Genomic DNA, 70591 nt, shown 5'->3' on the forward strand with positions numbered 1-70591 from the left:
TTTAGGTCCTAATGTATAGATCACTTTTGCAAATTTTCAGCCAAATTGGTGATCATTAAGGCATCCAAAACTGCAATTTACACTAATGGACCGAATCTGTCGAACCGGAACCGTTCGTGTTTATAATGGTAAATTGCAGTTTTAGATGCCTTAAAGATCATCAAATTGGCTGAAAATTTGCAGAAGTGATCTATATATTAGGATCTAAAAACTGAACGGTTAAGATGTGAAAATATGATAAAAAAGTTGGTCTAATGCCCATCCCTATAAAAGACCAAAAAAAGGGATCCCTCACTAGAAGGGCCCTATATATATATATAATATATATATATATAGTAGCTATTTTGAGAGGGAAAGACCTACTTGTGTGATGTTTGGCTCTCATTCTCAATCTTATTGTGAGATTAGGTCTTATAATGTTAGATAAATCATTAACTTCCATAAGAAATGGTTTCAGTATGTTAGGAGATCACCATCTAAGCTTGACACTCTCAAAAAGTGCGTTGAAAAGTGAAGCTGGAATTGAACTAGGTGGAATTCAAAATACATTTTGTTGGAGACTATTGTAGAACTTAATAAAGTCCTTGATGCGATGGTAAAAGATAATATAAAAAAAATATTCCAGTTACTTTGATGAAAATGTGAAGAAGATGAGGAAAAGAGAGATATTGCCGTGGTGAAGTATGCCTAGCGTTTCTAGGAATGGGATCGGACCACCAGTTGAAGTATAAGAACAATAAGTGGAAAGAAAGCTAGAAGATTCTAATAAAGTGGTTAAACACATGAAGTGGACAGAAATTTGCTTGACCTAATTGAAAAGCCTCCAAAAGGAGCGAGTTCAACATTTTGTTGTCGTGGAGGCTGAGTAGAATGATATATCGTTATCTTCAAGTTGTTGCCAAGGATGTAATTGCAATCTAAATGTCAATAGTGGCTTCTGAATCTCGTTTCAACAAAAAAATAAAATAAAAAAATAATAAAAAAACACTGGAATTTATGTCATTGCCCAAAAGTCCTCATATGTATGCAGATTTAGATCAACTCAGAGAGCATTAAACAACTTGAGTACTTTCCTGTTGAGGATATGAAGTTCTATGCAGGAGTAGAAAAATGTACTTGCATTACTGATTGTGGTATATTATTGTTTTTGCATTATCGAAAAATTATGAAGTGTAAATTGATAATTTAATATGTTATTGTGTTCATTGTGCAAAACAAGCAGTCGAAGACACTAGTTCAAGTGAGAAACGCAAGCCTCAAAGGTTTCAAAGGCCAGCAAACACCTTTATGGGTAGTGATGCAGCAAGAGCTTCAAGCCAAAAAGGGGGTGTGAACATCTGAATCATTTCAATGATTGAACTTGATACTTGTAATGCTCTAAAAATATATCTTTCAATTGTTTCTACTTCCTTTAAAATTGTATATTTATGTCCGAAACCGAAAACCCGAGAGCCCGAATTGAGGGTGTACACTGTTGGACTGCCGGTCCGCTTTCTTTGCACTCCCATACTTTTTGTTAATAGGACATTTTTTTTTTGAACAAAGTAAATCCAAGAGTTTAAAGGGTACTTTAGACGATAAATACCACATTACTGTAATGCTCAACAACCAAACAACTTTATTCTCAAAAAAAAAAAAAAAAAAAAAAAAACAACCAAACAACTTCTCGACAAAAATCAAAACACAATTGAAATACATTTTGAATTGTCTAATGACCTTATCATAGACCTGGTATAGATGCATGCATCAACTGGGTGCGGCTTTGCGTATGCTTTCGAACAATGCTTTTGTGCCCTTTGCCACATAAAAAGTCTCGTCACCACCACGCCCACAAGCAAAATAGTTGCTTACAAGGTCTTTTAGATCCTTTGTATAGAAATAGGTCACCTCTGGCTGAATAGGATCAGGAATACATTGGTATGCTGTATTAGCCTCACCACTTGTCATAAACACAAGGTGGTAGAAATTGAAATCACGCTTCCGTGCTACCTCAACATGATATAGAGAACTTTTTGTGCCATCTGGTGGTGTTACTAATCCATCTGGCCAAATCAATTTTATGAACTCATCTCCTGCAATCTCATCTCGTTTAGTACGAATTGGATGAAGCAAGAAAAGCGTCCTCTCCTTAATATCCATAGAGTCATAATACTCATAGTAGGCATCCAAAAAATTAGCTTCCGCAATACTGTATCCATTTTTACGCAAGTGTAGGACATAAAATATTCCTCCACTGTATCTATCCAAGACAGCTGATTCAAGTAAAGCTCTAAATGTTAATTCAGAAGCAGCTTGCTTAGTCATGTTTTTATAATCCGTCTTCATCACAATCTCTTGAGCAGCCCAAGCGCCAGATCCTAATGTTGCAAGGTAACATCTTCATTGTTGTTTTGCTCTAGAGTAAGACTATAGAGTTGAAAACCCTTTTCTTCATCATATCCTGCAATTAGGGTCCCAAATGACGCTTCCTCATTATATTGATTCTTGTATTTAAGCATATAATTATCCTTGTGTTTTTCCATGAATTTAACCATATAGCACTTTGCCAAATCAACAGCTTGTTTGACTGATGTTGGATCCTTTTCTTTAAGGTATTGGTACATACCATCCCAACCATCAGCCAATCCCATGAATGTGCAGACTATCAATGCTTTGGAAGATAGTTCAAAATATTTTCTTTCCGAGTCTAACATGTCGTGGGTAACACGTCCTTTAATTCTCACAGCCGTGGTCTTAGAATCAACGGCTATAATTATGCCACCGTTGAAACAAAAGCCCAGATTGGTTGCCCTCTTCAACACACTCATTATTGTTTCAATATATTATTTAAACTATAAGGAGAGAAAGGAGAACGAGCGCTCCGCCGGGCGCAGCAAGCAGCGGGCAAGTGCTTGGCAGGCCAACAGTCCAGTGAACCGGGCGGGGCACTCAACCAAAGGGGAGCACACTGTTCTGCAAGAAGAGACTGACCCGAGATTTCTAGAAACCCATCCAAATCCTAATTTCGTTCTGCTTCTCCCGGTCGTCCAGCCTGATCGATTAGACTTTTTTCCCTGCCCCCGGCCTCTCACTTCGTTTCGTTCTTCTTCTGTATCGTTGCTTGGGCGTGCAGGGGTACGGCGCTGAGCGGGTAAGCGAGGGCAGAGGCTAGTAAGGCTAATGGGCAGAACTGTTTTTGGGATTTTTCTAGAGTTTTGGTTTTCGATTCGGGTTTGAACTTAAAGCTGATAAAGTGTTGTAGAGCAATGGAAAAGAGAGGAGAGGTGTATTTCATTAATTAATAGGGGGCTGAAATCTTATTCTAATACAGACTAGGATATTTAGAAGATTCTACTCCTATTCCAACTAGGATTTTTGTTAATAGGACATGCTCTGTTGCTAAGAAATATCAATATTATAGTGTTGTTACAAAGTATGACTGATTATTTTTCTTTTTTCTATCGTTAAACGAGTTATGTCACCTGCAAACCCCATGCATACAAGGTGAATTTAATATGCCTACTGTTTCTTTATTATGTTGTCAAATTTTGATTACACTTGATTGTTTCTATCCATAATTATTGAATTTTGAAAGGTTAAATATCAATAATCTGAGTTCTTTCTTATGCACAGATACTGAAGACTGTTTGAGATTGTTTTATTCGAGGATTGTGGCAATCGGTGGAGTCTTAGTAGACCAATGCTGAGCTTAATTCTAATTAGTGAACAGGTGATACTTCTCTTTTAGTAATTAGTATGTATGGCTTTCAACTACTACAAAAACTGCATCACACAACGGTGGAAATCTGTTGTGTGATGTGGACCATGTCTGTTGTTTATCTCGATGTTGTGTGATGAGCACACTCACACAACGGTGTTTGACCGTTGTGTGAATATCATAGACACAGTGCACTGCTTATAACCGTTGCACCAATTCTACGCATGTCAATGTCATAAATTGGATGCGGCGCATTTTTGATGGTGATCAGACAACAGAAGTAAGCACACGCTGTTGTTGGTTAACTTCTCACACAACAGAAAAATAACACTCAGACAACAGAAGTAAGTACACGCTGTTGTTGGTTAACTTATCATACAACAGAAAAATATGGCGACTGTTGTTGGTTGTTCCTTCACACAACAGGTATCATAAGTAACTGTTGTATGTGTGAGGCTCAGTGTTGAATTCTTTACAAGTCATACAACACATTGTTTCTATATCGTTGGGTGATTTAGCATTGGACAACTGATACATATTTGTTCTGTTGTGTGAGTACTAATGAGACAACAAAATTTTATAGGGACTGTTGTGTGATCACAAGTTATTTGTTGTGTGATTAACGACATATGCGTATTCATACCACGTAATTTAATTCACTATTGTTCATGCAATATGGATATTGTACCTGGAATATTTGCACAAATATAATGCTCAATATATATTACGTCATGAAGTACTCTAATTCGGGTAAGGTTATGGTATGTTATTGTTTCTCATACATCAACTTTTTTTTATTACTTTGAGGACTCGTTTTACCACTTTAAGGACTCATTTTACTACTTGAGAACTCATATGGTAACTGAGAAAATATAGCACTTTAAGGACTCATCACTACTACAATTATAGGCTATAAGGACACCATATAAGGACTTTTTTTTTGAAGTGTCCTAATGACCCTATGAGGGCGACTTAGAAAAAACAGGAGCAATAGTTTGCTGACTTTGCTCAGCCCGCCTAATTTTTTCGTCGAAGGTTAAACTTCCGACTTTTTTTTTTCCCTCACATCGCACTACAATTTTGCATTTTCGCTCGACCCGCCTCTATTTTTCAATTGACCTCTCTCTCTCTCTCTTGCCCCCTCTCTCTCTCTGCGCATCCGTTTAGGGGTTGAACCCTAAGTCGCCGTTGTCTCTCCCCAAACCCCCAACCAAGCCTCTGTTCCTAAACGCCTCTGACCCCCTTCACGATGCCATTGAGGAGCTCCAGCGCTACCATCGAACCGATGTTGGGCGTGGCTTGCAGCACCACCCGCCCAACGACCATGCGAACAACGAGTTATGCGTCGCGTACGCGATTGGGAACCTCTGCTAGAACCTCCGGTATGCTCGCTACCTGCGTCATCCAACCCCCATCGATATGATCAAGGTGAGTGTTGAAATTCATCAAGATTGTAATTTTTGTGAGATTTGGATTGGACCCATGATTCCAACTCGGGTCTTTGAGGTTAAAGTTGGTTTCTTTTGATGGGTTTCAGATCTATGATTTTTTTGGCTCTGTTGATGGAGGAGAGGGTAGTTTTGTATGCTAGGTTGTTTAACAATAACAGTGTGTACTAAAAGTTCATATTTCAGAACACCATTTAGTAAAATCAATAAACACTGAAAAATAGCTCACTCTAATAGGGTCCTCTCGAAAACCGATTCTTCCTCTAAAGTTCTAGAAAAGGGTTGGAAGGATAGGATACCCTCATTTTGAATGCCTATGCATTGAAGTCTCTGAGTATCTCAACTCTGCGACTCCAGCATTGTCTTGATTACATTGAGAATAATCTCAGTTGCATCTAATTGCATGAAGAAATTTTCTGATCCATGTTGAATTGCAGCCATTGTTTTACCCTGCATAATGCCTAGTCTGCTTTTAGAGCAGACGGGCAGATCTATCTCGTTTGTTACTGAATTAGAATTTGATAATTTTTTTACCATGCACATCATGTACAATTAACTCTGGCCTATTTTGAGGTGCATTAAGGGCAAGTTTCACATTTTCAGCCTAGCTATAGAAACAATGAACGAATCTTTGTGAATCCTTAAGAATGCAGTGATACTAGCTAATGGTATGAGAAAAATGCAGATGCATATGATCATGAATATTCATTCAAGCTAACTAATGGCTGCTACTAACTAACCTACCTTACCTGTGCACTGTTTACAATCTTCTGTGATAAAAATATTTTCATAATATAATAGTTAGCAAAAGCTAAAGGCATTTCATCATTCGCTTTGTATTTATTGTGGACAGATGGAATCAATGAAGGCATGGTGCTTTGGATCTGGTAGGTGCTTGAGATTGGCTACATGATGATGGGGAATAATGGTATCAAAACTGTTTGTAGTTGTCCTCATTGTTGATCCTCAATTGATTCCATTGTTGTATATTTATTTACAGATAAAGTGTAAAATTATTTTTTAAAGATATTTCTTCACTTTATTGGGGATATATCATAAAATTCTTCACTTTATCGGAGATATATCACAAATATAGTACACCAGCGAGCGACTTTCAACCACCTAGAGTATTTTTTTTGTTCTTATAAACCTATTATAACTTATGGCGCATACGCTGAAGACAAAAAAAAAAAAAAAAAAACAGAAAAAAAAATAGAAAAAATAGAATAGGAGAACGTCCAATTTGGACAGAATAGGAGAAATTGGACACGACTGATTGAAATTGGAAAGTTTAGGGAGTAAAAATGTGAAATTGAGAGTTTGGGGGTGAAATGATGACACTCCCAAACCTCAGGGGGGTAAACTGAAATTAATCCTAATTTAAAATTGGTGTTTGATTTGAACACCAGAAACTGCATACCTCAAGAATTACTAGATTTAGCTACTCCCATACCCTTTTAACTTTTGCCGACTCCTCTTTTACTCTCCAGATTGCTTCCACTTCATCAGTCCGGAACCCTTGCGTGAAAGTCGATTCCTCCAATGGGGTTGATGTTCCGTGAGCAAAAGCAAGAAGACCATTATAAGCAATCATTGCCCCATTATCAATATAATACCTATCATCAGTTGCAAACAATCTTCCACCCCGTTCAGCACACATGATTTTCATCATCTCTTGCAGCCGCTCATTGCAACCCACACCACCAACAATAAGTACATCTCTCTTGTCACATTGCACGTTCTGTTATCTCAACAAGCATTGCGAACACATTTTCCTGTGCCATCGTAAAATAGAAAAAAAAATGCAGAAAGTACATAATTATTATTGCTACTGTTCTTGGTCCGAATGCTTTGCTAAGTTGTATAACTAAACTGGAAGTTCTTGAACAATTCTCTGTCTCTTTCTGTTAAGTTGGTATAACTAAACTATGTTCTCAAAATAGCATTGATCACACATACCTGAAGTGAGTGGCACAGGTCTGCAGGGGTGCACTCGTCATTTTTTAGTTTCTCCACAGCAGTGGCTTCAATGTAGCTCAGAATTCCACTAAAAGACACATCCATCCCTTTGAGTCTTTGACAGCATAAGGAAGGTCTATAAACTGTTCTCCTTTCTTTGCAAGCTGGGAAGGGAAGGGAATCACATAAATCATGATGGAAGCACTTCCGACAAAGTTCAACTGAATCACTCAGTAACAAATGAGCAGTTAAAGTGTCAAGAAGCGTGTTAGGGTTTAGGAGACATGAGGACTTATATTTTTATCCAAATGCAATTCACAGAAACTAGAGGCCATATGAGTATCCAAGGCCAAGCCATAATTACATATACTTCTTCAAAAATCTTAAACGAATATGATAAAGACAGATAGGGAACTGAAAGTTGAAGGTATCAAGTTTTACTGAAAAATACGACCCACCATATGAGTAGACTTTGATAACACTGAAAAATTTCAATAACCAATTTGGAATTATACATGTCAGAAACACAATCTGCTATTCAACTATAATGGGTTCTAACATTCCAAATGAACGATATACGAAAGACAGGTTAGCCACCATAATGTATTACACAGAAATCATGTTACCAGGATCCTAGCTAGATTTTTTTATTTTATTTATTTTTTTTTTTGAGAAGATGAAAATTCCATTAATAACCAAACATATTACATAGCATTGGATCCATAGTTATGAGACCATCCATGAGCCAAAAAGGCCCAACCCCTAACCAAATTTTACGCTCATACCCACGAGCTACAATGAGTAACAACCAAACCTATACCAATACAACACAGCCACCAACATTACGATGAATTGTTTTCACCCGTTCGGACACCGCAACCCAAAACCGCCAGACCATGTAAGGGTGATTCACCATCACATTGATAACCAAAAACCACTACCCAAAGACCAGACCAAGACACAGCAGACCGACAATGACACCAAAACAATGGCATCGACACTATCCAGAAATACCCTAACCCTCGCTCACAAGAGGAGAGACTTATTTTCAACAGAACACCAATCGGACAGACACACCAAAACCTAAAGAAACTAAAAACAAAACAAAACCAGGGAGGCCCAAGAAAAGAAGCCCAGCCCAAACACCCCTTTCCCCAACAGACCAGACCATCCTTCCCGACGCCGGCGAGCTCCGATGTCACCACTCCGCTGCCACGCATCACCATGCCACGCCGTCGCAACCCCACGCCACCGCTCCTCCTTGCCACGCTGCAGACAGATCCGACTACCTGCAAACAGCTGCAACCAGATCCAAAATCACGACCAAACCTGGCCTCACTTCAATCTCCTCCGCCGCATCACAGATTGCAGGAATGGTGGCGTCAGATCCCACCACTGGCCCATCGAGTAACTGCTCCACAACCACCATCGTCTCCGATCTGAGAGGGACAAAACGAGATCTGTCTGTCCAGCCCAAGGTCGAAGATCCAGCCATCTTTCCCAGACTGCGCCTCATCTCAGACACCCCACCACTACTTATCATCAGCATCCCCTCCCGGGCTAGAACGCGACTGCAGAGGCGTCGACAATGTTCGGCCGGGAGAGAACAAACCTTCGAGACTTTTTGCCTGTTCTCCGCGCGTGGGCGCGTTCTCTAGGGTTTTTTTTTCTTAGCCCCTATTACAACCTTGTAAAATCAGGATACAATTTTAACAAGATTCCACAGAAAAAGAAATTAAAAAAAGGAAATATTTCAACATCAATATACAATGAAATAAAACATACAACTCTCGTATACTTGCTCAATGTTATATCCGGGGGCTGGATCATTGGAGAGTTCTAATGCCCTAGCAAACCGATCCAAGCAATTTCCAACAACAATATCAATGGTCTCTCCAAAGATTCGATACCTCCCTTCACTATATGCATGTTAAACTTTATGTTTTTGAATAAGATAGTTGGATACGTTGGGTATCCTGATTCCTAGAAGTCAGTTTGTTTACCAAGTCTTTAGGAGTGAAGTTGAGTAGGAGTCGTATTTTGGTTTACTTCCTTAATTTGTGTAAAAGCTATTTCAGGTGCAGTATATATATGTAATTGAAATAGAGGAAATAAATCATGCTTTTGAATCGAATTGCTCAGTAAGCTTTCAGTTACAATTCTCTCTTGCTTTTAACATTATGGTATTAGAGCCCCCACTGGGCCTGAGGTAGAAAGAAGCAGCAGCTTTCTTGCAGTAGCAAGTGAACATGGCATCCGACAACAACAACTATGTGCAACCAGCAATTCCACGCTTTGATGGTCACTATGACCATTGGAGCATGCTTATGGAGAATTTTCTGAGGTACAAGGAGTATTGGAGCATCATTGAAACCGGGATTGCTGAACCAGCCGCTGCTGGAGAAGTGTTGTCGGCTGCACAGAAAAGGGTGCAGGAAGAGTAGCAGTTGAAGGATCTCAAGGCGAAAAATTACTTGTTTCAAGCAATTGACCGCACAATTTTGGAGACTATTCTTCAAAAGGACACATGCAAGCAAATTTGGGATTCAATGAGAAAGAAGTATCAAGGATCAGCCAAAGTGAAGCGTGCACAGCTTCAAGCCCTCCGCAGAGATTTTGAGACTCTTCAAATGAAGACGGGAGAGTCAGTCAATGATTACTTCTCAAGAGTCATGGCTATTGCAAACAAGATGCGAATCCATGGTGACAAGCTGGGAGATGTCACCATTATTGAAAAAATTCTTCGATCGATGCATACAAAATTTGACTATGTTGTATGTTCGACTGAGGAATCACATGACATTGATGAAGTTTCGATTGATGAGTTGCAAAGTTCGTTGTTGGTTCATGAGCAGAGAATTAATCAAGGGGCTACAACAGAGGAGCAAGCTTTGAAGGTCTCTTCCAACACTCCAGTTGCTTTTGAGGGTGTAGGACGTGGTCAAGGAAGAGGCAGAGGTAGATTCAATTCCTATTCCAGAGGCAGAGGACGTGGTCAAGGATCAAGGTTTGACAAATCCAATATTGAATGCTTCAATTGCCACAGGTATGGCCATTATAGGTCAGAATGTCCTACTTTCTTTAGAGGTCAGGGAGAAAGATCAAATTATGCTGAGATAGAAGAAGAAGAAACAACCTTATTGAGGGCATGTCATAACAAGGAAGAAAAGTCTAATAATCTGTGGTATTTAGATTCAGGATGCAGTAATCATATGTGTGGCAATAAGTTGTTATTTTCTGACTTGGATGAATCCTTTAGAGATATTGTGAAGTTCGGAGACAATTCTACTGTCTCTGTTATGGGGAAAGGAAGTATCAATGTTCGTATGAAAAATGATGTTGTTGAAAGAGTTCCCAGTGTGTTCTATGTTCCAGATTTGAAAAGCAACTTGCTTAGCTTGGGTCAACTACAAGAGAAAGTCTATCATATCAGCATTAAAAATGGAGTTTGCCTCATTGAAGATTCAACAAGAGGTGTAATTGCTCGGGTTAAAATGACATCAAACCGATTGTTTCCCATAATTATTCAAGATGATGGTCCAAGTCTCCAAACTTGTTTCTCTGCAAAAGTAAAAGACTTGGCATGGCTGTGGCATTTTCGGTATGGGCATCTCAATTTCAATGGGCTACAGACTCTAAGACAGAAAAGCATGGTGACAGGTCTTCCACATATTGTCTCTCCATCACAAGTGTGTGAAGATTGTATTGTTGGCAAACAACATCGTGATCACTTCCCCAGAGGAAATGCATGGAGAGCTCTAAACCCTTTAGAGCTGGTTCATTCGGACATTTGCGAACCAATAAATCCAACCTCTAATGGTGGTAAGAGGTATTTTATAACGTTCATTGATGATTATAGCAGGAAGACATGGGTATATTTTTTGCAAAAAAAGTCTGAAGCTTTTGTGGCTTTTAAGAGTTTCAAAGCTCTTGTGGAGAATGAAGTTGGAAGAACAATTAAGGTCTTGCAAACAGATCGTGGTGGAGAGTTCAACTCTAAAGAGTTTGCAAGTTTCTGTGAGATGAATGGCATTAGAAGGCAACTCACCGCAGCTTACACACCACAACAGAATGGCGTTAGTGAGAGGAAGAACCATACAATCTTGAATATGGTTCGAAGCATGCTGTCAAACAAATGCATTTCCAAAAGCTTTTGGCCTGAAGCTGTGAATTGGAGCATCCACATATTGAACAGAAGCCCAACATTTGCTGTCAAGAACATGACTCCTGAATAAGCCTGGAAGGGACACAAACCAGCGGTGGATCATTTCCGAATATTCGGATGCATCACTTTTGCTCATGTTCCAGATGAGAAGAGGAAGAAACTTGATGACAAGGGAGAGAAGTGCATTTTTCTTGGCATCAGTGAGCTCTCAAAGGCTTACAAATTGTACAATCCCATCTCAAAGAGGATAATTGTTAGCTTAGAACATGGTAATGGACTGTTGGTAGCAATGGGAATCATATTTCAGCAGATCTTGATAAAATGGATGAAGAAAGAAGTCAGCAGCCACCAAGTTCTATTACCACTCCTGTAGCAGATTTGTAGTCATCAGTCACAACTATAGAAGTTGAAAATGATCAATCACCTGGCTCAAGACCTCAACGAACAAGAAGCAGGCCAAATTGGATGCAAGATTATCAGGTTAGTGAAATTAATCGAGATGATGATCCACTTGTCCATTTTGCTCTTTTTATGGGATGTGTTCCTGTTTCTTTCCAAGAAGCAGTTAAGCAATTAAAGTGGCAGAGAGCTATGGATGAAGAGATCAAGGCCATTGAGAAGAACAACACTTGGGAATTGACAGATCTTTCCAAGGGGCAGAAGTCTATTGGAGTTAAATGGGTTTATAAGACGAAGCTCAATGCAGATGGTGAGGTAGACAAATACAAGGCACAACTTGTGGTTAAAGGCTACAAATAAGAATATGGGATTGATTATAGAGAGGTATTTGCTCCAGTTGCGAGGCTTGACACAATCAGATTGGTTATCTCAGTTGCAGCTCAGAATTCGTGGCCTATTTATCAACTTGATGTCAAGTCAGCATTTTTACATGGTGAGTTGCAAGAAGATGTTTATGTTGAGCAGCCTTTGGGATATGTGCAGCAAGGGAATGAAGAGAAGGTGTACAAGTTGAAGAAGGCACTATATGGACTAAAACAAGCACCCCGAGCTTGGTATAGTCGTATAGAGTCTTATTTTACAAGAGAAGGCTTCGAAAAGTGTCCGTATGAGCATACTCTTTTTATAAAGTCTGGAGCTGCTGGGAAGTTCCTAATTGTCTGCCTGTATGTAGATGATCTCATCTACACAGGGAATGATGAAGATTTATTTAAGAGCTTCAAGCATTCAATGATGGCTGAGTTTGAAATGACTGACCTGGGACTCTTGCATTATTTTCTTAGCATTGAAGTGGTGCAATCTGCAACAGGTATTTTCATTATGCAAAAGAAATATGCTGTGGAGATTTTAGACAGATTTGAGATGAAGACTTGCAATTCAGTTGGACCACCAATTGAACCAGGATTGAAGCTGACTAAGGATCCTAAGGGCAAAAAGGTTGACAACACTTTGTTTAAACAGATTGTTGGAAGCTTGATGTATCTTACAGCAACAAGGCCAGATATTATGTATGCAGTAAGTCTTATTAACAGATATATGGAGCATCCAACTGAGCATCATCTTTCTGCTGCAAAAAGAGTGTTACGCTACTTGAAAGGTACAATTGATTTTGGTATCTTTTATAAGAAGGGAGAAATGTCAGAACTTGTTGGGTTTACTGATAGTGACTATGCTGGAGATTTGGATGACCGAAGGAGCACTTCTGGCTATGTGTTCATGTTGAGTGGTGGGGCTATTTCATGGTCTTCAAAGAAGCAACAGATAGTGACTTTTTCAAGTACTGAAGCTAAATTTGTTACTGCAGCAGCTTGTGCTTGCCAAGCTATTTGGCTGAGAAGGTTGATTATCAAGTTTGGTTTTGTTCAAGAGGAACCAACTGTTGAGAATATATACATCCCACATGGGAAAAATGGGACTTTGCCTATGAGTTTATAAGGGTTTGGGCCACTCTATCTATTGCTAATTGGTTTTGGATGTGAACCCCAAATTACTTTATCATGGTATCAGAGCGGGTTACCCACGTGTGCATGCCTAACGGCCACACGGACTCCACGTCACCCAAGTTGTCCACGTGTATGGCTTGAAAATTCGCCACACGTGCGGGGGTGTGTTGAGAATATATACATCCCACATGGGAAAAATGGGACTTTGCCTATGAGTTTATAAGGGTTTGGGCCACTCCATCCATTGCCAATTAGTTTTGGATATGAACCCCAAATTACTTTATCACCAACTTCAGTGTTCCGTGACAACGTTTCCACAATTAAGTTGTCAAAGAATCCTATTTTATATGGGAGGAGCAAACATATAGATGTTAGATTTCACTTTTTGCGTGATCTGTGCAAGGATGGTATTGTTGATATGACTTTTTGTACGTAGTAGTGAAGACCAACTTGCAGACATTTTTACAAAGCCACTCAAGCCTGCTGTCTATGTGAAGCTACGAGAGTTACTTGGAGTATGCTCAAGGAAGGATATTGATTCTGATGGAAAAGAGCTCAGCTGCTGGAGTTTTCTGTGCTATAAACTGATGTCTTAGGGACATTCAGTTTAAGGGAGGGTGTTAAACTTTATGTTTTTGAATAAGATAGTTGGATACGTTGGGTATCCTGATTCCTAGGAAGTCAGTTTGTTTACCAAGTCTTTAGGAGTCCAAGTCTTTAGGAGTGAAGTTGAGTAGGAGTCGTATTTTGGTTTACTTCCTTAATTTGTGTAAAAGCTGTTTCAGGTATATATGTAATTGAAACAGAGGAAATAAATCATGCTTTTGAGTCGAATTGCTCAGTAAGCTTTCAGTTACAACTCTCTCTTGCTTTTAACAATGCAATTACCTGTGTGTTCCCACCACTTACATACAACACAACAGGATCATCCGCACCAGTCACAATCCTTCCCATCTCAATATGAGCAACACAATGATTAACTGCAACAGTGGGCTTCTTCCACAGCTGTGAAAGAACCCTAACAACAATGGCAGCAACTTGTAGTGGTGCACCCATTGCAGGTCCCTTGGTGTAACAAAGGAAATCGATCTCTTGAGGGGTTACTTGTGCAGTTTCCAAAGCAGATTTAATTAATTGCAGAATGTATTGGAGATGGTGTTGTGCAGTTTCACGAGGAAGGAAACCTTGGCCAGGAGGGGTAATGTATGTGTGGCGTGGGTTTGACAAAATTGTGCCATCTAAGGTCACAACTTGCTGAACCCTCAAACCCTAGAGCAATCTGTTTCTTCATTTTTGTAGAAGAATTCATGCACAGTTGCACACCTAACAATTGATTCAGAATTAAATTACAACCAAGGCCCAACGTGTACAATTCATGACATTCTCCCAAGCAACTGCATATGAAATTTATCCCCAAATAGTGATCGACTGTAAACTTCTCAACTTGATATAATCACACACGCAGACACACACACACACACACACACTCTGTAAACTGTAGACTGTAAACTTGGTTTATATAATTACACTCACACTATAAACTGTAAACTTCCCAAACTGCATATAAAATTATTTTTCGTCCAAAAAAAGAAGAAGAAAGAGATTACACACACACAAATATAGGTTTCTTGCATGCCATCAGTGTAAACCAGTGTTCTAAAACTCGGCCGCCCAGGCCGCCTGGGCGGCGCCTAGGAGCTGGGCGGCAGCAGACCGAGGAGAGTTATGGCAAATCGGAAGCTTTAGGAGGATAGGATTTGGGCGGCCGCTTAGGCAGCCTGATCGTCCGCCTAGGCGCTCTGGGCGTCCGCCTGGGCGCTCTGGGCGGTTTCCTCCTCCTCCTCCTTTTTTTTTTTTTTCCTCCCGAAACCCAAACTGGACTGCAGCAAAACCCAAAATTCAATCAACCCCAAAACTGGAAAAATAGACCGCACCTTTATTCGCTCTCCCCACGAAGCCACCGTGCCTCTGCTCAACACGTCCACCGAAGCTCCCCCGGCCCCTCCAGCCACCGCAGCTCCACGCCTCTATTCTTGGTAAATGATTAATGCATTCTGTTAATGAAAAAATGGATGAAGAGAGAAGGTGGATATGGTGGCTAACTGGCTACTGAGAGAGAGAGAGAGAGAGAGAGAGAGAGGGTACAGATGGTGGCTACTGGTTTCGCAGAAGAGAGAAAGAGAGAAGGGAGGGGGTGGTTAATTATGGAGAGAATACAATTGTGGCAGAGAGGAGGAGGATAAGATGGGCACGTGCAGGCCATCAAGAAGTATAATTGATTAATTGAATAAAAGATTGTTGGATAATTGATTGATTTAACTATTTAATTAAATAAATATTTAGTTTATTTTTTTGTTGAGTAGGATAAATATTTAGTTTATTACACTTTATAAATTTATAAATTTTAGTTTATTACTCTTTTAGTCTTTATAAATTTGTATATTTTTAATTACATAAATAAAAGCTATAAAAATAAAATAAAAATTAAAAATATATAAAACCGCCTAGGCATCGCCTAGGCACCCGCCTAGACGCCTGGGCGCTCCTCCCTAGCCCACCGCCCGACTAGCGCCTAGCGATTTTTCGAACCTTGGTGTAAACATTGAATTAAAGACAAGTTTATGAGTTAAGGTTTCCTAGATTGAATTTATCTGCATTTCACCGTAAGTTTCAGCAAACAGATGCTGCTATTGTATGTGTCAGAAATAGACGTCCATTGAATAAAACAAAGCGGTATTCGGTAATACTATGCACTAGACAAGAAATGACCATCTTATCTTATGTGCTGCTCCTCATTCATTAGTGAACAGTCAGTCGTCTCTACTCTCAACTCTATTTACATGCATGGGTGCAGTAAATTACCCAAGTTTTGATTTCAGTTCACTCAACTATGCCAAGAGCCAACCATTCCTAATTTACTTGACCGAAAAGAAAGATGAACTAGAAAGAAAATGGCCAAATGCCTACATCTAACAAAACACTCTCTCCCAGGTGAAGAAAAAAAACTAGGAGAGCTATTTGAATATGTAAAGAAGAGCAATTCCCTCATTGTTCAATTGCAATTGACAACAAGTCAAAAACTTTTGCATCATTGATGATTACCTTCACCGACGAATCCCTTTATCGGCTTCACTACTATGTCGTAGTCGTCCGGAGCCACGAATAGGAGTCGGGAACTTTGTTTTACTACGTTTTCAGTTTTTGGTCTTCCGCGTTTTTCTTGTTGACTAACGCCGTACGTACTGAGATTCACGCGTTCACCACATGGTATGTGCCCCTGTACTCGTAAGACATTCCTAGATCAAAATACCATCTCCATAGCCCACTTCATTTCACATCCCCATATCTATCCTTATTTCTGTAATACGATAGTGGGATCGCCTCAATCCCCGTTAACAATATTCAATATTGCTAATTTATTATATAAAAATTTAAATAAATAATTATGAAATGTACAAATATGAAGTTAAAATTAAACTCGTTTCATAGAAATACTTTTATTAAAAAATCTTTCTTTTTTAATAAATTTATTAAGAGAATCTAAAGAATGACAAAACACAGTTTACATAAATATTTCTTGTAAATTATATCATATATGCAATAAATATTATATATACACAAACATATATATTTTCAGATAATTTTTATTGAGTGGATATGCGCGGATGGGATAAAAATACCATCTCGATCCGTATCCAATTTTAGAATATATTCGGAATCCCCATTCCCATTACTCAATTTCTCCCGAATTTATCCCGATTAGGATCGATCCTGATTGCAAAGCAGAAACACAAACATAACTACTCAAGGGGCCGAGCAGGAACAAACGGAGCTGTTCGGTGCAACTTGGTTGGTCTCTCGGTGCATTTTAGACGGTCTCATAAGGATAAATATGAGCCCAAAATTTTCTTTTTCGAAAGGAGATGAGCCCAATCGAAACCAACGTAGCTCCAATCTAAATCCAAATTACATAAGGATTTGAATACAATTATAACGAGGAGTCGAGTATATAAACGCCGAACTATCGCCAAAGAAAGACAAAAGCCAGCATGACCCAAAAATCGTTAGAAAGCTATGGTGAAGAAGAAGAAGGGCGGCATCTGCACAAGCATCGAAAGATCAGGGACAGTGAAGAAGAAATGGATTTTCGGGTGAAGATTCAGAGGACAGGCATAAGCATGACCAAAAAATCGATTGAGAAGACTAGTGAAGAAGAAGAAGAAGGTAGTAAGTCCAAGTCCAAGTCCCTTTACATCTGTAGCTTTGAACGTAACCAGTCGATTGATAAGAGTAAGAACTGGGGTGCTTATGCTGTCCGCGCCGCCGATCTGACCCATTTGTATGATTCCAATTCCAAATTGGAATTACGGCAAGTGGGTTACAGGGCCGGCGAAGACCTCCCCGCTGCCGGAGGCTGTGGTGTTTTGGGCTCCCGAATCCTTTTCGCCAGCGGCTTGAAACACAGCTTTGGACCTCGTGGTCCACCTTACGGACCAGAAGCCAGCACACGAGCTTATGCCTTTGATACCTCCAACGACACCCCCGACATAGTCGACATGGATGAGAGTTTACACGAGGGCAAACATATGCCTTTGACGCTGGAGGTCGCCGGCAAGCTCTATGTTCTCTCCGCTAAGTGGTATGGTTTAACTTTAAATTCATTTGAGGTTTTTGACCCCATTCACAGGAATTGGTCACTTCTCCCGGAATTTCCAAATTGTGGTCAATTCCTCTCTTGTGCAATTGCTGGCACCAAGCTTTTCGTCTCCAATGAAAGTCTGCTGCCTTGATTTGGCCCACCCAACCCAATGGACACCCGTCCCTACTATGTGCCAAGACGGCCCTTTTCCCTTTTTAGGTAAAGCTCTCGTGCTCGACACCAAGCACCATAACAAGAAGATAATGTTTACAGCAGAGAACTATGATGACTATGGTTACCGGAGTAGGGTACTAGTTTATCTTCTGTCCCTCAATGAAAGCCAAGAAACAATCACTCCAATCCATGAGTTGAAGCTGCCTTACCAGGAGCTGCCCCCTGGTAAACCAAGCCAGTACCATTTTCTCCATCTAGGAGATCACAATGTCTGCCTTGTCATTCCCAAGTTTAACCTCCCATATGAAGATCTACCTGAAGACTATTATGTCACCCTTGGGACTCATTTGCTGCAGGCTGCTCTCATACCTTTTAAATTTGAATTTGACATCTCCAAGGGTATCACAAATTGTTTCACTGTCCAATTCCAGACTCATCACATCTTGGAATATCGTAGCAACCCATCCACTCTTCCTTTCACTCGCACACTCGGTTGCTTTGTGCTTTAATAACTTGTGTAAGTGTGTTGTTATGTGTTATGTTCATTTTTCACCCTTCTTCAGTATGCCCTTTAGTTTGTCACCTAACTCATTATATATCCAGATTTCGTTTGTACTGGTTAGTTATTCCTGAATAGTTATTTATTATCACATGCGAGTATCCATCACATACTCTCTCTCTCTCTCTCTCTCTCTCTCTCTCGTGCATCTGCATTCTTCAGAATTAATACTGTCAAGTTTGGGTACTTGTGCACAGTTTCATAATAGGGGAAAGTTTGCAAGCTGATTTGCAGATATCTGTATAAGATTTTGGTGTTCTTTTTTCTATTATTGTATTATGGAATTTATGGTAACATGTGTGTTTATATATTTCTTCATTGGAAACATGACGAATTTAGCAGCTTCTATAGTCATAAGACTATTATAAGCAAACAAATCAAGTAGCCGCAAAAGTAGCTGCAAAGCTACAACGCTGTGGACAAAGAAAATAATTCCTCAAGCAATTCCACAGGGATGAATGTGTTCGACAAACTATGGACTTCTTCTATTGGTCTTGGAGTTTATTTATCATAAACAGTTGTTTGCATTCTTTGAAGAAAGGTTATTGTTATTTGGGGATAAGACCCCCACATAAGAAAACATAATCCACATGTAGTTGGATCCAGACCCCAACATATGAATCAATTATGTTTTTCAATTATGACATTCGGAAGACTCGTATCAAAGTTGCAATAATTTCCCTTCTAACCATTAGTTCATGCTCATAGCATAAAGCCAAAAGATGTAATTGTTATTCAAACAATTATCGTCTCAATATCACTGTTAGATATCCATGTAAAAGAGCATGATCACTCTTTAATCCTTCAGTAGAGAGATTCACTTAAGATAATATAACATGCATGATATGCATAATAAAATATGATATGGGTGAAACAATATATCTGTTGGCAATGCTTCAAATAAGAAGTACGCATGTCGTTTCAAATCTCCAAATCACTTGCAAATGCAAAAGCATGCAGACAAGTTTTTGAATTGAAATATGCATATATGTAAGCAAATAGATACAGACAAATGCATTTATAGAAATATTAATTCCAAAAGATTGCACAAGTTCATGACAAAAAAAGGTTAATATGTGATAGTTTGATTCAAATAGTCTCTTAATTTAAGTATGACAATAATCTTTGCCATGAAAAGAATTCAATCTATCAATTATATATGTCTGTAACTTCAATGTATAACTGAACAAATCTTCCTATTTAACGATATTCATATTGATGATAACTGTTAGAGATATCCTTCATAATCTTTAATTCTTTTGTTTTATACTAAATAAACATCAGACGACTCATCATCGTTCATCTAACCCAAACTAAACACGTATACTAGATTTCAGGAATCAATCCTAATTAGAATTGGTCAGAGCATCTTTCTCTGCCAAATGTTTCTTCATTGGGTTAGGATTAATTCATGTTGCTACTAATATTTATAACATCATTTCTACCTTGTGACTTGTGAGTGATGATCATCAAATATGATTGTTCCATTTAAGATATGTCATTAGATTGTTGGGGAACAATCACAAATATGATGTATAATCATAATAGAAATTTCAATAAGAATTGTAAGAAACAAATCAATCCTCAATAAATTTAAGTTGTTCGTAAACAACTATATATATGTACGACAAGGATTGCAAAATTACGAAGAGTATTGCAGTAATGTTTCCATCCTAATATACGAGTGTAGTAGTGTTTGAATCCTAAAGTACTAGTGAAATCAAAGTTATTGAAAAACTTATTCAACAAGTGATCGATAAAGTAGAATTGAAAACACTGACTTGATTTTCCGATTGAGGCTTGCAAATTGCAATTGATTAAAGACAGAGTTCGCCCCTGCCCTTGTGCTTGCAGTTCTGTGGGCATCAATCTTCAAGAATACAACAATCGATGATCTAAAATTAAAGCACCGTAATTTTGAACTCTGGCAAATCATACATTATATTTTGCACTCTCTTGACTCGAACAAGACTTGTAGAAGAAATGAGAAAGAAATCATTGATTTGATTCTCTTGATGTTTTTTGATCTCTTTGATCTATTAGAACCCCGAGCGAACCAATATGTCTGTTCACTTATCTCCTTAAGAGACACATTAATTCCTAAAATCCCCTATTGGAAATAAGACCGTGGAGGTTATGAGTTCAAATCTCACTGACATCAGGGGTGGGGTGAGGAGTTATACTATCATCCAGAACAATAAAAAATAAAATAAAAATCTATTGGAAATAAGACATGTACTCTTTCAATTTGAAAGGTGATTATTAATTATATTTTCACTTATATTTCATTAGATATTATGATATAATGTCCAACAAGAACTAGTTGTCTTAGCAGACACATTCAAAATATTTGCAAGCAATATCCTGGTTGGGGAAATTTAGAGAAGGGTCAGCACGTGTACACCACAGATGGGAACAGAAGCGAACCAACTTTAGCAGTAAGAAATTAAACATTAGATAACCATAAGGTAATTGTAGTTGAAATGATTGTGTTAGATGAACTACCATTTGGCGCAATTGAAAAGTTTTATTTTAAGAGATTTTGTTCAGTACTTGCCTCAAGCAAGCAAGTTAACTGGCCTCCGGCTTCTTTGGTCGTCGGAGCACTACCAGCTGCTGAATTATATTTCTGTTTCGGTAAAATTGCTATTCCCAAGACCATGCCATTGATTGTAACTGTAAACTTTTTTGGTTTGGTCATTTTATGCAATGCGTCATCACCATTGTATTCATTTGAGAATTTCTGTCTTTGTTAAGGTTGTTCATGAAGGTCATTTTATGCAATGCTTCCTTCTTATGAACATTTATCTTTCACTCAAGTTCAATGCTTGTTGTTATCTCCATGTGGATTTGAAATACGCAAGTCTCAATATTACTAATTAAGAAAACCCAAAATCCCTACACCGAAATGAAATGTAACTTCAATTTGGCGAACCCACTTATTGAAATCAGAAAAATGGCCTTATTTCAGGAAAGAAAAGTAAGCAAGGAATCTATGCTTGTTTCAGTTGTTTCTGGTGCTGTGGGATTTGAAGTGCTGTTAATCAAGTATGTAAGAGCACATTTTTTGGTGTTAATAGTTGCGCATGGCTTCCTCAGATAGATGATTTTTGTTTCTAATGGGTTGGAAAGCAGCTGAGAAACTTATTAGGCACTGGAAGGTTCTTAGAGGAGACAATGTGAGGCCCATGATTCTTCCTTCTCTGCCTCTTTATCTTTTTTCTATATTTGTAAATTAACCGTGTTCCAATCTCATTGCAGGTGATGATCATAAGAGGCAAAGACAAGGGTGAGACAAGTGTCATTAAGCGAGTCATTTGCTCTCAGAATCATGTAATTGTGGAGGGCAAAAATCTGGTATCAATCTTGCTTATTATTGGTATATTCTTGATTAAATCTTAATTCGTCTTACACTTGTTTTGGAGCAACTTATATTCTGTTTCATTCTCATGACATTTTTCTTGAGACAACTTGTCCATCACTTCTGTTACTCCATTGAACAAGTGGAATTTGTCATTGTGAATGCTTGATAGTCTAAAGGATTTTGGTTATCTGTGCCATATGTATTTAATGAAAGTGTTGTAGTTCTCTATTTGATGCTCATCTTAGTCCCGTCTTGTTGTAAACATCCAATGTGCTTAGACGTCAAATCTAGGAACATTCCCCATCAATGGCAGGAAGGATTTAAATTTCAGATGTATCCCCTTTTATACTAAGAGCTGGAAGTGTTAGAATTAAGTGGACTTAACATTATCTAAAAGCATTAAGTAAATAGAACAATTGATTTAACTAAAGAAATAACAAGAAATATGTAAATATAACTCTAGTTCCAGTAATCTATAGAGATGTATATCTCTTGATAGAAGTAGGACTCTCATTGTTAATAACCTGATTAACATGAAGTGTTGTGATAAGTTTTCTAAACTGATAAACATGAAGTAAAACTAGGACTCCTTATGGGATGAGTCCGGGATAAGGTTTTGGCCAATATATAAGGAGGAGAAAGTCCCTATGTTCAACACTGCATTTTGCATACATTCTCAGCCCCATTCTGAAGCATCTAGTGTTGAAGCATAGAAGACTTTCTTCCATTTGTGCAGCTGCTTATTTCTGATCTTAGAAGATGTCTTCCTTGATGAATGCTCTTGGACAAGCTGTAGCTGCAGGGATTGAAAGTGTCAATCCAGGTGATTACTCCTACCGGGACTAGGAAAGCTTCTGGTGTGCTGCATAATTGTTTTGTTCTTGTGCAGGTTGTGTGTTATGTGTCTTTGGGATATGATCTTGTGTGCATCATGTTTTGTAACAGGAAGTATATCATCCAGTCAACAATTTGCATAAGATTTTCTTTGAACCATATGAGAAACCCTGATCTTTTGATATTTTAGTTTTATATAAGTTTGATCCAGTACTAAGGCTTTTGGGTATTCCTATGAATGGGATGGTTTTGGTTAACAAGTATTCTGCTTTTTCAGGTAAAGAAACATATCAAGCAAGGCCAAGGTCATGAAGGCGGGATATTTACTGTTGAAGCCCCTCTTCATGCTTCAAATGTGCAAGTAACAGATCCAGTAACAGGGTAGGGAAGTAATCATAACATTGTACACTGGCAATTGGTGGTGGGTTTTGTTATAATTTACTTACACTTCTAGTGTGGTGATTAATTTTTTCATCATGTACAGGAGGCCTTGTAAGGTTGGGGTTAAATATCTTGAGGATGGAACAAAAGTTAGAGCAGTAAGAGGCACAGGAGCATCGGGATCTATAATCCCTCGTCCTGAGATCTTGAAGATAAGAGCTACCCCAAGACCTACCGTTGGTACTTATCTGAAGTTCTGAGATCTTTAATCTTTTATTGCTACTTGGAAAAAAACAAAGAATTTATTGGCAATATCTTATGCTGATATTTTTGTGATAATCTTTGGTTGCAGCTGGTTCAAAGGATACTCCTATGAATCTTGTGTTAGAGAAGACGTATGATGCCAAAACAGGGAAGGGCATGCCTGAACTTTGAGAGAACTAGTTTTAATGTCATTGCAGGTTAGATGGAAAATTTTGCAGAAAAAAGATAGGAGCCATATTAGTTGTCGTAGTCTGGCGAATGATTAATAATTTCTTGTACTCAACTTCTGCTTCAGTTCGTATTTTTATTGGAGTATTGTACAAACTGCATAGCCAGATTGCCAATTTGCTATAGGAACTTCTTAGATTCAAGGCCATGAGTTCACTTACAACCGTACTGAATCACTCTGTTCTTACATCAAATCATTGTATGAAGCTTATTGGTTTTCCAGTTCCTTTGTGAGTACTTGATCCAGGAGGTGTGCGAATTCAATTTCTTCAACTAGATTCTGGGAAGTTCATGTATAAGATGGCCCTTACCATCTTCATCGTGACCAGAAATTCTATCCACTATAATCACTTATATATTCTTGTCAGAAGTCTACAGAGAAATTGTTTGGTAGCCCATACCATCTGTACTGTTGCTGCTGCCATGTGAGCTCACATGGACTTTAACCAAGTCTTATAAGATAGACATAGCTATCCCAACTCTATGGGTTATTTTGTTTATTTACTCACTTTTTCTTGGATATGCCTTTTCATCTGCTGTGTTCTTAATGGCGTAATTGTGGTCTGGAAATAGTTATATATCTGGGTCCAGGGCAGGCAGTAAATAAAAAAAAGACCCGGTCTGAAGTTGTGACCGAGATGGGTACGTTCCGAAATAAGGCTAATAATGGCTTTACTAGGTCATATTATTTGGCTAGAACCAGCAGCAGTGAAAATAATGCCTGTTTTTTTTCCTTCTTCTTCTTTTCTTTAATTGTTTGTTTGAGACTGTAGAAGACAATATGGCTTGGAATAAGGTTAATATATAATGGTTTTACTAGGTCATCTTAGTTGGCTAGAACCAGCAGCAGTGAAAATAATGCTTGTGTTGAAGGATCGACATAATGTGTGCCTCTACAAACTAGGGTTTAGAGTTGTAATAGGAAAGTGTTCTAGGTATTCAATTGTATTCAGATTCTATTACCTATTGTGTACCTTGTAACTCCCTATATAAAGGGCTCCTATTATCAATAATAAACACAATTACAATTCTCTTATAACACGTTATCAACACGATACTCTAACCTAGCCGGAAAAAAGAAGAAAAAAAACCTAAAAACCCTAAAACAACAAATCTGCCGCAGCTTTCCAAAACCCTAGCTATAGCCTCCCTGCTCCTCCTACCGCAAGTCTGCAGCCCTTGCTGCCTTCCAGCTCCTCCTCCCGCAAGTCTGCAGCCCCGGCTGCCTTCCTGCTGCTCCTGCCGCAAGCCTGCAGCCCTTGCTGTCCAAAACTGCTGTTTGCTGTTGTCCAAACTGCTGCTTGTTGCTGTCCAAAACAGCTGCTTCTTGCTGTCCAAACTGCTGTAGAAACTGCTGCTTGTTGCTATCCAAAACTGTTGCAGAAACTGCTGCTTGCTGCTGTCCAAACTGCTGCAGAAACTGCTGCCGAACCTGCTGCTGCCGTAGCTTGCTGTCACCGTCTGTTGCTGCTGTAGTTTGTTGCCGTTGCTTGCTGCCACTTGTTACTGCTGCTGCCCCAACACGCAAGTGTTCTCAAGCCCAAAATCATCACGTAAGTTTTTGTAATTAAAGTTGCTGCTTTCTTGTATTTAAATTCCCTTTATTTTCTGTAGAATATTGGAATATATGTTGCCAAATGGTTTTGAGTGTTTAACAAAGCGGAATTGTGGGGATTCACACTTAACGAACTAAGAGTGTTCATAATTAAATGAACTAAGAGCGTTCGTATGAACTAAGAGTGTTCATAATGCTTGGACTAAGAGCGTCCACAAGCATCAAATTGTGACCATATTAAAACATCATTGTTTGGTCTAATCCAAAAGAGATTCTTGGAAATTGATTTCTTGGTAGCATAGCTCGGAAATCTTATTGTTTTAGTTTTTGTGGAAGTTTAACTCCGAAACTAATATATCTTCTCTTCTTATTTTCAGGATGTCGAATGAACCTAGACTCGACTTTCTCATGCTTGACTCAACACGCTCGGATTACCACAGTTGGGTAACCGATGTTGAGAACCATCTCACTTCAAAGGGAATATTACCCATAATCCAGTCACCTAACCCGGATCTTGTGTTCTTGCGAACACCTACAAAGCATGCTCAAGCAGTTATCTTGATGCGACGCCATATGGACAAGGCACTCAGATTGGAGTATATGTCGATCAAAAATGCAAGAGAGCTATGGGTAGCGCTAGAAGAGCGCTTTGACAATGTCCAAGATTCCATCCTCCCTGACTTGAAGGTTCAATGGAACAATCTGTGTTTTACTTTTATATACTGTGGTTTGATCTACTTTTTTGTGTCATCATTTTACATAGCTGTGATTTGATCCAGGGAGAAAAGAGTTTCGGTGGTATCAGAACAGTTTGGAGTTCTTGGCTAACCAGTAGTTTTAAATGCAGTTATGGCGCCGAAAATGAGATGCAGCAAAATGAAAGGACTCTTACAACAAGATCCTGATCTAAATTATAATGATCAAGAGAGACTGCAAGAGACCGCCAGTGATCAGATTTTTGCTGCCACTATAGCTGAAACTGAAGGTACTGTGTCTGATGTTGATAAACAACATTGGATGAAATGAAGGATATGAAGATTTCATCATTTTTGACATCTAGAATGACAAACCGTTTTCAAATTTGATTTGCAGGGTCTGGTTTAGAGAATGCATATACTTTTGAATTTATCAATGCTAATGTATTTCACCATCAGAACAAACGACTTGTCGACTCAGAAATCATGGACAAAATCTCACTGCTATTGTGAATCAGAGTTTGTATACCAATTCAAACCTAGATATTTCTGGTACAGGTATAATCCATATTCTTTATAAATGGTTTAAAGTTATCAACATTATAGAATAAAATGAAGCAGAGACTATTGACGTGTGTTGATAATTATATGCAGGCACACCCCAGCAGTTAGCAGAAAGTAGCAGTTCTGAGCTTCTGCAAAAGCATGAAATAAGAGGTTTGACTTCTGTAATTAGTGATCACTTGGAATGTTCAGAATGTAGTACATTTTCATCTAGAATGTAAGTGAATTTTACAAAATTTGACATGCAGGCGAATCTTCACTCTCATTTAGACAGGCAATATATCAGCAAAGTAGACAAGGCTATATATTAAAGTTGGGTTTCCGGTTACTGTTACTAAGCCATTTTGGTATCAGCTCCAGCCGAGCCGGTTGGTGGAAATCACGTTTTCGTCCTTATTTTGTGATAAGGACGACACCGACGTCGTCTACTCGACTCTTCCAAACTATCATCATCTGCACTCCCTTCGCTCTCCCAAACCTGATACACTAGAATTGTATCATCCCAAAATCTTTTTCAAAACTATGACCAAAAAAAAAAAATCTTTTCCAAAACCATCAATCGTATCTTACCGGACAAACAAAATTAACTCTCCCCAAATCTCTGTCCTCGAGATCAAAAATAAAGGAGCTTGAAATTCTTTGCTGATTTCAATTTCATTTGTTTCCTATAATTGGAAGAGCTGGAGTCATCTGATTGGTAGTATACAAAATTGACAGGGGAAGAAGGTAGATAGCTCAGAGAAAAGGAAGAGGGGGACGGGAAGCAGTCAAAATCGGTAATTTTTTTTTTCCTTTGAGGTTTTGGGTTTCCTGTGTCTGCATGCTTTTGGGGATCATTGAATCCTTTGAGTTTTTGGGTTTCCTGTGTCTGCATGCTTTTTGGGATGATTGATTGTATGATCACATTATTGGTCATTACAGAGTGGATCTTTGTTTAATTTCCTGCATACCTACGACTAATGTTCCATTTAGTTTGGCTCTTCTCAATTGAGTTCTTGCTCTTTTCTACTATTGATTTTGTATTTTAAGTCGATTAGGGATAATACTGGTAATGATTTTGTTCATATTCGAATTCTGATGTTCTTAGCTGGAACTTTTAAGATTATATTTGTTTCGTAGAGAGGTCATGATTTGGATTCCAAATCAGTTCAAACTTGAAAAATTGGTGGATGATACTGAATTTTTTCATTTGTTGACAGCATAGTAGTTTTAGTCTTTAGGTTAATCTAGAATTTTGATTGCATGGACTTTAAATAATAGCAAATTTGAAGTGATGATGGTTGATTCCGAATTTGGTTGTTAGTTGGTAGGATATTGTTTGCCTCAAAATACAATAAAAAAACAAGTAATCTAATCTAGAATGTTGATTTCATGTCTGAAGTAATTGTACTATAATGAACTTTAATGATATAGTACAATATCCTGTTGTTCTGAATTGGGTTTGTGTGTGATATGAATGAGTTTGATGAAATCCGTTTCCATTGTCTATAGATTAACTTGGGATTTAAATTTCACTAACTGGGTGCGATTGGATTCAACAATGTGGACTTTCCGGTCTATGAAATATGAACACTCAAACACTATACTGGTTAGTTGGTATTTTCTGGATGGAAATTTGCTGGCATGCTGATCTTTTTTTGGTTGTTTTCAGTTTTGCTGTGAACACTGCTGGACTGATCCTGTTCAAGCACAGTTGCTGCCCTATTTTGCATAAGTCGAGTGCGGTAGAGCAATTACCTATCCCTTTTTCCATGTATCTTAATATCCAGGTAACTTTCAAATTCCATCAAGCTTTTTCTGTATTACCCATTACTGTTTGAAATTTAGAAAATCATCTGCAAATGATTTGGTGGTTGGTATTGGAAGAATGGTATTTCTTAGCTTTACCCATCTCAAGAAATAGTGCCAATTTGGTTCTAATCTCATTATTACTGATCAAAATCTTCCATTAGGCATCAGAATTGTGTGCTTTTCTGTTTACTTTTCCAGGATCTGAATTTCTTCATGGCACATTGTAAGAAAGGGTTGCACAATGTAAGAATGGGTTATAAGAACATAATTCAGTAATTTAATTAGCCATGGAGGGGATTCAATTAATTGGGCTAAAACACGAAAATCAAACTATATATTAATTTGACGTGGTATCATCTGATAATGGATGCAAAACCTTAGTGATTTATTGGTTCAATTTGTAGCCTCCAATGTACTTAATCTGTAATTCACGCTTCAGTTGTGTTTTTTATGCTACTAATCATTTACTATAATGTTCCTTGGTACGTTGTTTGGTCTAAAGCCTATGTCACTTTGAGGAAAATTCTGGTAATTGATGCAAAACATTGGTGATGTATTGGTTCAATTTGTGGGCTGCAATATAGTCAATGCATAATCCACGGTTCAGTTCTGTTTTATATGCTGCTGACCATTTACTATAATGTTCTTTTCAATGTTCTTTGGTCTAAAACCTATATCGCTTTGAGAATGGTCCTGAGATTCAGATTTTCTTAGCTTTGAAATATTTCTATTCTTCAGTTTTGCTTCATGTCAGTATCATTTCTACTTGGTTCCTGCAATTACTTCCCCACATCCCTGAATTTGATTCATATCTTAATGCAGCTTTAGAGTCACCGTTCTCATTGAAGATGAGACTGATCAAGCACATGCAGTCTTAATGGGCAAAGAAGCAGAAGAAATCTTTGGAATCTCATGCGAAGACTTGATTATCAGGAAAAATTGCAAAAAACCAAAGGATCAGTCCACAAGAGATTCTTCAATTAGAAGGACAGTCAAATTGCTGAAATTGAAGCCAGGAATAAAAAGAGATTTCCTTATAAAGGGGATATACAAAGATGATCACAAGTTCACACCAACCCAAGATATCGAACTAACAACTTCCGCGCGAAATCCTCTTATGTTTGGAAAGAAGAGGAAGGAATTGTTCAAAGCAAAACCAAGCAAGAACCCGAAAAGGCAAGTTTTAAAATCCTCACGTTAAATTTCCTTTCCACTTATTTTCTGCATTTTATATCTACTCTGTCCATTCAATTTAAGCATCCCTTAATTAATGACCCAATCTTTTATTTATAACCTTCATGTGCTCTGTATATTTCAGTGACAACTTTGAACCATCAGATCAGACCAGCACAAACTGACACCGAAGACCTTACCTAACCACTTCTGCTTTGCAATGCAACTTTTTGTTTTGTGATAAGGACCAATATCTATGGGTTTTTGTAATGCTAACTGTCCTTGAAAAATAATGTCATGCTATGTACATATAAGCACTGGTTGTTTTGTACATATAAAGCACTGGTTGTTTTGTACATATAAGCACTGGTTGTTCAGCAGACATTTTGTACATTACTGATCAATGTACATAAAAGCTTTTAGCTATTCTTCTTTGTTTTCTCATTCAATTTTTTTTTTGCTACAATATACCAATTATTATTGCAACTGAAAGACCCGCAGCATCGCGCGGACCTTTTTACCTAGTTCCTTTGGTTCACCAATTCAAACAATAAGAACTTAATGATGATGACGGAGAATTTGAAGGGTTCTCTTTCCAGAATTCAACATTTAAACACATCCAAGAAAGAACCCATGGCAAATGGGAAAAGTATATGGCGCTTTCTTGTTCTAAAGATCAAAAATAAATATTCTACAAACACTACAACCAAAAGTAAGAGCTTTGGTTTTGGGCTTGGAAAATTTCAACCTACTCATGAAAGTCACTTTATAATATTATATGTGCAGATCATGATATTGCAGATTGGAAAAATGAGGAATAAGAAACGGCGTTACCCAACGTTAGAGTAGTTAATAGGCCGATGCTGAAGTGTAAGACTTCAGACCGTTAGATTTTGAACTGACGGCGGAAATTAAAAGTCAAGGATAAACAAGGGTGGGAAGAGCCAATTGAAGCTTCCTATTGGCTTCACAATATCTTGACGAGTTCAGGCCTCCCTATTAAGCCTGTTTTACTTATTGAAGCTCTTTACTATTCAAGGGAGTGACACTGCTCTACAACCAAGTACAGAGAAAATGTCAGCATCCAACACACAGAAGCACTTTGTTCTAGTCCATGGTGCAGGCCATGGAGCTTGGTGCTGGTACAAAATCAAGCCAAGGCTGGAGTCCGCCGGTCACAAGGTCACGGCCCTCAATAATGCCGCTTCAGGCATCGACACCAAGTCCCTAGAAGATGTTCATTCACTAGAAGAGTACTCTGAGCCTTTGCTTCAGTTTATGGGATCACTTGGTCCACAAGAAAAGGTGATCCTTGTAGGTCACAGCCTTGGGGGCATGAACTTGGCTGTTGCCATGGAGAAGTTCCCTGAGAAAATTTCTGCTGCTGTTTTCCTGGCTGCTTTTCTGCCAGATACCACACACCACCCATGGTATATTGTAGATCAGGTATGTTGTTCTTTCAAGACTCACTTAGCTTTATTCAAGATTACCGGAATATCGGATATATATATAACATGTTATGACATATGATTGAACATTCATAATCTGATTATGATGTGAAAGCATCAGATCGATACTGAAGTATGATCCGGTCCATCACAATTTTGCAGCTAATAGTTAGAAATATACGAGACTGGATATTGTACAGGAAATCCGGCATCATGCCTTGATTATAACTGCATTTCAATTCAGATTATTCCTTGAAGAAATCATGCCATTTTCAGCTTCTTAGCCGTCTTTGTCCAATTGTTAGTCAAGTCCATATTGTTAGCGATGTACTAGTCAAGCTCTTATCCTATTGCTCATCAAGTTCCTGTATAGCTACATAGTTGGGAGGTTAGTCTAGGATTGTCCATGTGGTTAGTCAAGTTTGTCCCCAATGTTTAGTATGAACTTGTCCTGGTTGCTAGTCAAGTTCTTGTCCTCATTGCTAGTCAAATTCTTGTCCTATAGCTAAATAGTTGGGAGGTTAGCAACTTGGTTTGGGCTTTTGGGAGTCAAATCATTTGAATGCAAATAATAATTGTGGAATCTAGATGCTATTTACTTTACTAAATTACAGTGCTCTTAATTTGATAACTATATGGTTGTTCTATTCTACGTGGACAGTTGATGCAACAATTACCATTAGACAGATGGTTGGACACCCAGTTTGGACAGTTTGGAGAAGAACCCTTTGCTTCATTTCATTTCGGTCCCAAGTTCTTGGCAACAAGTCTATATCAACTCAGCCCCATTGAGGTATATTTCTCTCTAAAAGACACACTAATAGCATAAGTTTCTTCTCAGACTATGATTCTTGATAATCGAATAGGTTGGTTCTTACTTATGGTATGTCTTATTCAAGTTTTCTGAACTGATGCAATTACATGTTGCATGTTCAAAGGATATTGAACTCGCCAAGAGTCTAGTAAGGAAGAGTTCCTTCTTTCGTGAACAAGTGTGTAAGATGAAGAACTTCTCAAATGAGGGTTATGGATCGGTTACAAGAGTTTATGCAGTTTGTGAGAAGGACATGGTAATAACCAAGGAATTTCAGCATTGGATGATTCAAAATAGTGGGGTTAAAGATGTGGTGGAGATCAAGGGAGCTGATCATATGCCAATGTTTTCAAAGCCACAAGAACTTTCCAATTCTCTTCTAGAGATAGCACAGAAGTACACTTAAAATGTCAGTGAGCTACAATTATGCTAATTGCTAGAACAATAAATTGCAGCCTAGAAAGTTCTAGTTTGCTCTTTCTTTTGTTAATATGAACAATGTGAGTGCTTGTATTTGTATAAACATCTATTGCGACTTAATTTCAATTTCGAAGTTTTCAATTTATGTCAAAATCACTTTTCCATCTAGTTGTGATGAACCCCCTTGACCAACATACAAATATCAATTCTTGGCTTAGGATGAAGGCCCTCGTCTGTTAGGTAAAATAATGCTGCAATCAAAATTGTTTGTTTCTAGGCACAGAAGCATGTAAGAGTTCAATTCTAAAATTAGGAATTAATAAGGTGTTGATTCCATAAAGAGATTTTTCAGGAACATTTCTTTCAACATCCTATGTGGTATAAATAGGTTCATCAAGTTCATCTCTTTGAGATCTTACCATGTTTCCTTGTAGCCAATGCAGTGCATCTTCGGCTTCACCAACCTCTTCCTTAGATTGAACACCAGAACTGAATACCTGAATATTCTTCTTATCCTCAATCCAGCTCAGCCCAGGATCCTTCTCTAACGTCAGTTCTTTAATCTTTCTCCTTATTTCTACAACCTTATCCCATTTTCCGGCAGCAGCATAGAGATTTGAAAGCAAGATATGTGTTGCACTGTCTTCTGCATCAACCTTTAGAACATGCTCTGCTGCATGAACTCCTATCTCCAAGTTCTTATTGATGACGCACGAGCTCAGCAAAGTTCTCCACAGTTCAAGATTATCTTCATTAAATGGTGACTTGATAATAAGCTCCTCTGCCTCATTCAGTAGTCGAGCTCGACTTAACAAACTAACCATGCAAGAGTAGTGCTTAGGCCCAGGTGGGATACCATTCTCCTTCATACAATTCCACAAGAACTTTCCTACTTCAACCAACCCACTGTGGTTGCAAGCTGAGAGTAGAGACAGAAATGTTACTTGGTCTGGTAAGAGACCATGTTTTTGGATCTCAAAATAGAGCTTCAATGCTTCTTCTGCCATGCCATGTTGACTATATCCCCCAAGAATCGAGTTCCAACATTTCAAATCAGGCTCCACAACTTGGGAAAATATACAATAAGCAGATTCAAGGCAACCGTTTTTTGCATACATATCCACCAGACTCCCGCATACAGACATTTCAACATCAAATCCTGTTTTTAAGGCCTGCGAGTGAATCATCTCACCTTGTTTTAACATGGCCAGGTCGGAACAAGCACTCAAAACTCCACTCAGAGCAAAGCTGTCAACCTTATGGCTTTCCTTGCACATTTCTTTGAAGAACTTAATTGCACTCTCCCCATCAGCCAATCTCGAATAACCCATGATCATCTCAGTCCAGAGAACAACATCCTTCTCAGAAATAGAATAAAATGCCTTTTGAGCACTATCCGTTTCGCTGTTCTTGAAGTACATAGACACTAGTGCAGTTCCTACAAATATACTCTTCTCGAGTCCTACTTTTATGACTTGACCATGAAGAAGCTTACCATAGTCAGAAGCAAGGTATGTACCTGCTGCAGATATGATAGCTGCATAAGTATATTCATCTGGTTTAAGATAACACAATCTTTTCAACTGGGCAAACAAATTCATCGCCTTTTCCCCATCATCATTTTCTGAATACCCAGCAATCATTGTGTTCCATGAAACCAAATCCGGGCTGTCCATTTTATTAAACACACTAAAAGCTGCTTGGGTGTCACCAGAGTTACAATACATATCAAGCAGTGAATTCTCCAAAGCCAAATCAGCATGTGTGCTTGAAACTATGACTCGGGCATGGATGATTCTCCCCAGATTCAAATATCTCAATCTGCTACACACATTCAAAACCATTGAATATGTGAACTGAGTAGGAATAACTCCAGTCCTCAACATACCATCAAACAAATGAAGCCCTTCCTTGTTCTTACCATTCTTCAAATACGCGAAAATCATTGAATTCCAAGCCACAACATCTCTATCAACCATTCCTCCGAAAACTCTGCTAGCAGATACCAAATCCCCACAGCTGGAATACATCCCAAGCAGAGCTGTCTGAAGATGCACTTCATTCAAGAACCCACATTTCACAACTTGTGCATGAACCAAAGAGCCAACCAACCAATCCTCAAGAGTACATGAGGCTTGTATCACACTCGTGAAAGTCGAAACATTTGGCCTGAGACATTCAACTCCCATTTGTTTTAGCAATGTCAATGCCAAACCGGCAGTGTCTGAACTCCGGGAATAGGCTGCAGCCAGCGCATTGAACGAAACAAGACTTCTCAGAGGCATTTCGTCGAACACATTGCGTGCATCTCTGAGCGAGCAGCACCGTGCATACATAGATAGCACATTGTTGTACAGGAACACAGAGCGCGAGCTGACGGTTGTGGTGGTTAGGAGAAGCGCGTGGAGTCGACGCGCTTCCCTGAGCGAGTTTATGGCGGTGCATTTTTGTATTAAAGCCGCTAGTAGAGAGGGTTCACACAACGGTGGCATATAAAACGGCGTCGTTCGGCGCCCTTTTACCCGCCAAAAAAAATGAGTCTTTTGGTTTTTCCCAAGTTGAAAATTGCAATATATATATATGTCAGAAAGCGTCCCTGACGTTGAGCCTAAACGCACCGTTTCGTCATCTCTGAAATCTCAGACTCTCAATTTTTCGAAGATGAAGCGTCGATTCAAAATGTGCAGCGATTCAAATCTGACGAAGCTTCACCGTCTGATCGACGATTCTCTCCGTCCGTACACATTGAGTTTTCACAATTTAGGGTTTTCAATTTGGGGGCTTTTCAATTTAGGGTTTTCAATCTCGGGCTTTTGCAGGAGCCAGATGTCGTTTCGGTAACGAAAGAGAGAGAAATTCTGGTCAGTCTCGCTCAGATTCTTCGGCAAGTGAAACTCTGGATTGGAGAAGTTGATTCCCATTCTGATAATGTGAGTCTGTTTCTCTCTGGAAACTGTAAAAAGTAAATTTCTTGGCGGTAAAACCATGTAAAGGTTCAAACTTTGAAGTTTATTGAGTTAATGTTCGTGATCAGGGAGTGTTGATTGGATTGGATTTTGAGAATGAGTGTATGTGTCTGAGTAAAATCTTAACTCACTTGGTAAGTTTGTTTTTTAACTTTGAGTAAATGAATCATATGGTTTAAGAAAATCAAAGTTTGTTGCTTTTCCAACAGATTGTTTTCCTAACAGTGGAGAGTCAATATGTGAAGCATCTGGCCTGCAATGTTCTAGCTGCTGTCTCCGAATTCGTGGCGGCTTCGGTATGTTACAGTTTCTATTGCATTTTTCAAGTAGTTTTGTATGGCATTTTAGTGAGGTTTTATGGTTGATTATATGTGTTTTTGTAGGGAAGCCACTGGGATGCCTTTATTCGTTTGTTGTGTGATTGTATGGATTTGGCAATCACTGCGGCAGTTTCATGTTCTACATCGACTTTGGCAACTGGAGCTAGTGATCTTTGTTCTAGTTCATTGAGTTTAATTCTCGTGCTGAAACCTAAGGTGAAAAATGGTGACTGGTCTGTAGCGGCTGGTGTTGTTCGGGTGCTACGTGATATACTGAAGTATTTGAAGTCTGAGGATGATGACGAACTTGTTGAAGTGTTCATTGAGGCTGTTAATTCTTTTCTTTCAACAGTGCCTTGGGATTTATTGCATGAGATTCGTGTTGGTCCAAATGCTGATGCTCTGAAATGCTCCAGGGCAGATGTTTCATTCCAAAGAACCTTGTTTCTAGGAAACTTGATTCAGTTTCTCTGTTCCTTGGTCGAGCAAGGCAGTGTTGTCGATGCTCCAGGTGGATCTCTAGACCAGCATCATCCAGTGTTTTCTAGAATCATCAACCTTGTACCTAAGCTTTTACGTTTATGCCTTGGGGAGCAGGCGGATTGTGTTATCTCTCACAACTGCATCTCTCAATACTTTAAACACAAGTTATTGGTAACAGTTAACCTGAGTCTTTTCTTTGATTGTTATAGAATCTTATGTACGTTGGTTTGGGTGCTATGCAGAAACTCTGAGAATGAACAAATGGTTTGATGTCATGAAGCTTTTTAAAGTGTCGTTTTTCCAAAAGTAGTATTTGCCGCTACAAAAGGGCCAAGTAGCAGACTTCACTGCTAATAATATATTGATTTGGGTTGAGACTGTTGAGAAATACCTAGACACAAAAAAAATAGTTCCCTACATCTTTTGAAAATGTGAGATTTTTAATACCGTGATTTTACTGGAGACATGTTTGTTCACAATTACCTGGGAGTATGAGATATTTGTGCAAATATATTAGACTCCTGCTTATGTGTTATGAGTGTTTGTGATTACTACCATAGAATTGATTGCAAGTACACTGTAAAACTTATCCTGCAGGTGCTAATGATCAGGCTCATTGTCCAAACTTGTCCAGAATCCTCAATTCTTGTTTCATGGTTGCAACTTATCCATTATTACTTTGAAGAGCTTTTGCGGCAACCCATTTCTACTCTGGAGTGTGATCAGGAAGATTGTTTGGAAGGCTCTCCATTTCTATCCAGTGTTTCTGATTCAGAAGTAAATAGTCTGTCTTCTCGCCATCTGCAAAGACAGGCTGTGTTCCTTTTTCTGAGGTGTTCTTTTAGTTTGATTAACTCAAATGGAGGCACTAACAGAAAATGTGCTTGTGCAAGTTGGAATTTATGCTTGGACTATGACTCAAATGCAGAGTTGCAGTGTTGTGGAAGAAAGGAAGGACTGTTGGAGCTTAATAACTGGCTTCAAGGACATCTTCCAACTGATATGTTTGTGGACCATGAAATGTATTTTGAAAAATGTGCAGACTTTGCCAAATCCTTCCTCCAACTATATATCAAAGAGGTGCCCCATTCTCATCTGAATTCACTTTATAGTTTTGAAATTGTATTATGTCTGTATCCAACTTTTTCCATGTTTGTTTGTCTGTGTGCATCATCTTTTCAACAAGTTTGCTATACTATTTGCAATTTTTCTTAGTCATATGTCCTTATTTCTTGGCTTAATCTTCAACTGTAGGATGATGTATTATTCAGAGTGCTCTTGCAATTGCTTTGTGTACCTTGTCCTGCAGAGAAACAGTACGGAATTAATATCCTAGTTTTTCCATCTTGTAAAATATATGGTAACTGTTTCCTTCTAACAAATTTTTGGATTTGATACAGGTTTGAAGAGGAAAGGGGATCATTTCAGGATTCAAAGGGCAATGTGCTTTTCTTTGTTTCAGATCTTTTCAATCCTGTACTCTTATTCCATCTATTTCTTGTAGAGGTAAAAATGCTGCCCGTTTTGTACATCTAATTACCCCCATTTCCACCTTGCAATGATCTTTTTGTTGAATTGTTGGTATTTACTTTTCGTTTGGGGAGGGAAGATAAATGGAATTATTTTTTTTTCTTCTATTCTGTAGTTAAGCTATGACCATCAGGTGCTTCTTGATTACCGTATTACAAAAGATACTGGAATCAGTTGTGCAGAATATCTTTTAAGGTACATTATGAAGTTACAAAAACTCTTCTTGCACTCCACTACTATTTGTTTGTTTCAATTCTGCAGTTCGCTGGTATTAGAACAATAATTTAGTTAACTCTAGAGAATTGCAATTGATTGCCAGTCATTGTATCTCTGACTTTGTGTTGAATGCATTCTTTTATAGGTGCTTGCGTAAAGTGTGTGATTCATGGAGCTTATTTGTGGAATTTCCACCGAGTGGACAAGCTATTAATCGATCATCTTGCAAGAAAAGAAAAGTTTCATTGAATGGGTCGAGTTTCTGTGGAGCAGATTTGTTTGCGCTAGTGAAAGACTCTGGAGGTTTGTTTCTTGAAGATGAATGTGACGATGAAAAGAAATATGATTTCAAGCACACTCGAGAGAATTTCCAAAAAGCCAAAGAGTGCTTAATTTCGTTGAAAAATTCGATTGCTCTTTTGAACCGGTGCGTGTCTTTGGAATGAGTTCCATTTTGCTTCTCAGTCAACAATTAGCCAATCTAATTTATGATATAATCTAATCTATGGAGCTATGGAGTTTATTGTTATTTTAAACAATAATGAACGTGAACTACCCAAACTGAACTTCTTGCTCTTGCTTGCAGCTTAATGAGGTTTCAGGAACTCTGTTTCGAGGAGGAAAAATAAACTTGTACAAGGTTGTGGGGACTTTGGATTACTTCCCAGCATAAAGTTTTGCAGAGCTCATTTATTCCTTTGAAGTTAAAGTCATAATAGGAGATGCTGCCAACCAGTGAGGCCTAGTCTAAAGGTTTTATGTGAAGAGTTACCACATAACTGGGAGTCAAAAGGACAATGCTGGAAAGATAACTCAGTATCATCACAACTTTATGGGGCCATAGTAATTGCATTTTTTTAACGAATTTGAAGCAGTGAATGGGAAAAAGAACAAGCATGTGTTGAGGTAATTTAGATTCTATGTATACAAGTTTAGACTTTAAGTTTATTTTCACTGACAAGAGTAGAGGAGAAGAAATCTCACTTGTAGCATAGTTAAACCCTGCCTTCTAATAGAATCTCAAGATCTCCAATGTTAAAGGTATTTTCTACTAACTTTCATCACTCCATGAGATGTAGAATTAAGGCCATGACATGAACAGATAGCTTTTAAAGAATTTAGCTAGGAAACAAAACTTTTACAGCATATAATATGGAATTCAAGGTGAAATGATGCAAAATGAAGGTTAGTGTATATGTCTGGTAAAGTTCAAATATAGGTTAAATACCAAAAGCTTCTCTGTGTGTGGCTGAGCTGTGGCTATGGCCGTAGAATGAGGATAAATATCTAGTATGATTTTGAGAAGTGGGACAGCTTTCCAGTAAGAGCAGATATATGTGGCTATGTTTAAGGAAAATAATGTTGTGGGACCATGGCAGATCTGCTCCATCTGGGTGACTATAATGTGCTTGTGATTCACATGTCTTGTGAAGTCATGCTTTGGTGCTAGTGAGTGTGTGCAAAAACGAAATAGTATTTTTCCCATTAATTACTAAAGGGATGTTATATCATTTGCAGACTATAAAATCAAGGCTGGACCTGATACAGAGTAAGATGATAAGAAGATATATAGGTACTTTCATATGGTAGAGAGGGATGGTAAGGTAGGAAGGATAGGTGAAGCATTAGGAGGTGATTTAGAGACAGATGAGTTACTGACATAATGATTTCAGTAAAGTTGCCATCTAGATCTTTTGATCTTCCAGAAAAAATCACTGGATGCCATGGTGCTGGTATGAAGATTAAGGTGGCAATGCTACTGAGATCATTAAGTCGAACTTTACAGCTCTGGACATGCTTGGCTGCTACATCTCAGACTACAGAAAGGTTAGTTCCCTAAGTGAGAGATCCGTGTTGCAGTTTACACTCTGAACAAGGATATTTGGGTCATAGATGCTCAATATAAGTTCCTTTTAGCCGTCTATTCTTTCGAAAATAAACCGGTTATATATGATGCTATGTTCTCTATAGATTCCAATATTTTCTGTTCCTATTTGGTTTACTTGAAATTGTATAAGTAGGCAAATTATTTTTCATTCAGTTGCTTAAAGTTTAGATACGGACAACCTTGTCCATCCATTGGATCCTAAACTCGTGATCTTTGGACATAATATGACGTATCTCAAAAAGCAAGTTACAATTTAAGCCCATAAAACCCCTAAATGTGAAGAAGAAGAAGAAAAGCATCAGTGGTATAATTTTCAGGGATGCGTGATGTTGATAATTATTTGGCGTTAAATCTGAAATAACAGATTTCCGTCTTTCATGATCCTTCTAGCTTATTTTTCTTTTATAACCTTTTTCATGAAATTCTCTGTTTTTCTTTTTGCTAAACTTTTGCATAAACAATATAGATATGAACTATTCTATTTGGTGTGTAAATAAAGACTGTCGGCCCCGAGACTCATCACCTTCGCATGTTTAACTTTCTTTGGCTCTATCTTTCCTAGCAAGATCAGCAAGGTCCTTTGTTCATTTAATTGCTTGCTATTGGATAAAGGAGGAATTAACAAGTGGATGAGTGAGAATACTCGTAGATTTATACTTGGTTCCAAACGACTTAAGCATTGTACGGTAGCAATTCATGTACTAGACTGTAGAATCTGCGAGAGAGAATAATGCAGTTCGTTTGATTGAACCATGAAGACCTCTGTGCCTTTAAATTATTGGAGATGTTCAAAGGAAGGAGAAAGTAAAATCTATGATAGGACAAGTGGAGTGCGATCTTGTTGTCATGAAAATAATAATAGTGAAAGAAAAGAGGTTCATGGGTTCAGATCGTTACCCTGTTTCACGAAATCTTAGAATTACATAATAGATTTGTGCACGGGTGATGCTTCTAGATCTTGATCAGTGCAAGCTTTATGTAAACGAGAGAAACACTACCAAAGATTAGTCCTACGGTCCTACCTGAGACATTAGGATCACTTTCACTAGAAACGGTAGGAGAAGGTGACTTTTATACCTAGGAATGATTAGTCTACCCACCAAAGCTGAGTTTTTTTTTTTTTTTTCAAAAAGACTACAACTGACTTTTCAAATCGTAATCATCTTATCTTTGTATTAATAAATGGAAAACGGGTGAGGAATAAATGAAGGATTTGGGTTCCTCCAAGTATATAAGCAAGACCAGAGCACATGCAGGCTTAGGAAAGACTCTGGTGAAAATGGAGAATATAAGAGTGAAGCATTTTGTGCCTTTTGTTTTGCTTCTTTGCTTGGCAAGAATCTGTACTAATATTGTTGAAGCTGACCAAATCTCATCTGGGAAGAAGCATTTTGTGCTGGTTCATGGAGCTGGTCACGGAGCTTGGTGTTGGTATAAGCTGGCAACTCTATTGAACTCTACAGGTCACAATGTTACAACTATAGACCTTGCAGCATCCGGTATCAACCCGATCCAGGTACAGCAAGTTCATTCGTTCTCAGACTACGTTGAGCCATTGATCGAATTTCTGGGGTCTCTGTTACCAAAAGAGAGGGTTATCCTGGTTGGCCACAGCATGGGTGGAGCCGTGATATCAATTGCCATGGAGAGGTTCCCTGAGAAAATTGCTGTAGCTGTTTATGCCACTGCTTTGATGCCTGGTCCTGCTCTGAGTTACTTGACTATTTTTGAGAAGGTAATGACTTCCACAGCACACCTATACTTTTGTTCATATGATATATTAAGGGTGAGTATTCACAGGATATTAATGTTGTTGTAAACTCTACAGATTCAGGAAAGATCGGTGTTGACTGACACTCAGTATAGATATGATCAGGGGGCCAACAATCCTCCAACCTCGCTACTCTTTGGACCAAAACAATTGTCTTCGAGACTGTACCAGCTATCGCCACCGGAGGTAAACTTAGAAAAGTGAATCATTGTGCTTGGCACTACTAATTCATCTTTACAAATGACGTGTGTAATGATCTTGCATGTAAGAAACAAACTATTTTTCAAAACAAATTAACAGTATGATCCAGGTTCAATTTTCAATTGGTGAGCTAATACTGACCCTGTTTTCTTCTTTGTTATTGATGCATCAATGGACAGGATCTAGAACTAGCATTGTCATTGGTGAGATTTTCCCCTCTATTTATTGAAGAAATAAAACTCACTGAGGAGAAGTACGGATTGGTTCCAAGTGTTTTCATCGTGTGTGACCAGGACCTTTCAATAGAGGAGGATCTGCAAACGTGGATGATCAGGAAAAATCCCCCAAATGAAGTGAAGGTGATAAATGGTTCCGATCACATGGTCATGTTCTCTAGACCATTGGAGCTGTTCTCCAACCTCCTGAACGTTGCTGAGAAATATTCTTAAAGATCTTGATTACCTAGCTAGTTATAAATTACTAGTTAGAAGCCTGAAATTCATTAGTGTATGAATAATTGAAGTAGATTAGCTACCCTCTTTGGTGACTATCTATATATATATGTGTGTGTGCGCGCGCGCGAAAATAACTTCTCAGAAAGTAAATCACATTTCTGGTGTAAACTATTCTTACAAAATTACCAATAGAAGTCATTTTGAAAAATAAAAATAAAAGTCTCATTTGGACTATAACATCTGTCGTAATTTTTTCTCTGTTTTTCTTTTTGCCGACTCTGAACTTTTCTTATTAGCAGTACAAAACATGTATATATGTCAAGTGTGGAAAATAAGAACAGTGTTGGCCTTTAGAGTCGTCGCCAGTGCATGTTTAACTGTCTTCGATTCTTGGCTTTTGTAGCTAGATCAGCTAATCCTTTGGTCACTTAATCGCCTACTAGAGTTTACAATGTCTGGAATAACTACCAAGGCGAATTGATAAAGGATGAGTTCTCACACCCAGATTTATACGTGGTTCTAATTTCTAAACTGCTTGTACGTGCCCGTGCCTTGTCCCATAAGTATGAGCTTCTTAAGCATAATTGTACAGGTGCAACTTACGTTCAAAACAGTAGAATCTGCTACAGAAAATAATGTGGTTCATTTGATTTAACTATGACAAGCTACTCCCATTGCGGTTGGAATTATTTGAATTTTTCGAGTCCTAGTGTAGCTGTAAGACAGACGTGTATAGTGGGATGCCCATAGGATCTTCTTATCCATCAGATCAGAAAAGGACAACTAAAAAAGGAACAACGAGAGGTACACGTACGGTTACTGATGAGGACCACCCAATTAAGAATTAAAAACTCTATCAAAGATTAGTCGCAACTAAGAAAATTGGTGAGGAAGAAATGAAGGATTTGATTTCCTCCAAGCATGAAAGCAAGACCAGAGAAAATGCAGGCTTAGGAAAGATTGTGATGAAAATGGAAAATATGAGAGTGAAGCATTTTGCTTTGCCTTTTCTTGTGCTTCTTTGCTTGGCAAGAATCTGTAGCAATAGTCTTACAGCTGATCACTATCCAGACCAAATCCTCTTTGGGAAGAAGCATTTTGTGCTGGTTCATGGAGCCGGTCACGGAGCTTGGTGTTGGTATAAGTTGGCAACTCTATTGACCTCCACAGGTCACAATGTTACAACACTAGACCTTGCAGCATCTGGGATCAACCAGATCCAGGTAGAGCAAGTTCATTTGTTCTCCGAGTACGTTGAGCCATTGATCAGTTTTCTGGGGTCTCTTACGCCAAAGGAGAGGGTTATCCTGGTTGGCCACAGCTTGGGTGGAGCCGTGATATCAATTGCCATGGAGAGGTTCCCTGAGAAAATTGCTGCTGCTGTATATGCTACTGCTGTGATGCCAGGTCGTTCTCTTAGTTACTTGACTATACATGATAAGGTAATGACTTCAACACCACACACGCCTACACTTTATTTTTCGTACATTAAGGGTGAATATTTACAAAGACCATATCTTTGTAAACTACACATGCAGCTCAAGGAAAGATGGGATACTAAGCAAATGTCATCGTACCAGCTATCGCCACCAGAGGTAACCTTAAAATGTTAAATATTGTTTTGATTACAAGGAGTTATTCATCTTCACTAGTCGATTTAAAATTTAAAATTTCAGTTGGATACGTGTAATTTCTGGATTTTAAAACAAGGAAGAATGCTTCCTTGCATGCAAGTAACCAAGTATTTTTCGTCACATTTTCTTAAAACATGGCTGAAAAAGAAATTACTACCCAGTATATATCCACCATGATCCAGGTGGAATTTTGAATTAGTCAGCTAATACATTTCCTGTTTAATTTTGATCTTCTTTGGTTGTTGATGAATCAATGAACAGGATCTAATACTAGCATTGTCATTGCTGAGACCTTCCCCAACATTTAATGAAGATATAAAACTCACCGACGAGAAATACGGATTGGTTCCAAGAGTGTTCATCGTGTGCGACCAAGACCTTACAATAGAGGAGGAAATACAAATGTGGATGATCAGGGAGAACCCACCAAATGAAGTGAAAGTGATAAATGGTTCCGATCACATGGTCATGTTCTCTAGACCACTGGAGCTGTTCTCCAACCTCCTCAAGATTGCTGAGAAATATTCATAAAAAAATCATGAGTACCTGATAATTATTTACTAGCTAGAAGCCTAACAAGCTCATCACCATGGTTGTGGAGTTACGTCAAGCTATGAAAGTGTTGGACTGTTGGTCCCCAGTCCTTGTGCGCTACTGCTACTACGAGTAGTACAGACAACTTAGACACTCGTGATGGAGATCGATCATGAATAGTTTATGCATTTGAAGTGTAATTGCTGCTCAAGCAACGAAAAATAATCTATCAGTTAGGTCTTCGTATTTTTTTTTTTTTTTTGAAATAAAGGGCCGGTGCGGTTGCCCTCAAGCCTTGATTAATGAAATTGCCAAATACAAGGGTGAGACGTTGAGCCTAAACCCCTGATTACAATAAGCATCTAGAGAACGTCCCAAAATAATATAGAGTCTCTATAAAGTATATGTATTCTAGCATGCACTAGCTAGCAAACAGTGCTCTACCAGCTATTCCATTTGGTTTGAAATAGCGGCGACATAACAGAAAGATAACTTGATTACAACGAAGCATAATTACCAATTTCACAGCTTTCCTACGATGTTGCCGCCGAAAAATAAATCTGACGACACTTAGTTTCATTCTGCCACTAGGAGGTTGTGCCCATTTAATCAGAATGGATCGTTGCCTCGCTAGGTCAGACAAGACACTTAGAATGCATACACAGGCATTTCATTAGCCCGACTAGGCCTCCAAAATACTTGTAGGAGCTTATTACTCCCCAAAGGCGAGACAACATTAAACTATAAAAGTAAATAAAACTAATAAAACAGATAAGGAGAGCAGCCCAGGCAAGGCCCAAACCCAAGCCTGTACCAAGGAAGCAGGAAGACCATCGACGACCGACCAAGCTTGGCCCAAACCCGGCATAACCACCTCCGACCAGCCACTCTGCCAGACCGCCGCCCCCATCGATCCACCATCCCCGTTAGTCTGAGGAGCGCCACCTATTCAAGTCCAGCTGCTCCCCATATCAGAATCAGTCGACCCCAACCCGATAGGGTCATTCCAATCGGATCGGAAAACAACTGATCCCAGCCTTGCCATCAGCAGCACTTCACCACCAGCCCGACTCAGACCTCGCAACACCCATCCAATCCACCAACTCGGCCAGCGAGGAGGGATCCAAGACCCCCCAACCATCGCAATCTTCCTGTCCCTCAACTCTGCACTCTCCCCAATCAGATCGAGACTGCAATCTCCCCAATCCGATTGAGGTTGCAACACTCGAGGACCCTACGCCTAACGACAAAACCAATCTGGGTCAAAACGGCCTGTCCGACGACGGCGCCGTAAGGGCGCGCCGCCGGACGAGAATTGGAACAATGTTTTTAGGTCAAGCGCGTGTAGGCGCATTCTTCTTCTTCTATTATATTTCTATTTCTATTTCTTTTTGTCTCTTTAGCTCTTCGTATTTTAGTGTGAAAAAAATTACGTAATATAAACGTCCAATAGAAAAACTCTTCATTAATTAATCAATGAAAAGTTGAAAACTGATAAGAAAGAATTAGAGGACTCGAATTATACTAAATTGCTTTTAACTGAGCCGGACTCATACTGTTCTCTTCAAAAGTGTAAGGCCCATGTTTTGGATTTGACTATATTGTTATTTTGGGCTAAACTAATATATACGTGTGTTTTCTAATTTTTAGGATCAATTTTTTGGGCGGCCACTGCCAACTAATATATACGTGTTATTCTGGGAGGCCACTGCTGACTTATTAGGATCAATTTTTTTTTGTTTTTTTTAAAGAGAGATTATCATCAATTTTACTAGTAAGAGTTGAAGATTGAAGACGATGACTTTGCTACCTAGGCGGCTAACCTCCATTTTTTTTTTTTTAAAATAAGTTACTATTGCCTTCATTATCGATCACTTCAGCAGTTAATTCAATAATCAACATTAATCTATCTTTCTTTGATTAACCAATGAAAACTGGTGAGGAAGAATTTCCTCCGAGTATAAAAGTAACACAAGACCAATGCATCATTTTGTTTTGGTTCATGGTTCTGGCCACGGAGCATCAGCATGGTATTGGTATAACTGTATAAGTTGGCAACTCTAAGGCTTCCTCTGCCAAACAGAAAAGCAAAGGGGAGAGAGGGCCCCCGACGAACTCCTCTACAACAAGAAAAGTAACCAAATGATCACCCATTAACTGGAAACGATAATTTGGCTGATTGTAAAAACTGATGACCCACGAAACAAAAACTTGATGGAATCCGAAAGCTTGAAGAACACGAACTAGAAAATCCCATGAAAAAGTTGAAACACTCTTAACACTTATTATCCAACTAGTTGAAACACTCTAAGATAGCAAGAATACAATCTGCAATATTGCGCCCCTTAACAAATGCATGTTGTTGAGGAGAAATAATTAGAAGCAATAAAACCAATTGAGGGCAGAAAATTGGTAAACCTTTCATTCCAGGCTATAGGGGCTTGCATTAAGCCGTAGAGAAATTTCTGCAACTTACAAACAAAAGAAGAACAATTAGGGTTTTCAAAACCACTTAACGGAGACATGTATACTTATTCATTTAATATTCATGCACGAAAGCATTTTTGACATCCATCTGATGAAATTTTTAGGCAGAATTAGGACCCAAATTCATGATTAGTCTAAATGTGGTATGCCAGACAACAATAGAAAATGTTTCCTCAAAATCAACACCATATTTCTGAATGAAGCCCCTAGCAACCAATCTAGCCTTATGCCTTGCAATTGAGCCATAGAAATTTCTCTTAATTTAAAAATTCTTTTGTAGGAGACTAAATTTTTATCAGGTGCTTACATGTGTGATTCATGGAGCTTAATTATTTGTGGAATTTTCACTGAGTGGACAAGCTAGAAATCTATCATCTTGCATCAAGAGAAAAGTTTCATTGAACGGGTCGTTTCTGTGGAGGAGACTTGTTTGCGCCAGTGAAATACTGTGGAGGTTTGTTTCTTGACGATAAATGTGATGATGAAAACAAATATGATTGCAAGCACATTCAAGAGAATTTCCAAGAAGCCAAAAAGTGCTTAATTTCGTTGAAAAATTTGATTGAAAGTCTCTGCCAAAAGATTCTATTTCCTTACAATCCTAATGCTCTTTTGAACTGGTGCGTGTCTTCTGAATGAGTTCATTTTTAGGATGGACAGATGACCTGGCGCTCTTTGCTAGGGTTTGTGGAGCAACGCCGTTTCGGGTCCGTCGCTACCTATACCTTCTCCATTCATGGAGATTTCTTCAGGCTTTGGCTTCTTCTTGTTTACCCTTACTGTTTCCAATGGCAAAAGGGTTAGGCTCGTGTTTTCTATTCAGTGGTTTGTTGCTTGTCAATGATGGCTGTCGTATTAGCGGGGTTGGAGTAGCGTTGCTGGTGAGAGGATGGCTTGTTAGGAAGGCAGTTGTTGGTGTTGGAGAGTGGGATGCAGGAGGATCGGATCTCTTGCCTTTCTTCCATGGTCGTCTCAGAGGGCCGACTCATCTCTGCGAGGATGGTGGTATTTCGAGTGAGTTGTCATCGATCAGACCATGTTTTTTCATTCTCTGGATGGACCTTCGACGACGGAGAGGTACAGATAGTGTTGCAAGCAACAGGCCACCAAATGGCTTGGTGGACTGATGGTACGTCGGCGGTGGAAGGTAATTTGAATGCCTTTGGACTCCAGGCAATATTTGGAGCTGGGTTTGGTGGACGGGTTTGGGCTGGATCCGGATATAGGATCCGGGTGGGACCCAGAAGTGTGATACAAATTTTCTATTGGGCTCCCTTCCAATTATTGATTTGGTTTTGGGATTGTGATGTTTATTTGTATTGGGTTGAGGACCTGGAATTATGGTATTTGTTCGAAAGGGATCGTATGCCAACACGGTCATGTTCTGACACTCTTAGCCAACTTCGATCTTTTGATGGAAGATTACCCTTTGTTCTTCTTCAAATTGACTTTTGTCATTTTGTGAGTTAGACATGCATGGGCAGTCATACCATTGACTACAAAATTCACTACACAGCAGTAATCTGTAGTGGTAAAACAGCGCCTGCGCTATTGCTCTATTCCTATTTTCTTGTATTTTTGATGCATTTGTTGCATCTTTTTTCTTATTTAGAAAGCTTATACCCTGAGATGTTTCTCGATTATCAATAAAGTCTGACCTCCTTCAACTCAAAAATAATAAATAAATAAATAAAAAATAAAATCCAATCTATGGAGTTATAGAGTTCATTATTTTTTTGGGTTAGTTACATATAAGTGCATATTTAAATATTTTTTTAGCCATAAGGCCACAAACTATTTTTTTCCCCTCATAAGGCCACTAGATTAAAAAGAGTGTTAAATTTTGAATATAAAAACCAACATATTTACATAAATACCACTAGAGTAAAAAGTAAACAATCATTCTCTTTCTCCTCTCCAGCAAGGTATCCGGTCGACTCCGCGGGTCTCCTGCCGACCTCATGCCAACTAACGGCGAACTCCGGCGACCACAAAATCTACTGTCACTAACACCAAAAGCTATTGTAGCTAGCAACAAAAGTTACTTTGGTGTGACTTTCAGCAACCTCTGGCGAGGTCACAAAAACTATTGTCACTAACCACAAAAACTATTGTCACTAACAACAAAAGCTACTGTCACTAGCAACAAAAGCTACTCTTGTGAGATTTCCGGCAACCTCCAGCGAGGTCACAAAAAGCTGCTTTCACCAGCAACAAAAGCTACGCTCCTCAAAACTAAAAGCTATTATCCTCACCAACAAAAGTTATTGTCACCAAAAGCTACTGTCACTAACACCAAAACTATTGTCACTAGCAACAAAAGTTACTCTAATGAGACCTCCGGCGAGGTCACTAAACCTACTGTCACTAGTAACAAAAACTACTCACAAAAGCTACTGTCACTAATAACAAAAGGTATTGTCACCAACAAAAGCTACACTCTCCAAAACCAAAAGCTATTATCCCTACCAACAAAAGTTACTGTCACCAATATCAAAAGTTACTCCTATGAGATCTCAGGCGAAGTAACAAAAGCTACGGTCACTAACACCAAAAGCTACTATCACCAACAACAAAAGCTACTCTGGTGAGGTAACAAAAGCCACTGTCACTAACACCAAAAGTTACTCACACCAACAACAAAATTTACTCTGGTAAGGTCCCCGGCAAAGTTACAAAAGCTACTAACACCAACAATAAAAGCTATGATCACTAACAACAAAAGCTATTATTAACAACACCAAAAGTTACTGTCACCAACACCAAAAGCTTCTATAACCAATAAGAAAAGCTACTATCACCTACACCAGGTTGCTGCTGTCACCAACAACAAAAGCTACTATAATCAATACCAAAAACTACCTTCACAAGCACCAAAATCTACTATTAAATAGAGCAAAAATTACTCCTAAAGACTGAGAAAACTATTACCATAGACTAACAAAGTTACTCCCAACGTCTGAGAAAACTATTACCATAGACCAAAGTTACTCCCAATGTCTGAAAAATTATTACTACCAATACAAAAGCTACTCCAAAACTATTACCTACCAATAAAAAAGCTACTCCAAAACATCAAAACAATTTACAATGTCAAATGTTTGAATCACAACAGTCCGATTTCAACCAAACACAACTCCAATTAGGCACAAATTGTGCCAAATTGTCTTAGTCCAAGAACAACTAGTCAATAGATATTCACATGCCACACTCCACAATACCTACTAACTAAGAAAATAACAACATCATAGGTTCAAGGTGTATTCTTTGATTACGCCATGTCTTGGCCTTAAAATTTGAATGCAAATATCAAACTAACAAATGAACACAAACATAAATACCATAGCATCAAAATTGAACAATGAGGCATAAAATTAAGATCCAATTTCATTCTCAACATTTAAGAAGTTTGACAAAACTCTATATTAAGTTTAGAGTAGCATCATATTACAAACTCTTGATTGCTCAACATGATTTGAAATGGTACTGTACTTGTAGATTAATCAACTAGCATCATATTACAAACTCTCAATTGCTCAACATGATTTGAAATAGCATCTGATAGCTCTGTTCCACCTCATCGTCAAACTTAAGAAACTAATTAATCAAAATCACAAAATTAACTAGTAATTCTAGACATATTAAGAGAACAAATGCACAGATCAAACGTCTACTAAAATTGGTGCTTTGTTACCATTGTCTTTCACTGTCAGTCTCCTTTTCCGACACTCTCGCTTCTTCCGAGCACAATTGCACGCCAGAATTGAGTGAAAAGACTTCTTGCAACTTTCTGATCTTCCGAGTAGGGAATTACAGAGATTTGAGTTCGCCTCTAGTAAGGTAGCTCCAATGGAAGCTTCTTCGTCGCCATTGTCTTCTGCACGACCTGAAATTCAAGAGAATTCAAATAAAAAATTTGCACAAAATCTCATAGATTTGAGCTTGATGAAGATTGAAGAGCATCAGATCGAACAAAAACTGTGGAGCAGGGTCCTTTCGGCCGAATTGTTCATATTCCCCAATCCAATTCCGGTCGCCAGAGATGGATCCTCCCTGTCATCAACCGACATAAGGCGGTGGAATTAGAGTGAACCAGCACCATCATGCCGGCATCGTGAAGATCTACATGTGATCGAGGAGAGAGAGAGAGAGCACCGTGTCGGTGGTATCCAGAATTGAAGGCGGAGACCGAGACGTGAAGATCTGTGATCGAGGAGAGAGAGAGAGAGCACCATGCGGGTGGTCCATCGAAATCAGAGGCGGAGACCAAGACATGAAGATCTGTGATCGACTAGGGAGCAGAGAGAGAGAGAGAGACTGTGACTGTGGAGAGAGAGTGATCACAGATCAATGTAAAGGTTTTCTATTGGAACCTCCAAATTTACTCACTTGACCTTTATACTTGTTAAACCTCTTATCAAATTTTCAAATACTAAATTTACTCACTAAACCTCACTAAACTTTCTCAAATAACCTCAATCATATAATTTACAAACAAATTATTATCTTTAAAATAAAAAAATTTAGTCATTTCAATGATTTAATCACTCTATAAATCTTAACTAAATATACATTTCTTAATCATCAAACTTGAGTTTCAAAAATTAATGTCTAATCAATAAGAAAATGCCATGAACTATTCTGTTTTTTTTTTTTTTCTATTTTAGCTGTGCAAAAAAATATATGAAGAAATCATTTGTTTTTATCCTCAAAAAGAAAAAATCATTTTTTTTAATGTTTATTTTTTTCCTGTATTGTTTGTACCACATGATTAATTATTTAAATATTTTTAGTTTTTTTTTAACTGCTAATTTTTTTTTTTTTTTTTGCAAATATAATGGATTGGCTTAGATTTAGGTCATAAATCATAAGATGATTTATTTTGTTTTCCCTCACCAATATGCGTTCAACATATATATCATACATATTTATGTCACATGATCCTAATCATATTTTTAATTCTTATTAAATATATATGAATGCTTTAATGAGTATGTAGTGAAATTGGAAAATGAAAATAGATAAGTAAAATAATAAGAAATACAATCTAATATTATTGAATTGAAAAGTCTACATAAAATAAATATAATATTTTCTCTCTCTCCAAAAAACTCGGACTCGTCGCCTCAGTTTTACAATTTTGTTCTTGTCCAGCGGCGCTCGAGATCGGCGTACGTTGGTTCACCATACCGGTATTGGGTGGCTGCCGGGCGGGTATTTGAAAGCTATGTGTTAGGTCCATAATTACCTACTAATTATTCCCCTAATCTTGCACTTTTGCTTAACCTTTTCATTTATTTATATATATATATATATATATATATCTATTATGTTTTCCTTATCATGCTAGGAAATGATGGAGAAGCTTGGAAATGCTCTAAAAAGTCAACTTTAGCACATTTTCCTACTTCGGCTAGGAGAAACCGAGCTAGGCAAGGAAGGAGGAGTGACAGACTGACCAAATGAACTCCGAATGAGTTGAAACTTTCCAGCTACATTTAAGACATCCTAAGGATCATTTGTTATGAAGAGTGTAAGAGTTAGTTCGGAGTGGAAGGCCTTTAAAAGATCGGTCCAATTTTCTGCACTAGAAGACGAAAACTGCAAAACTGGACCTATACGGATTCCGGCTGCATTTCCGACCAAACCACTGTGAAATAAGCTCTGAAATTTTACCAGGATGATCTAAACTCATGGAGGAACATTTGGTATGAAGAAGTCAAATGCCAATTCCAAACTCTCAGTGGAGATTCAATTGAAGGAAGAAAGGAGAAGAAAGTGCGCAAACGGACAAAAAATGGGTTAACGATGGTCAACGCCGGATTCCGGACATTTCCGGCCGAGTTGGCCAATCAAGAACATGTGAGGAGGACATGGAAGAGCTGATTAGGGTTAGAGACTTTAGGTGGGAAGACTTTAGGTCTAGGTTATTTTGAAATTCAAAATTTGAATGATGACAAATGGTCCCATTCTTACACCTTACACATTTGTCTCCCATTTATTACCTTGTTCCCTTGCACATGACCCTTCTACCCTTACTTTTTCTCCACCACCAAAATATCTATGGGCTTTCTAGGTCATTTCTATGTGGAGTGAAAAACTAGATCCACATTTTGTGCTTACACATTTGTCAATTACATCTAGCCCTTCATTCCTTTTGATATCCACCCTTGATTTGGATTGTCTTGGCCTTTAAATAGCCCATCCTCTCTCCCAAAACCGGGCATCCCCTTGGCTCCCTCATTTTGAAGTATCAAAATCTCTCTTTTCTTTAGTTTTAGGTTAGTTTTTCATACCTTGTACATAGTTCTTTGAGTTTGTGTGAGAAATAGGTGTATAGGCACTTGGGTTTCACCAAAACCGAAGTTACTACACACTCTAAATCAATCACAACACTTGCTTTCACATATCCAAGCCCTTGTTCTTCTTTATTCTCGAGTTTTGTGGATGGGTATGGTGTTTTGGGTTGTAGAAACCGAAAATCCCATACCTTGAAGCAATTCTCTATCATTTGACATCTTTGAGAGCTAGGTGGGAGGTTGGGTAGTTCTTCTCTTTTTCTCTCCTCCTCTCTTTAATTTGATGCTCATGGCTTGTATTTATAATAACATGTGTTGTGAGTAGTTGGATTTGAGCCCTAGCCAAACTTATGTGCAAATAATGTAAATTTCCATGTGGTTTGATGTTTGTGCATGTTTTGAATCTTTTGGCTACTATAGTTTCATGTATCCTAAGTGTGTTTATAGATTTATCACTTAGAAGCATGCTTTAGGAAATTAATGAATCGGAAACATGAACTTGATAAACTGTTGATTCCGTGAGCTTGTGTAGCTAAATAGGTGGTGGCTTAGCTTATTCCTACGGGAAGAACTAAGTTGCTTGAATTTCTTACCTTGAAATTAAAGCATGATGTTGTGAGTTTAGGTTCCGGAAGAATTTAGGCTCATGGCACCATAGGCCATTTAGGATCCGGAAGATTTGAATGGTATAAAGGTCGTGTAATTTAGCTTTGCTTCAAAAGAGATTGTTAAATTGCATGATTAGTTGGTTTCTTGGTAGCTTCACCAAAGCACTAAGGGGAAATTTATCAAAGCATGTTGTTACATTAATTTGGGGTTGTTTAAGTAAAAGAGATTTGAGAGAGAATTGTAATCATATTATTGAGAATAGGAGCCCTATATATAGGGATTACAAAGTACATGTTCTAATGTTACAAGGAATACTAATCCGAGTAGGATTAGGAATTCTAGAACCTTCTCTCCTATTACTACTCCTAGTTTGATTAGGCACACACAAAGCTGATTTTCCTTCAACACTCCCCTTGTGCCGCTCAAACTTGGTGATGACGCTTCATCCGTTGCCTCGTTAAAACCTTGCTCGAGTGAAAAACCCTGTGGGACAAAAACACACTCGAGGAGGAGAAAAAGAGTACAACACGCCCTCTACTCTTCGAGATCGAACATGTTGACATCATAACTCCCCCTGATGTCGAAATCTCCCCCTGATTGCTACAATCATGGGAGTTCGGATAACTTTCTCAATCCGATGCTCTTCACATGTTTCTCGAAGGTGGATTTAGGTAACGACTTAGTGAATAAGTCCGCTACATTATCCTCTGATCGGATTTGATTCACTTCAATCTTTAGAAGTGATTGTTGTTGTTGATTATAGAAGAACTTAGGGGATATGTGCTTGGTGTTGTCGCTCTTGATGAAACCTAACTTTATTTGTTCAATACAAGCTGCATTATCCTCATAAATGCATGTAGGTTCATCCGTGGTAGACTTCAAACCACAACTTCCTTGAATATGTCTAATTACAGACCTTAGCCATATGCATTCACGCACAGCTTCATGTAGAGCAATAATCTCTGCATGATTTGAGGAAGTAGCAACAAGGGTCAACTTTGTAGACCTCCAGGATATCGCTGTGCTTCCCATGGTGAAGACATAACCCATTTGGGAGCGACCTTTGTGAGGGTCAGAGATGTACCCTGCATTAGTAAAACCTATCAAAACATCATTGTCGTTTTGATGGAGGGGGATAAGGTGAGGCTGGCCATCCTTGGTGGTGGTGGCGGCATTGGCGGCAATATGGCCGGCCAAATTGTCATGGTGGACGGTGGCTCCATGCCTAATGGGGTCCGATCCCATTCTTCCGTCATTCCTCTTCTCTCTGTCGGGATAAAATAGGCCCATATCAATCGTACCTCTTAGATATTGAAAGATTGTCTTTACACCAATCCAATGGCGGCGTATTGGTGCAGAGCTATGTCGAGCTAACAAGTTCACTGCGAATGAGATATCTGGTCTTGTGCATTGAGCTAAGTATAATAATGCGCCTATTGCACTTAAATAGGGCACTTCGACCTCTAATGGTTCTTCGTCCTCATCCTTTGGATGAAACGGATCTTTTCCGGGCTCAAGACTACGACCAATCATGGGAGTACTCACAGGCTTTGCTTTATCTTTATTAAAGCGCCTTAAGATTTTTTGAATGTAGACTGATGGACCAAAATCCCATCATTACGGTGCTCAAGTTCTAAACCGAGGCAAAACCGTGTTTTCCCAAGATCTTTCATCTCAAATTCGGATTTCAAATATTTAGCAGTTTCCTTTAGCTCATCTAGAGTTCCAATTAGGTTCATGTCATCGACATAAACTGCTACGATTGCAAATCTGGAACTTGTTCTTTTAATGAACACGCATGGGCATATTTCATTATTAATATATCCCTTCCCAATCAAGTAGTCACTTAGACGGTTATACCACATCCGTCCGGATTGTTTTAATCCATATAGTGAGCGTTTTAATCTTATTGAAAACGCGCTCTGTGGTTTAGAGCCACTTGATTTCAGTAATTGAAGTCCATCTGGAACCTTCATATATATCTCTGAATCTAGATCCCCGTACAGATATGCTGTCACCACATCCATAAGTTGCATGTCAAGTTTTTCGGAAACTACCAAACTGACAAGGTAGTGGAACGTTATAACGTCCATTACTGGAGAATATGTCTCTTCGTAGTCAATTCTAGGGCGTTGTGAGAAACCTTGCACCACGAGGCGGGCTTTATATCTAACCACCTCATCTTTCTCATTACGCTTGATAGGAGCAAAAAAGTGTGACAATATTATTAATTATGTGCCTCATTTTAGCCTTATTTCTCCCTTAGTTTAGTGTTTTGAGTCATTAAGTCATTTTGAAAGTCTTGTTGAGTGTTTGGAGTGAAATAGGCGGAAAAAGTAAAATTCATGAAAAATCCTAGCTGGATCAGGATTCCTAACTGTCAACTATTTTTGCGGTCTTTACATTTTAATTTTCCTTTATTTTCTCTAGAAAATTCTGATATTCTCCTGCTTGTTGTAGGAAACGTTGCCTGGTTGAACTCTTGGAAACAGCAATGATGGAGTCATAAAATAAAGCATTAAGATATTTGACCAAGCAATGAAGAAGGGAAATAAAGGAGAAAAGATGTTTTCAGTTGAGGAATAAAAGAAAAAAGATGTTTCAGCTGGAAAATAAATAAGAGAAAGACGTTTTCAGTTGGGGAATAAAGGAGAAAAGACGTTTTCAGTTGAGGAATAAAAGAAAAAGATGTTTCAGCTGGAAAAATAAATAAGAGAAAGATGTTTCAGTTTGGAAATTAAAGGAATTGCCCCATTATGAGAGGAGTTAAGGCCATAAAGAAGACGTTTCAGTTGGGAAAGCCAACCAATGCTCCCCTATAAATAGGCAACGTCCAGAACTGAATTTGCATCACTTCCCAGCCAAGATCATTCCAAGACTACCCAATTCACTCCTCAAACCTCCATATCTTACAAGACCGTGACACCATCCATCCATCAATCTACAAAGCTCTAAGGCGCTGAGTCAAGGACGCTCCACCACCATCGCAGAGACGAGTTCATCACCGTGTTGCTAAGCCGCTGAGGAAAGCTTCAAAGTGTAACTATGACTCTACTTATAATCTTTGTTTCGGTTTTGTGTGTTTCAATTTGTGAGTTGTGTAATTGGAGACATGAAATTTTCAGAATATTTTTATTAATATTTTTGAGATTTTCAGTTTATTATTGAGTTAATTTTGAGAATTCTTTTATGATGCATGTTACAATCTTGTGCCCTTTTACGTGTTTAGGTAATTTTCAGAGTTAGGTTCATAAGTTTACATGCTAGAATAACGGTGAGAGTTCTTGTGTGTTTTCTTAATTTACCAAGAGTAATTGTTATTTGTTAAGACGCTGAGTTAAACAAGTAGCAATTAGTTCTAAAAAGTGGTAAAAACTATGTTCAATGGTTAAACGATTCTGGAAATTACGTGTTAAATTCTATGTCTAATGGTTAATTTGCACGTGTGAGTTGATTCGAGGGTTAGATAATACTACTAGTTAAGAGAATTACGCTGAGTGTTTTCGAAAATTAGTAGTATTAGGCTTGGTAAGGACTTTTCCGATTCAAGCCTACATTAGAATGAATCAGATAAGTGGATTGATCCGCTGAGGCTTTTCATTTGAGCTCTTATCTAGGCATTTAAGGTGGGCACATTTTTGTAGCATGTTGAAATGGATTTTCTGTTTTTACACTTAGTAATTTCTTAGTGGTATTGGTCAAGGTTAGGGAAGTCGATCATTGTAGATAATTTTATTTGTTTTGTTTTTATTTTAAGTAGATTAGAAACCAAATTCAAAACCCCCCATTTTATTCTTTTATTTGTTAACTGACCTTTTTGTGTAGGTGTACCCTACAATCCCCGGACTGAACGATCCCTGCTTATCCTATACTAACAACTACATTTTGCAGGGTTAAATTGTGAGGCTATTTCAGCCGCATCAATTTTTGGCGCCGTTGCCGGGGATTGTTAAAATCGCTTGCACTTAAAGTGTCATCGATTTTGTTGTATATAGAATGCATGCTAATTTTTGTACTACACTTGTGGAATGGTGACAAATTGCGATTTCAGTTAGGCCAAGCTTTAATTGTGATTTAGTTTAAGTTTTATGAGTGTTACAAAATTAAGCATGTCTTTTATCATTGTTGTACAGTTTGTAGAAGTTTTTTTTTTTTTTTAACCATATTGTAAATTGAATGTGTTTCACTTAGATTTTTCTTTTTTTCAATATGTTGTAAATTGTATATTGTAAATTGTAGAATGAGTTTTTTTTTTAGTATGTTGTAAATTGTATGTGTTTCACTTAGATTAATATACTTAGGTTATGAATTTAGCTAAATACTTAATTGTTGTAAGTGTGTAAAATCGTATGAGTAGACAAGGGCCCTTTTGTTAATATTGGCCTAAACCCTTCATTAGTACCTTGCCATGGTCTCTTGAGGTTGAGGGCGGCCTTTATTAGCACTTGGAGAACAGTCTAACACATAAGTTAATTTCCCAGCTGAGTAAGGGGCGCATACGGATGGTGTCTTAGATTGGGACCCTGGGTGATGGGTTCAATTGGATCTCAGAGATACTATAGAATGAGCCTAAACCACTATGTGGGAGTAGCCGATAGGGGCCTAAACCTCAATGAGGGAGTAGCCTCCGTAGTATCACCAAAATGAGTCCTCCCTCTCACTTACCTCTTAATCTGGCCATCCGGCCTTCTGAAACAAAGGAAAGAGACTTATGTCTGGGCGACTATCCCTATATCGTATCTCACCAGTAGTAGTGGTTTCTATTGGGCTCGACTTACAACTTGGAATCAATTGAGATATTAACTATGTTTATAACAAACTTAAAAAAAAAAAAAAAAATGTTGCGTGACATGCTTAAGGTATATTGGATTAAACATGACCATAAGTCGAGGGTAGCTGTTCTATAGTCCCATTGCACACTGAGGTCCTCTGTTCCAGTACCTAAGTATGTAAATGTAAAAGTAACTTAGAAAGTAGGAAAGACATAATGTTTGTATTCCTAACCTTGTATATGTTACTAACACTTGATCTGGTGAGTCCTTTGTGGAGCACACATTGGAAGAGATACCCCTCCAGGAGGCACCCAAGGAATGAGCACATGTGAACAAGAAGAAGAGTCCAGGCTGAAGGACTATAAATATTAAAGCGCTGCATGGGAGGCAACCCATTTCAACCGAAGCTGTGAAGGAGCCATCAACGAGAGTTTGAAATTTCTATCCCTTCACTTGCTTAGGTTGAATTGTACTTGTGTCTTTGTTTATTGTTTGTTTATTTTACCCTTCCCTAAAAAAAAAAAAAAAAAAAAATTTCTATGGTTTTTTTAGTGTTTTTTTTTTTTTTTTTTGTTTGCTTGAGTCTTAGGATGCTCCTAAGGTCTAGGATGAACATGTCTCTGAATTCATGGCTGAAGGTTTTCACAATCGAAATAGGACTTAATTGAATTCTGTGGTTAATCGACATTGTAATGCTTGTATGAAGATTTGAGATAGGATTGTAACTTGGTTCATTAAGCATGCTAGGATTAAGTCTGATTCATTTTACCCTAAGTGAGCTGTTGAGCTAAAATACTTTCTTTTCGAGTGCTTATTGATAAATTCATAATTTCATGGCTATATTTGCAAAACCTCATCATTCTTGGAAATCCAATGATCATGTGCCATAGATTTTAATGGACTAGAGAGTACTAGAACTCGGCTGTTGTGACTGTCAAAACTTGTATGCCATAATATGCACTGATCCTGGATAGGATAGAAGGCATTAGGATAACCACCAAAGCCAAACAAGCATGTGTCCCCAATTGTGCCCGTCGTGGGACTCCTTAGACTGAACCCCTTTGAGCCTACGTTGAAAACCTTTGTTTCATCACCCTCACTACCCTACCATGAGCTTAGTACAGGATATCTCTACCCTTGTCTTAGGGACTTAGTAGAGCATGACATAGTATGTAGGGGTGACGATGAAAGACAAGTGTGGGGTGGGGAAAATCCAAGAAAAAAAGAAGAGAAAAAAAAATTTGCCGTAAAAAAAAAAAATGAAAGAAAATGAAAATGAAAAAGAAAGAAAGAAAAGCGGCAAAAGAGGAGGCAAATTGAAAAGAAAACTCTTGGGAAATTGTTGAACTGTGGTTTTGGACTTTCAAATTTGTAGAAGGCTCAAAGTTGAAAATTATGCCTTTGTCCATTCCCATGTTGGTTAGAGTGAAGGTTTGGCCCAAAACAATGATATTTGGTCTGCAAAAATGATGACATAAGGTGGTCCTTATATGCTCTGCTAGGTCCTTAGGATTTTTGTATCCTTAATCTTCATTTCGAAAACCCTAGCTTAGCCCCATTACAACCTGTTTTAAGTGCTTACTTGATCCTTGAGATGGGCAGTCTTTGGTTAGTGGAGTCAGTTATGCAGTCGAGCTTATGGTTTAGGTCCATTTGTGCACTTAGTCATTTCATGAGGTCTTTAATAAATCTTCACAAAATGCTTTTATTGATGAAATATGCAAGCTGTTTGTTGCCTTACAATTTGTTCTCTTGCATATACTTGAGTGTGAAGCTTTTAAGCATAGCCATTTCTGAGAGAAAAATTGAGAGTATGCCTTGTGAGTTTGGATTGGACTTGTTCGAAACATGCTATCATTCACTGTATAACTTAAGTTCTCCATATCTTGCTTAGTCATATGAATGTCACATGTTTATTAACCATGGAATTATCTATGCGATTTTGATTAAGTGTTTAAACGTGAAAGCCATGAGTTTGGAGTCTCTGAGACAAAAGTTAGGAGCAATAGTCTTTGTTTTGTTTTGTATTTTTGTTTTGCTAAGGGACTAGCAAAAGCTAAGTGTGGGGTAGTTGATAGGAGCAAAAAAGTGTGACAATATTATTAATTATGTGCCTCATTTTAGCCTTATTTCTCCCTTAGTTTAGTGTTTTGAGTCATTAAGTCATTTTGAAAGTCTTGTTGAGTGTTTGGAGTGAAATAGGCGGAAAAAGTAAAATTCATGAAAAATCCTAGCTGGATCAGGATTCCTAACTGTCAACTATTTTTGCGGTCTTTACATTTTAATTTTCCTTTATTTTCTCTAGAAAATTCTGATATTCTCCTGCTTGTTGTAGGAAACGTTGCCTGGTTGAACTCTTGGAAACAGCAATGATGGAGTCATAAAATAAAGCATTAAGATATTTGACCAAGCAATGAAGAAGGGAAATAAAGGAGAAAAGATGTTTTCAGTTGAGGAATAAAAGAAAAAAGATGTTTCAGCTGGAAAATAAATAAGAGAAAGACGTTTTCAGTTGGGGAATAAAGGAGAAAAGACGTTTTCAGTTGAGGAATAAAAGAAAAAGATGTTTCAGCTGGAAAAATAAATAAGAGAAAGATGTTTCAGTTTGGAAATTAAAGGAATTGCCCCATTATGAGAGGAGTTAAGGCCATAAAGAAGACGTTTCAGTTGGGAAAGCCAACCAATGCTCCCCTATAAATAGGCAACGTCCAGAACTGAATTTGCATCACTTCCCAGCCAAGATCATTCCAAGACTACCCAATTCACTCCTCAAACCTCCATATCTTACAAGACCGTGACACCATCCATCCATCAATCTACAAAGCTCTAAGGCGCTGAGTCAAGGACGCTCCACCACCATCGCAGAGACGAGTTCATCACCGTGTTGCTAAGCCGCTGAGGAAAGCTTCAAAGTGTAACTATGACTCTACTTATAATCTTTGTTTCGGTTTTGTGTGTTTCAATTTGTGAGTTGTGTAATTGGAGACATGAAATTTTCAGAATATTTTTATTAATATTTTTGAGATTTTCAGTTTATTATTGAGTTAATTTTGAGAATTCTTTTATGATGCATGTTACAATCTTGTGCCCTTTTACGTGTTTAGGTAATTTTCAGAGTTAGGTTCATAAGTTTACATGCTAGAATAACGGTGAGAGTTCTTGTGTGTTTTCTTAATTTGCCAAGAGTAATTGTTATTTGTTAAGACGCTGAGTTAAACAAGTAGCAATTAGTTCTAAAAAGTGGTAAAAACTATGTTCAATGGTTAAACGATTCTGGAAATTACGTGTTAAATTCTATGTCTAATGGTTAATTTGCACGTGTGAGTTGATTCGAGGGTTAGATAATACTACTAGTTAAGAGAATTACGCTGAGTGTTTTCGAAAATTAGTAGTATTAGGCTTGGTAAGGACTTTTCCGATTCAAGCCTACATTAGAATGAATCAGATAAGTGGATTGATCCGCTGAGGCTTTTCATTTGAGCTCTTATCTAGGCATTTAAGGTGGGCACATTTTTGTAGCATGTTGAAATGGATTTTCTGTTTTTACACTTAGTAATTTCTTAGTGGTATTGGTCAAGGTTAGGGAAGTCGATCATTGTAGATAATTTTATTTGTTTTGTTTTTATTTTAAGTAGATTAGAAACCAAATTCAAAACCCCCCATTTTATTCTTTTATTTGTTAACTGACCTTTTTGTGTAGGTGTACCCTACAATCCCCGGACTGAACGATCCCTGCTTATCCTATACTAACAACTACATTTTGCAGGGTTAAATTGTGAGGCTATTTCAGCCGCATCAACGCTTTCTAACAAAGACCCATTTATGGCCAACAGGTTTTACATCTGGGGGTGTCTACGTTATAGGCCCAAATACCTGTCTCTTTGCTAGTGAATCTAATTCAGCCTGGATCGCATCTTTCCATTTAGGCCAATCAGCTCTTCGTTGACATTCTTCGACAGAGCGAGGTTCGATATCATCATATTCTATAATTCCTTTTGCAACATGATATGCAAATGCACCATCAATTGCCATAGAATTTCTATCCATCATCTCATGTACACTAGTGTAATTCATGGAGATCTCTCTATTCTCTAGAGTTGGTTCTGACATTGGAGCGTCCTCCAATGATGTCTCTTGGACATAACCATAATCCGAAATATTCTCATGAGATAGATTATTTACATCGATGATTAATTGATTATTTTGTGCCAAACTTGCTTTCTTTCTTGGGTGAGAATCCATCGAACCTATAGGCCTCCCGCTCTTCCTGGCAGGAGCCATGGGCCTAGCCACAACGTCACCATCACTGTGAGAGGGGACGTTGGCGCTATGCTCAGGTGCTCTTGAGATGGCATCAAGTCCTCTAATTTTAGGGACATCAATCCTTGCAGGCACGTTTGCAGCAGGTATCTGTAATCTCGTCACTTTAGCGATATCAGAAAACGCATCAGGCATCGATTCTGCTACGTTCTAAAGATTGAGAATTCTCCGCACTTCAGTTTCGGACTGTGCGGTTCAGGGATCAAGATGAGACATAGTGGGGACAGACCACGACAATTCATGTCGTTCCTGTTGAACATTTATGTTCTTTTCTCCCCCTAACGACGGGAAGACTGTCTCATCGAATTGACAATCCTCAAATCTTGCGGTAAAGAGATCGCCTGTCAAGGGTTCTAAGTAGCGGATAATTGTTGGAGAATCATATCCAACATAAATGCTTAATCGTCGTTGAGAACCCATTTTGGTGCGTTGTGGCGGTGCAATTGGCACATAAACTGCACACCCAAATATGTGTAAGTGTGAGACATCAGGCTCATACCCAGTCACCATCTGGGACGTAGAAAAGGGTTGAGTGGCAGTAGGCCTCAGACAAATAAGCACAGCTGCATGCAATATTGCATAGCCCCAAGCAGAAATAGGGAGATTGGTGCGCATTACCAATGCCCTAGCGACCATTTGTAGTTGTTTAATGGTGGCTTCTGCGAGACCATTTTGGGTGTGAACATGAGGAATAGGATGTTCAACTTCAATCCCAATGGACATGCAATAATCATCAAAAGTTTTTGATGTAAACTCCCCAGCATTGTCTAATCTTATAGACTTAATAGGATGATCAGGGTGGTGAGCCCTTAACTTAATAATCTGAGCTAGGAGTTTAGCAAATGTAACGTTCCTAGTGGATAATAGCATGACATGTGATCAGCGTGTCGATGCATTAACCAACACCATAAAATATCTAAATGGTCCACATGATGGTTGAATAGGTCCACAAATATCACCTTGGATTCTTTGCAAGAATGGTATATTTTCTTTAGTGTCCTTTGCATTGGATGGTCTCGATCCTAATTTTGCTAAAGAGCAGGCTTTGCAGAACGAAGGATGGGCTTTAGATACAACTAATGAGGATTTTGGTTGAGCCATGAAGTCACAGTGGACTTGAGAAGTAGAAATTGGAGTCAGGGGAGCAGAGGTGGCGTCAAAGCCACCCTTGGGCCGCAGGGGGATGGCTGCGCCAGCCTGTGATGGCCGGACTTGAAGGAGGAAGGCGCCGTGAGGAGCAGGTGCTCTTCCTTGATCCAAATTTCGAGTTTTACTTCTTTTCGTTCTGAAAAATGGATGTCCGTGCAAAGTCTTTAATATACGGATCATCATATCACGACCTGGATGTCCCAAACAGTCATGCTGAAGCCTATATGTGTCGGAATCTCATAAATCATCTCTCATAACATGATTGGATTCAATTATGCGAATAGTGGTTGCATACAACCCACTAGAGCGACACATAAGTTTCTCTAATACTCGTTTATGTCCGTAGTCATTAGAGGTGATGCAAATGAACTCTTGTCCATTCTCACAATGCGTTTCCGCATGAAAACCATTGGCTCTTATATCTTTACAACTCAATAGGGTTCTTCCTGCCCTAGGAGCATAAAGAGCATCAGTGACATTTAAAATTGTGCCATTTGGCAACATAAATTGGGCTGGTCCTCTACCATGAATCAATTGAGATGATCTAGCCATCGTAGTCATGGAAGATCGAGATGGCGTCATCTATAGAAATAGTTGCCTATTTTGAAGGATGGTATGTGTAGTTGCACTATCCACGAGGCATTCCAGCTCTCCGAGAAACATACTGAAAAATAATAAAGTTCGAAATTAAAATATGTCCAAGACATTGAATTAAAATAAATCGATACTTTATTAATAATAGCCAATGATTACATCAAAGTTTCGTGACCATAATCTAATCCAAAATAAAAATCAAATCGTAGACAAATCATAGTCATCCTATCCGTTTGGTAACTCCAATCAAATATGACCAGGGAAGTAGAGAGATGTCGGTGGAGCGAAGCTCTCTTAATTACCACTAATCTCAATTACTTTCCTAGACATCATACTTAATGTGATGCGCCACATAAGATAGAATTAATACAAAATGTCATTGATTGACTAAGGCATATTGCCATTACATAATTCTTGGAAATTAAAAGACTATTCTAAATAAAAATCTGCGGCATTCTATCTTCATCGCCAAATTTAAAGTCTTTTATAGCTCGATATCTTGATTACCATTGATTAGGTACTCCATAAAATACCATGAAGAGGATGCTCTCTTGATTGAGGTGTATTGACACAATACATATGGTCCCTAGGACCAATGGCGTTGGAATAGTGCAATCATGGCCAAAAGTGGTGCCATGGTGTCCAACCCTATACCCTCAACGTCATGACTCCTATGGTCATGTTAGGGTTTTCTCAATCAATTTGTTCTTTTGTGTTTTTCCACAATCATGCATCAATAATATGATGCAGAGAGCCTCCGAACAATATTTCATAACTCTTTCAAAGTTTTAGTGAAGCAGATATTATTCCATCGTGCTTCTATGTTAGGAAAGTTGTGAATGTTTACTAAAACGTTCACTAGGCGCAACCCAAAGGTTGTTAGCGTTGTCCTCATTCATGTACTCAAACTGGAGGGCCATCTCCATGTGGCGCTTCATCAGGGTAAATGCCCTGGTATTATCTATCTCTGTTTGAGGGTCTTGAGTGGTTCCTTTAGAAAAGACTTCTGGATTGTAGGCAATAAATCAAGGGCAATTAGGTGGAGCTCAACAACATGAGCCCACAGGAAAATATCCGTGCCCATAGAATCTAATGGAGTAAGATCGAGCTCGTTCAAGTCTGACATCCTGAAAAGGAAAGCAAGAATGTATTAGTTTAGGGGCCAATGCTTCCACGAAAACTAATATAAGATTTCTGAGCTTAATGCTACCAAGAAATCGATTTCCAAGAATATTTAGATTAGACCGAAACAATGATGTTTGAATGGTCAAAATTGATGCTCACGAACGCTCTTAGTTCGTAGCTTACGAACGCTCTTAGTTCGCAGCTTACGAACACTCTTAGTTCGTTAAATCGATGCTTACGGACGCTCTTAGTCCGAAGTCTTACGAACGCTCTTAGTTCGTCAATTGTGTGAATCCTCACGATTCAGCTTTCTCAAGAATCGAACCCACGTTACAAGAAAATTGAGATATAGAAGAAGGGAGGTTGCAAGTCCCCGAAGAAAAAGAAGAGGAAATTAAAAAGTACATAAAGCGGGAACTTTAATTATAAAAACTTACGTGGTTGTTTTTGGAGCTTGAAACCTTGAAGTCTTGTACTTGAAGTTGATTTGGGGTTGTTGGCCGAAACTGGGAAAAGATGGCAGAAACTTGGGCCAAGATGGATGGGAGGTGCAGCCGAGAGGTTGCAGTAGGCTTAGGCCGAGATGTAGTAGGTTGGTTGGCTCGGTGGTGATGGCAGCAGTGGGTTTTGTTTGCTGCCGAAGGTTGCAGGAATCCGGAGCTAGGATTCCAGTAGCTGTTCAATCCTAAGTTAGAATTGCAACCGGTTTGCAATCCTGATCGTGGCAGACTGCTGGAACTCGGGGTTGCAAGGACAGCAGGCTTGTGGCAGGGCTGCAGGGGCAGCAGAGACGCAGTAGGAGATAGGGCCGAGAAGGCTGCAAGGCGCACGAGCACGGTAGGGCTGCAGTGATGCAAGGCTAGCTCAGGCTAGGGGCTGCTTTGTGAAGGAATTTGTTTCGGTTTTGGTTTTCTGTTTTGTGGCTAGAGTTCGTGCTGATAACGTGTTTAAGTAAAAGAGATTCGAGAGAGAATTGTAATCATATTATTGAGAATAGGAGCCCTATATATAGGGATTACAAAGTACATGTTCTAATGTTACAAGGAACACTAATCCAAGTAGGATTAGGAATTCTAGAACCTTCTCTACTATTACTACTCCTAGTTTGATTAGGCACACACAAAGCTGATTTTCCTTCAACAGGGGTTATATTATGTGCATGAGTAAGGTTAGGTGTGATGCCTAAGTCTTTATTTCTCTCTTACATATGCCCGCAATCTCATGAGTGTGGTGCCTGTGGCTCGAGGTTTTGAGTAGAATGGGTTATGATGGAGTCCAGGTCAGCCGGATTGTGCAGGTATGGTGGTTGTCGACAGCTTCTTGGACGTAGCGGTGGGCATCCTCCGCATGGAATTTCCAGGATCTGTGGCGGCGTGGCTATGGTGGTTTCTGGCTGTTTGGTGTAGCGACGGGGCTTTGATGTTCTGGGATGACTGGGGCGGCGTGGCTATGGTGAATCTAGTTCAATCATGGTGGCAGCGTGGCTGGGGGTATCTGCCGGTTCTGTGGGGGAGGTCGTGGAGGTTGTGGAGTGGGCAGCGTGGTTAATGACTGGAGGTTGGGGATGGTGTGGCGAGCTTGGGTCATTCCTTTACTGTTGGGCCTTGTGCTGGGCCCATGTTCTTGGGGCTGCTCTCTTGGGCTCTAATTTTGGGCTGGGGTGTTTTTGCCCTAGGCCCTTCCTATGTTTTTAGTTTATCTATTTACAATAATTTCCTTGTATTAGGAAGCTATGCATTTCTATGCATTCTATGTACCTCTAGCGCCTCTGGAGTAGTACCAAAGGAGGATTATGTTATCTCTATGTATTTGACTGTATAATAAGTAGGTCTATTTCTATGTACCACTGTGGGTACTACCACTATCTTCTTGTCTGCCTATGCCCTTAAATGGCAGCGGAAGGGCATGTAACTGGCTATTCTGGCTTGTGATGATTATTGCAATCACTGATCGATTGATTCAAAAAATAATAATAATAAATAAATATAATATTTTTTGGTATAATTATTTTCCTTAATAGTCATTTTATAGTATGTTATATATGTCATTTAATAATTCATAATAGTGTGAGGTCAAGTGAGCAGATTTGGAGGTCCCAATAGAAACTCACATTAATGTAAGGATGGAATTGGGTTTGTTAGGTAGGAAGGGTAAAATTGTCAAGAAAGAAATAATTTGGGGATGCAGGTGGCCTTATTTGTACAAAAAAATTTAGGTAGCCTTATAACTAATATAAGTCTCAAAATGACACTTATATATAATTTTCTATTCTTTATGTCTTTTGGTTCTCTCTTCTCCTTCATTCTGGATTGCAGAAGGGTGTCTGCAACGATGGTGTGTAGCAGGTCGTGCGGTTGGGCAGCCAGGTCATATGATTGGGTAAGGGCTAGGCTGCAGTGCGTTGGGAGGCAGTGTAGGCCGAGGTGAGGCCAGTGGGTGTGCGCACGAGTGCTAGGCAGTGGGGTGGGTTAGCACGGGTGCTGGGCTACGCTAGGATCTGCAGGCTGGGCGAGGCCGTGTTAAGATCTGCAGGCGGGCTGTTGGCTGTGACTGCCCTGCAGGCTAGGCAGCAGTGTGTGCAAGTGGGAGGAGGGCAGAGGGGGAAGGCCGATCTAGAAAGGAGGCAGGCGTGCGCGCGCAAGGTGAGGCGAGGCCTGGTTCTAAGCGTGCTGATAACGTGTAAAAGTAAATTGAGAATTGGAATTGGTCTACTCATTTCATTTCATAGTCCCTTTATATAGGGAGAGAATTACAACGGAAATATCAATTACAATGATGACATTAAATGCTGATTGATCTGTAATCCTTGCTGATTGATGGTAATTGCTAATTCCTTGATTCCCTCTTTGTCAGTCACTTTGATGAAAGCACATAATGTGTTTTTCCTTTAACATAAAACACCTTCTTTTCTTTCTTTTTCAGCAATTAAAACACTTAACATTTTTTTGTATCAATTGGTACTGCGTGAATATAACAATTGATAATTTTTCAAAAGGTTCAGGCGACACAAGGGCGAAACCCTAGGTTACGCGTTTCAACAGTGGTTGCTACCTCTCCGGTCAGTTTGCATCGTGCCTAGTGGCGCTAGACATTGGGTTTCCTTTCCTCTGTGACAAGACGGGACTATTCTATGAGGCAGATAAGATTTTCGACCAAGCTTGGATAGGGGGCGGTGTCTTTTAGGGCGAGTGGGAGCAAATCTCGCAAGAGGAGGGAGTCGTCAGTTGATTCAGGATTTCAGGTCGGACTGAGGGATTAAGCTGTGGAACTATGGCAGCCTGGGCTGGTCGACCTCCAGACTTGACGGAGGTAGCAGCGGTTTCGTCCATGTGGCAAGCTGGTAGGTCTCGGTTGCAGGAATTAGTGAAGATGCGGCGCTCAGCATCGGTGGCATGGGCTAACAGCGATAACATCAGATCGGTGGCAACAATTTGGTAGATGGATGCTGCTGCTTCTATTAGCTTTGTTTATGTTTGGGCTTGGTCCTTTGGGTCTGGGCTCAAATATGGGTTGCCAGATTAAGTTTTCTTTTCTAGGGTATCAAGCCTGTGTGAGATTGAAAAATTTCTATGAGTCTTCTAAGACGTTTCCAGTTTCTTGTCTATACCTCAGTTGTGCACTTGGCAGATGAGGGCTAATTGAATGATTTTCTTTCCTTAGAGGGCGAGGTTTTTGGTTTTTGATATAGGCTTGCTTAAAAGCGAGTGTCCCTTAGAACTTAATAGTTTGCACATTGCTTAGATAGGTTATTCTGGATTTTCTTACCGGATTTCTTATGTAAGTTTTTGTAGACTATAGCTTTATGCTTTATCAATTTTTTTTTTAATTTAAAATTTATCTTTGAGAATGATGCGGTAACAATCGAGAAATGATTACTAATAATATGAAAGAAAAGCCTCGGTTTGTACATCTACCTCATTCACATGGAATTTGATTCCGTATGATCGATGGTCAGCATCTCATCATCAACGTATTATGCATCCCTTGATTATATTTGACCCTGATATATACACGTGCACCTCAATTACGATATGTAGTACCTAACTTTTTTTTTTTTTTTAATCGAGATCACACTGTTCCTCAAAGGCTTCCTAGGCCCAGAGACAAATCCGTGTCGGGGATCATGCCAGAACGCTTCCTCCCCCCTATCCACCAAGAATATATTGGGATTTAACTCCAATATGCGTCAACGAGATTCGAATCGGGTGTGGGGGTTCCACACCTAGAGGCTCTTACCAACTTGACCACCTGTGGTAGTTTTTCAAATACCTAACTTAACCTTACTTATAAGTGGAATGTTCCGAGCATTAAAGATAAGTTTTGATGCTCCATAATTGTTTATTTACTAAAAAAAGAAAAGCTGAAAAAATTAATGAAAAAAAATCATAACTTTTTCTTTCTTTTTTTATCAATAGAGGTCAACCAATTATATAGATTTAGCAAGCAGTACAAAAACAAAACACCCCTATGTGGTCGACAGAAAGAATCGTTTCTCATAGTACCCTGAGACTCTTATTCTAGAACAAGAACAAGAACCCAAATACCCTCAGTACACCCACCTTTTAGAAAATCCACTCACCATTATTTCAAACAAAGACTTAGAAACCCCAAAGCAGAGTAAAAAACCCTCAGAGCTACTAGTCTTTGAGACCGAGATCAAAAATTAAACAACATTTGGAAGCCTAAAGGTAACTAAATAAAATAATAAAATATTACCATATCTATTTTGAAGCCTAATGTTTCATGTTTCATGTTTCATGTTTCATATTTCATGTTTTATGTTTTATGTTACAAAATTAAATTTACTCCTTTTATTGTTTTTATTTAGCTTTATCTTATATGCTGCTTCATAAGTTTATTTGATTTAGTTTACACGATGACTCTATCCCTCATTTCATGATATTTTTATACTAATAAAAAAACCCTTTATCTATTTTTTTTTCCTATTGCATCATAGTTTTGTTCTTGTATAATTCACCAAGTAATTTTAAATGCATTTTCTTTTGAATCATTATTTTCTTCAAAATCTTTCATGAACAAAGAAAATGAGAAATGAAATTTGAAAATGGAAATGAATAATAAAATTAATATAAATTGTGTTTCCATTATTACAAATCTTTGGAGAGAGAACAAAAATATATATATTTTCTTAATATTTTGTTGTC

At 38.6% G+C, this 70591-nt stretch overlaps 7 protein-coding genes and 1 pseudogene across 7 annotated transcripts; 6 read left to right on the forward strand and 2 right to left on the reverse strand.

Annotated features, from left to right (window-relative positions):
• Positions 1–6586: 6586 nt before the first annotated feature.
• LOC112203171 lies at positions 6587–15412 on the reverse strand (annotated as a pseudogene).
• A 1780-nt stretch (positions 15413–17192) lies between these two features.
• Positions 17193–29424, forward strand: LOC112182491. Its single transcript, XM_024320984.2, has 3 exons — positions 17193–18500; positions 27919–28196; positions 29041–29424. The coding sequence occupies exon 1, from the start codon at positions 17220–17222 to the stop codon at positions 17958–17960; it is 741 nt and encodes a 246-aa protein (XP_024176752.1). The 5' UTR covers positions 17193–17219; the 3' UTR covers positions 17961–18500; positions 27919–28196; positions 29041–29424.
• On the forward strand, positions 21662–23668 carry LOC112182492 (50S ribosomal protein L24). The gene is made up of 5 exons (XM_024320985.2): positions 21662–21721; positions 21804–21899; positions 23018–23121; positions 23225–23361; positions 23474–23668. The coding sequence occupies exons 1-5, from the start codon at positions 21662–21664 to the stop codon at positions 23554–23556; spliced, it is 480 nt and encodes a 159-aa protein (XP_024176753.1). The 3' UTR covers positions 23557–23668.
• A 958-nt stretch (positions 29425–30382) lies between the features above and the next one.
• Positions 30383–32214, forward strand: LOC112194571 (salicylic acid-binding protein 2). The gene is made up of 3 exons (XM_024334794.2): positions 30383–30837; positions 31501–31632; positions 31778–32214. Exons 1-3 carry the CDS (start codon positions 30466–30468, stop codon positions 32057–32059), a joined length of 786 nt encoding a protein of 261 aa, XP_024190562.1. The 5' UTR covers positions 30383–30465; the 3' UTR covers positions 32060–32214.
• Positions 32215–32307: 93 nt separating this feature from the next.
• Positions 32308–34718, reverse strand: LOC112189795 (pentatricopeptide repeat-containing protein At3g50420). Its single transcript, XM_024329152.2, has one exon. The coding sequence runs from the start codon at positions 34563–34565 to the stop codon at positions 32445–32447; it is 2121 nt and encodes a 706-aa protein (XP_024184920.1). The 5' UTR covers positions 34566–34718; the 3' UTR covers positions 32308–32444.
• Positions 34690–40600, forward strand: LOC112189805. The gene is made up of 11 exons (XM_024329166.2): positions 34690–34838; positions 34869–35003; positions 35108–35173; positions 35249–35335; positions 35423–36013; positions 36440–36922; positions 37097–37158; positions 37243–37348; positions 37488–37567; positions 37734–38015; positions 38175–40600. The coding sequence occupies exons 3-11, from the start codon at positions 35144–35146 to the stop codon at positions 38215–38217; spliced, it is 1764 nt and encodes a 587-aa protein (XP_024184934.1). The 5' UTR covers positions 34690–34838; positions 34869–35003; positions 35108–35143; the 3' UTR covers positions 38218–40600.
• Positions 40532–42071, forward strand: LOC112189813 (salicylic acid-binding protein 2). Its single transcript, XM_024329176.2, has 3 exons — positions 40532–41211; positions 41305–41433; positions 41628–42071. Exons 1-3 carry the CDS (start codon positions 40681–40683, stop codon positions 41895–41897), a joined length of 930 nt encoding a protein of 309 aa, XP_024184944.1. The 5' UTR covers positions 40532–40680; the 3' UTR covers positions 41898–42071.
• A 685-nt stretch (positions 42072–42756) lies between these two features.
• On the forward strand, positions 42757–44429 carry LOC112189834 (methylesterase 1). The gene is made up of 3 exons (XM_024329193.2): positions 42757–43345; positions 43442–43498; positions 43799–44429. The coding sequence occupies exons 1-3, from the start codon at positions 42800–42802 to the stop codon at positions 44066–44068; spliced, it is 873 nt and encodes a 290-aa protein (XP_024184961.1). The 5' UTR covers positions 42757–42799; the 3' UTR covers positions 44069–44429.
• Positions 44430–70591: the final 26162 nt, after the last annotated feature.

Source organism: Rosa chinensis, chromosome 1, assembly GCF_002994745.2.
Source record: "Rosa chinensis cultivar Old Blush chromosome 1, RchiOBHm-V2, whole genome shotgun sequence".
Taxonomy (NCBI): domain Eukaryota; kingdom Viridiplantae; phylum Streptophyta; class Magnoliopsida; order Rosales; family Rosaceae; genus Rosa; species Rosa chinensis.

What these genes read in the sequence shown, in the direction of transcription:
- LOC112182491 (XM_024320984.2), top strand. Translation starts at nt 17,220, where the DNA reads ATGACCCAAAAATCGTTAGAAAGCTATGGTGAAGAAGAAGAAGGGCGG.
- LOC112182492 (XM_024320985.2), top strand. Translation starts at nt 21,662, where the DNA reads ATGGGTTGGAAAGCAGCTGAGAAACTTATTAGGCACTGGAAGGTTCTT. An exon ending in AGGTTCTTAGAGGAGACAAT is followed by an intron (nt 21,722 to 21,803) that starts GTGAGGCCCATG and finishes ATCTCATTGCAG; the next exon opens with GTGATGATCATAAGAGGCAA. An exon ending in TTGTGGAGGGCAAAAATCTG is followed by an intron (nt 21,900 to 23,017) that starts GTATCAATCTTG and finishes CTGCTTTTTCAG; the next exon opens with GTAAAGAAACATATCAAGCA.
- LOC112194571 (XM_024334794.2), top strand. Translation starts at nt 30,466, where the DNA reads ATGTCAGCATCCAACACACAGAAGCACTTTGTTCTAGTCCATGGTGCA. An exon ending in CATGGTATATTGTAGATCAG is followed by an intron (nt 30,838 to 31,500) that starts GTATGTTGTTCT and finishes CTACGTGGACAG; the next exon opens with TTGATGCAACAATTACCATT. An exon ending in ATCAACTCAGCCCCATTGAG is followed by an intron (nt 31,633 to 31,777) that starts GTATATTTCTCT and finishes GCATGTTCAAAG; the next exon opens with GATATTGAACTCGCCAAGAG.
- LOC112189795 (XM_024329152.2), bottom strand. Translation starts at nt 34,565, where the DNA reads ATGCCACCGTTGTGTGAACCCTCTCTACTAGCGGCTTTAATACAAAAA.
- LOC112189805 (XM_024329166.2), top strand. Translation starts at nt 35,144, where the DNA reads ATGTGTCTGAGTAAAATCTTAACTCACTTG. An exon ending in TCCAACTATATATCAAAGAG is followed by an intron (nt 36,923 to 37,096) that starts GTGCCCCATTCT and finishes CTTCAACTGTAG; the next exon opens with GATGATGTATTATTCAGAGT. An exon ending in TCCATCTATTTCTTGTAGAG is followed by an intron (nt 37,349 to 37,487) that starts GTAAAAATGCTG and finishes TCTATTCTGTAG; the next exon opens with TTAAGCTATGACCATCAGGT.
- LOC112189813 (XM_024329176.2), top strand. Translation starts at nt 40,681, where the DNA reads ATGAAGGATTTGGGTTCCTCCAAGTATATAAGCAAGACCAGAGCACAT. An exon ending in ACTTGACTATTTTTGAGAAG is followed by an intron (nt 41,212 to 41,304) that starts GTAATGACTTCC and finishes TAAACTCTACAG; the next exon opens with ATTCAGGAAAGATCGGTGTT. An exon ending in ACCAGCTATCGCCACCGGAG is followed by an intron (nt 41,434 to 41,627) that starts GTAAACTTAGAA and finishes ATCAATGGACAG; the next exon opens with GATCTAGAACTAGCATTGTC.
- LOC112189834 (XM_024329193.2), top strand. Translation starts at nt 42,800, where the DNA reads ATGAAGGATTTGATTTCCTCCAAGCATGAAAGCAAGACCAGAGAAAAT. An exon ending in ACTTGACTATACATGATAAG is followed by an intron (nt 43,346 to 43,441) that starts GTAATGACTTCA and finishes CTACACATGCAG; the next exon opens with CTCAAGGAAAGATGGGATAC. An exon ending in ACCAGCTATCGCCACCAGAG is followed by an intron (nt 43,499 to 43,798) that starts GTAACCTTAAAA and finishes ATCAATGAACAG; the next exon opens with GATCTAATACTAGCATTGTC.